This window comes from Lolium rigidum, chromosome 3 (genome assembly GCF_022539505.1).
Source record: "Lolium rigidum isolate FL_2022 chromosome 3, APGP_CSIRO_Lrig_0.1, whole genome shotgun sequence".
Taxonomy (NCBI): Eukaryota; Viridiplantae; Streptophyta; class Magnoliopsida; order Poales; family Poaceae; genus Lolium; species Lolium rigidum.
In genome coordinates this window covers 144260306-144332394 of record NC_061510.1, presented here as the reverse complement: position 1 = coordinate 144332394, position 72089 = coordinate 144260306, and the positions used below count along the sequence as shown (strand labels likewise).

General features: G+C 42.0%; 2 protein-coding genes and 1 long non-coding RNA gene across 3 annotated transcripts in view; all 3 read right to left on the bottom strand.

Annotated features, from left to right (window-relative positions):
• Window positions 1-1557, bottom strand: part of LOC124702441 — a 6463-nt gene extending 4906 nt beyond the window's left edge. The window contains exons 1-3 of the long non-coding RNA XR_007002473.1: window positions 1428-1557; window positions 1167-1339; window positions 1-719 (exon numbers count right to left, since the gene is read on the bottom strand). The exon at window positions 1-719 is cut by the window's left edge and continues 3690 nt beyond it. This is a non-coding gene — a long non-coding RNA (uncharacterized LOC124702441). The remainder of the gene's footprint in view (window positions 720-1166; window positions 1340-1427) is intronic.
• Window positions 1558-34727: 33170 nt separating this feature from the next.
• Window positions 34728-51990, bottom strand: LOC124698349 (protein ABERRANT POLLEN TRANSMISSION 1-like). Its single transcript, XM_047230835.1, has 22 exons — window positions 51842-51990; window positions 51604-51715; window positions 51195-51491; window positions 49710-49972; window positions 48808-49018; window positions 48075-48248; window positions 47921-47998; window positions 47009-47254; window positions 44037-46142; window positions 41980-43774; window positions 41683-41786; window positions 40467-40823; window positions 40227-40345; window positions 39072-39330; window positions 38644-38868; window positions 38335-38474; window positions 37270-37342; window positions 36936-37037; window positions 36485-36838; window positions 36228-36395; window positions 35704-36085; window positions 34728-35223 (listed from the first exon to the last, which is right to left on the bottom strand). Exons 1-22 carry the CDS (start codon window positions 51988-51990, stop codon window positions 35090-35092), a joined length of 7848 nt encoding a protein of 2615 aa, XP_047086791.1. The 3' UTR covers window positions 34728-35089.
• A 660-nt stretch (window positions 51991-52650) lies between these two features.
• LOC124698348 (nucleolar protein 12) lies at window positions 52651-54665 on the bottom strand. The gene is made up of 4 exons (XM_047230834.1): window positions 54421-54665; window positions 54178-54283; window positions 53315-53426; window positions 52651-53199 (listed from the first exon to the last, which is right to left on the bottom strand). The coding sequence occupies exons 1-4, from the start codon at window positions 54597-54599 to the stop codon at window positions 52940-52942; spliced, it is 657 nt and encodes a 218-aa protein (XP_047086790.1). The 5' UTR covers window positions 54600-54665; the 3' UTR covers window positions 52651-52939.
• Window positions 54666-72089: the final 17424 nt, after the last annotated feature.

Here is a 72089-nt window from a genome sequence, read left to right as displayed (position 1 = left end):
TGTTGCCTGATTAATTAGAATAGGCATGAGACTCTGGCACTTGTATCGCAATTTAGCTCATCAAATCCACATGACATAACACTGAATTCCTCTTCACTAATCACTTTACCAATTTCTCTTAAATTATCAAGCGACTTTCCAAATGCAACAGAAACTCCTATATTTTTTATTAGTCATGTTAACAACTTCTTAAGAAAAATACATTGCAAGAAAAAACTTTGTATGAAATTTAATACTATTGCTGCATGCCCGAGGCATTTAGAATTCAACCATCGATGGAGTTAAAACTTCCTATATAGTTATATTTACAAATCTATCTGAAGTACCACCTAAACCATTTGTTTAAACACATATGCAGAAATAATCAATATTAAAATGAACAAATAATGCATCTGATAACATAGAGATGCCAGTAGGAATCAATATAGAACTGAGATACAATTAATCATTTGTTTACTGGACAGAAAGACCCCCTTCTGAGCAAAAGCATACCAACAGAATAGCATTGTGGATCTCCAGATCGTCAAGTTCAGTTGACCATTCCTTCTTGACTTTCTCCATCTGAACTGACACTACTAAATCCAACTATTTAAATTGTAGAAGAACAGAGAGACTGGCACTTAACAGATGATAATTTGAAATAAAATATCTCCAATCTTTACTTCAGCTTCAACTTTTTCTAGTGACTCCTTTTTAAGTGACACTTGTCCTTGAATTGCCTACCAAAGAACACAATGAATGAAATGGAACGTGCTCAGAAGCAAGGTGTTCATAAAAGAGCGGAGGTTATAAAGGTTACCTTGCTGTCAACATCAAGGAATTCAGCAATTAAGTCTTGAACTTTTCCCTCAGGTAGAGTAACATGTTGGAAAATCATTTTTTAGTAAATTATAATAACCAAAATACACACCCAAAGAACTGGGTGACTCCACATATCAAAATTCGAGATTGCAGAACTCGGCTACAAATTCTACTTATCATGATACAGTGTCATAATCACGCAAGAACTACAAATTCTGACTTGACTGTGTCTACAACACAACCAAACTAACTTTTCAGACCAAAGAACCCGGATTGCCTACCTTAGAGATCAACCAAGCTGCACAAATTGGCGGGACCCACCCAAGATCCTAGAGGGAGCCAAGAAACAGATAAGAGATGCTGACCTGGTGGATCGGGGGATTCATGGAACTGGTGCAGACCGGGCACTTGGGGAGCTTGTGGAGGCTGGTCGCTGGAGGGATCAGCGACCCGACATTCACGCCTCTCGCGCCCGTGCCTGGAGGCCAACCCTATACTCGCGCGGATCTCGTTCGTCTACGTCTCGTCGCCATATTGACTTTCTTGACAACGGCCGGTGGCGACGGAATCAGATCCTAGATCAACGAACTGCTGTTGAGAGGAAGAAATAAGTAGGGTATAGGTACCAGCCCGTAGGTTCGCTCGCCGATTTGATCGACATTCTCGAAGCAGTTGGCGTCGCGGGAGGTAGGATGGCGATGTAGGCGTGGCGGCGTCGCAGGCAGCGGCGGCGCGTGCAATCACCACCACAGGCACGTCCACCAGCAGCACCTCCACCACCACGAAGCCGAGCGACGACCTATAAGACGGAGTAGGAGAAGGCATGGCCGACGCGGAGAGCGCTCACGGTCGTCGCGCCTCCGTTCGCCATCGGACTCAGGCTGCGCGGCCCAAGGTGGGGCCGGCGGCACCACCACGATGGGATGGGCCCTCTGCGCCGTTCACTGGCACGCCTGTGCCACCATTGTCACAGCCCGCCGCGCCGCGCCACGCCCCCTCCATCGGCCGCGCCGCGTTTATGGATGCCGCGGGGCGGCCAGAAAGAGAGAGGCGATATGATTGGGGACTCCGGGAGTTGTCCAGAGATGCCGGTGCTACTGCTCCGATGACGCGAGGCATAGAGGAGGCAAATTTCGCCGGAGCATGTCGAGGTGCGAGTGGAGCGTGTTGCAGCGCCTCCTGATGTGGGCGTCACGAGCGTTGGCCTCCACCAGCGATAGGAGCAGGAGGGCGGCTGGAACACCCCCCATCGAGCTCGTCCACCCTACAGGTGTGTCGGCCAAGGCAGCTCGGGGACGGCCGCCGGGTATGGCGATGATGACGAATCGGCCGCAGCGAGGAGCTAGTATAGGGAGAGGGAAGGGAGAAGAACGGGGCAGGGGCGAGCGCACTTGTGAAAGGAGCAGCTCAGATGAGGCGACGGCGGCCGATGGAGGTGTGGGGGATAAGCTTACGCCGGCGGGGAAGGAGAGGATGGATAGAGAGAGAAGAAACAGATGGTCAAAGCGGTGCCATTGGATCTAGAGCGGTAGAATCGAGAGAAAGTGCGTACCTCACTTTGGCCCACCACCATCCCAACATCAAACTGCTATAGACACACGGCAATACCTCAGAGCATCCCATCATCATATGCCCAGAATATTATAAAACGAATTCCAACCTCTCCTTAATGCTTAGAGATCACCAAAACGGTACACGAAAATAAACATGTGGTAATCAACCCCAAGAAACATACGTGTCAGCTCAACATTAATCTAAAAGAAAATCCAAAATTAGGAGAAAAAAGATGTTGGTTAAGGATTAATATAGTAGTTATACATATAACTTTCTACTTCTTTTATTTTTAAAAATCGGCAACAATATTATGGTCCCACAATACAATTGTTCTTTTTTGTAGTACACTGATCTCTTTTCTCTGTTGAATATACCAATGAAGCCTTTCGACCACGTCAATTCTTCTGTACTACATTTTCAGTGAAAATATCATCCTTCCAGACTGTTTATTGTTGATACAAAAATTATTTGGTCACCTCTACTATATAATTTTTCCGAAGAGAGATTGACGTATTATTATTTTATTCACTTATAATATTCATATAGAAGCATCAAACATGTCATAGCTAAACATCTGACATCTATATGATATGTGCAGATGGCCAAGAGATTGTGACTGTTTCACATGATAAACGATAAAGATGTGGTCATGCATAAGCAACATACGGGATAATGAGAAACAGGTTGTGCCAGTCTCTCCCTTTGTGGATCTGCCGTTCAAGCTCTTTACATTGCATGATGGAATCTCATCGGGAATGGTTTATTTTCAGTGGCTTTCATGTACAACGCTTTAATTCAGTCTGAAATCCCGGTCGATAATAATTCAAAAATTTGGAAGATGAAGATACCGCTGAGAACAAAATATTTGCCTGGTATCTTCGTCGGGGGTAATTCTTACTAAAGATAATTTTGCCAAACACAACTAGCATAGAAGTAAAAAAGTGTGTCTTCTGTCATCAGGACGAGATGATTAATCACTTATTAAGTTAGCTAGGTCTATATGGTCAGCCGTTCAAATAGGGTCTACCTTATACCCGCCATGTAGTGTTGTCAATTTATTTGACAACTGGCTCAATGGTGTGGATGTTAGGTTTAAACGTCTTATTAGTATGAGAGCGATTGCAATTATCTGGTCGTTGTGGCTTTGTAGAAATGACAATATTTTCAATAATATGTTTTCTTCTTTTTTGCAGGTCATATACCGGTGCACAGCTTTGATTCGTTCATGGATACCGTTGCAGCGCGTGGAGCACCGGGACCTCTTTACGGAGGTGTATTCACGGTTGGAGGATACGGCGAGGGATATTTTCTCCCAACATGGGTGGCAGCCTTGACTTTTGGCTAGATCCTCCTAGCTAGTCTTTGTTACTGTTCTTTGAACTTTGTTTTTCTCTTTGAACACCTTTGTAGTTTTATAACGAATTTGTGTGCGGCTATGTGCATCTTAGTTATGCAGAGGCCGAATCTATTACGCAAGTAACAAAGTGCCTATTTTCGAAGAAAAAAAATTATAACCATTAGCATGTGAAATATGCCGTGCACTTTCTTGACATGTGTTGCTCATATTTTCTCCAAAAAAGTGGACTTGACAGCTCTTTTCAAAAACGAATGAGCTTTCTAGTAACAATGGAGTTCTTCAGTTTGGATGAAGTATGGGTCATCCATGTAATCTTCTTTGGCTAATTTGTCATGAGATATTAGCTTTCCACGGCTGCAGTAGTTTGTACTTAAACCGGAACAATCTTACAGATGGCTTATCGATTCTTCACTTTTTGACTAGGGTTATCACTATAGTCTGTAACATCATTATAGTTCATTTATCTTACTCACTCCGTTTCATATTAGTATTTGCTGATTTAGATGCATGTAGACACATTAAGTGACAGTAAAATGGATCTACCTAGGTGCAACCACATCAATTTGATGTTCAGGGCCGTCCGATCTGGTTGTTGGACGCTTATGATCTCTCTCGCTCATCTCACTGAGGTGCGATGGCGCATTTTTAGGGCCCCGCTTTGTAGCTACCATTTGGCCAGACATAAACGAGCTAAGTGGCGTGTTTGCCGTTGAACCGAGGATTATTTCAGCGTAATGGATCAGATGGGCTTGATCGCTCAAAACCGGTGTACCGAACAAGGCATGGTGTGTGCTGGGCTGGAAAATTACAGTGGAAGACCGTTGAAACCAGGCCTACCGAACGAGGCCTAAGTCACAAATAAAAAGGTGGAAATAATTTAAGAGTGCAATGAAAAAAAACTCTAACATCAATTATAACAACTCCATCAAACGGGACTCATGTGTTCAAGCCAGACCAGCGTGTTCGATGGCTCGCTCCCGTGGGTGAGCGTCGGTCCGACATTGTTGTCGTTCAGTTTCTGCTCCTATTCTGTGTAGTGTTTGTAATAGTCATGCTTGTTGTCCGTGCTTCCAGTTGTAGCTTCTCTGTTAGTTCGTTTAGGTGTGTTGTTTGATCTTGTAAGCTGGGTTCAGCATCATGTACCTTTTTCGCCGTTGGCGTTATTAATTTAACGTTGAGCCTTTTGGCCTTTTATCTATAAAAAAAATCTTTGGGGCGTGAATACTTCAATAAATTTAAAGAGGATTCTTTGCTCGTTTGGCTGAACGAAATCCAAAATAGCTGAAATTCATCTAATTCCAAGGAATTCGGTAGCGACAGAAATATATCCGAAACATAAATTCCGACCCAAGATCAGCACCTCACGTCCTTGGGCGCCGGAGAAACGAGGCTCTCGCGGTAGACGTGCCACGTCGCGATGAGACGAGCATCGATGGGAGAAGCGACGCTCTCCCGGTAGAGGGGCCACGTCGCCGGAGAAAAGAACCTTTTGGCAGCCCTCACCACCTTCCCCGTCCTGAGGTTGTACAACCCATACCGCCGCGCCCCATAGAACAGCGCCTCCCCCGATTCGGTCACATGGGCGATGCCCAGCCACTGGAACTTGAAGCCAGCGCCCAGGAATCCGACGTCCACCTTGTACATGAGAGTCCAGGTCTCCTGCTTGTGGTAGTCCTGGAGCACCCACACATCGACGGTCCGTTCGCCTTCCGCGAAAGACGACGCACCTAGCTTCCCATCATCCATGGCGACGAGCCGTCCGACCATGCAGCGATCTTGCATCGGGCCGCGCATGCCGCGGAACCTCTCCGACACCGTGTCGAACACGATCACCCGATGGAGCTTCCTCATCCAGTGCAGGCAGCCGTGTAGGATCGCCGGCGCGTCGTTGTGCTTCCACCTGGTGTAGCCTCCGTACGTCGTGGATGCGAGCCTCCTGACCTCCGGCCGCCCCACCACCGCCACGCTGTAATCATAGTGTTTCCGGGTCACCGTCTCCCGCTCCCGTGGGGGCACGCGCTCTGTCCACTCGCATCTGTAGCCGAGGACGCGGTACTCGGTCGTGGGCACGTGGAAGTAGAACCCCGCGACGGCGAAGTTCCAGTTGAGGTCGCGAGGCAGCGTGACGCGCTCCTGGGTCGTGGGGTTGTACACCAGGAAGTAGTTGGGACGATGTGATTGCGAGAGGAGGAGCAAGCCGTCGCAGCAACCGTGGAGGAGCAAGCGGCGGCGCCGGCGTAATTTATCGAGGCCGAGCGGTGTGGCAGCTCGTTGGCCGAAGGGGAGCGCGCAGATGTCGTCGTCCCACTGGTAGGAGGAGCTAGGTCCAGATCGCTGGCGGAGGAGGACGGCGCAGGAGGCATGGTCGTGGTGGGCACGGAGGAAAACCCGGTCGGAGAAGAGACCATGCCACGGCTTGCAGACGGCACGGAAGCGAGCGATGGACTTGGCAGGAAGGCGGAGCAGGATCTCGTCAACGACGTCCGCCGGCAGCATGGCCAAGCGGGAGGCCAGCTCTGCCGCCTTACGGCTTCTACGGACACGTTTAGGATCCATGCTTCTCTCTAGGGATTCCCTCGGCGACGTCTGGCCGTGTAGTAGGGGGCAAGGGTCTCGCGAGGTCTCCTCATCTGTCGTTTTATAGCTCACACGCGTCTCACGTGCGTGACACAAATTTACCCTAGCCCACCACCTCTTTGCCTTCGGAATGCAGATTTTGCACGTTACATGAATTTAGGCACATGGGTGTGCTAATGCTATGCACACCATAAACCCCAAAATTTGTGGCATGTTATATAATTATACACTTGCAAAATTCCACTAAAATATGAGCACATAGCATGCACCCTCTCTGTTCAAAATTAATTGACGCAGATTTGTCTAGATAGTAAATAGGCATGTATTTAGAATTTTAGACACGTCTTAGTGTCTTGATACATACAAATCTAGATAAAAATATGTGCCAATTAATTTAGAACATACTGAATATAAAGAAAGAGATAGGCGAAATATATTACTTGAACTGGTCTAAGGGTCCTTGGGATGGTCTCCTGATCCGATTTGAGACCGACTCGCACGTTAGGGTTCGTGGGGAGGAGAATCTGGGACGAGGGAAGAATGAACTGTTAGAAGTATAATACGTAGAGATATTGGAGTATTCTAGAGTTAGAGATATAGTCGGTTTAAACTTAGCACAACTTGTCTTGTACTCCAAGAACCTCCCTTTGTACTTCTATATAAACCCCTCACCAGGGTCCAGATCAATACAACAAAATATTAGGGTTCTATATTTTTAACATGAACGTGCCGGTGATGGGGTGAGAATTAAGAGAAGAGAGGGAGAGAAATGGAATTCAGATTTCACTCATTTGATATCGTTGGGACGCGCAGTTGGTGCATGCGAAATGGGGCGAAGTTGATATCATAACCGTTGTTGTTACTCAGCTTTCTCGAGATTCGGTCCGACACGGCCCCACATGCAAAGAGAATGTACAACTGTCATGTGTATAAAAAAAAACAGTACTTTTGGTAAGGACTTTATACATCTAGCATGACATTTCGCAGAACTACATGAACATGGCATAGGAACTACATGCGTAAACAATATAGGACTCTATAGATTCAGTTTACGGAATCCATTTTAAAACATTAAATATTATACTCATTTCGAAGATTTTGTCGCGAGGAAGTCAAATATGCAAACAAAAACTTATTTGCATTTGTCGCGTGAAAGTTGTGCTCATTTTTCAATTAATAGTGCATTTGTAGAAGGGAATCTTTCATATGGATAGGCACATGTGTGGGCTCCACTGATGGGCATCTCTATGACGAACGCGGATTTTGAGCGGACCTTATGGCGCCCGGCCCTTATCCCGCACCGTATATTTCGTCAGAGGCATCAAGATTGGTGACTCGTTTTTGCAAAAAAGACCCTGGATTTTATTAGATGTATATTAGGACGTCCTTGCTGCTTATGAAGTTCTTCAGAAATCCAATGTGGATCCACTGTTCAAGTTCTAAAGTTCTTCAAAAAATTGCAATCCATTGTTGCATAAGTAACATTTTCCATATGAAAAAATCCATTGAATGTCATAAAAAAAAACCACAGATCTCTTCATTTCAACCACAGATCTCTATAGATCTTCATAAGAAACCATATTTGGGCAAAAGTTCTCCACGTTTCCATGTTACTATCCAAGAAACTCGTCCAGATCTCATACACGAACCAGAGGGATCCACACATAGTAGTAAGAGATCTATGTACATATCCAAGAAGATCCAACACAAATTTACAGAAGATCCATTGAAAAAAGTACAGAAGATCCATAAGATCCTTTACAAAAAATCTACAGATCTGATCGAGCTATATCAACAAAATCTAACACAAGAAAGGGGGGAAGAAAATGGAGGCCATCCGCAGCAGTCCGGCCGTGCCGGCTGGCGGCGGCCGTGTCTCCAGCGCCGGATCCGGCTGCGGCGAGGCGTCGGAGGTTCTCCAGGTCGGCACGAGGCAGCCCGCGCCGGATATCCTGCGCGACGGGCGGCAGCAGGCGTCAGAGACGGGCGCGACGGGCGACAGCAAGGCGTGGTGGAGGGCGCCCGTCGCCGGAGGAGGGAGAGGGCCGAGGGGGCGGCAAGGTGGCGGAAGAGTGGGGACGGTGCTGCTGGCTGGGAGGAGGAGGGGAGGCGGTCAGGAGCAGCTGGCGGCTGGGAGGGTAGGTTAGGGTTTCAACCGGCCTGGATTGGGATGTTTTTATACATAGATCTCTAAGGACTATATCCTGATTAGAGAAAAGTGGAAGGTCCGTTGTGCGAAATAGTCGTGCACGAATCTCCAACTGAATCAAACGTGCGGGATACGGTCCTGGCGCCCTAAGGTCCGCTCGATTGAAATATCGCTCTATGACATGCAACGGTTGTGATATCAGGTTGACCCTATTTTGCATGCACGGATGCATTTTCAATATCGTTGCAACCTTTGAGTTCATATTTTATCAGTGTCAAGTTTCTCTTTTTGAGACAAACCTGCTAAGCTTTATTGATCATTCACAACAATGTTGCTGAATGTGGAGTACTAAGCCACATATGACCTACTCCGAAAGTTAAAACATGTTAGCAATTTGCCCCGAGACAAACAATTCTTGTGTTTGGCCTCCCCATAACTTCTGGGCATGCTCCGCTAGTAATGCTTAGCGAGACTGTGTGCGGTCATAGTTTCAAGCGCGCTTCCTTCATGAATGATATTGCATTCCTCATAACATACCGACCACGCTATTATCTTTGGGGGCACCTGGAGCTCAGTTGACTGAGATTTATTAAATCTCAGTCGACTGACGTCATCACGTTTGCTGTGTCAAAATTGAGTCGGACATCCAGCCCAGATAGGCCTGTAGAAAAAAAATTCGGCTCCCTTTGGGCCTGTACAAAACAATCTTTCTTTCTTGATGTTGTTTCTTCGGGCCTGTATTACTATTGGGCCTCGTACAAAACAAGGCTTTTTACCTGTCATTCTTTCTTGACGGAGAAGAAAACTTGCTTGTCGCATAACAGATCGTATGCCCAAATTACCCCTCAACCACTCCCTTGCATCGTCCTCTCTCTCACGGCAAATCAGCGAAATTACTCCGTGAACCCAACCCCCCCCCTCGATGAGAAAGAAGAGCACATCAGATCTGAAGAAAAATCATGAGTAGCAAAGATATTCTCCATAATTCCTTGTGGTCGAGAATCACAGATCTGAATAACGAAGGAGGATCAAGTACTTACCCAGGTCAGACAACCATAAAATGTTCTGTTCAAAAAACTTTTCTCCTGTCTTCTTCCTTCTCTTGTTAGAACCTGCACGAAAATGATGAATGCATCTTTATTTCCTGTAGTTCCATTTGATGCATCAGACAAGACTTCATGCCAGAAAAGAGGAGGATCAAGTACTTACACAGGTCAGGAAAATCCTTTTGTTTAAAAACAGAATCTCTGTTCTCTTGTAAGAACCTGCACGAAAATGATGAATGGAAAAATGGATCTATGCAACTTTTGTTTCCTTGTTTTTCTATGTCATGCATCAGACAATGCTTCATACATCAGACAAGATTTTCCCACTGATTTCCAAACAGTACACATCGGCGGAGAAGATAACAAGCACATACCGAGTATGACACGAGACAAACTTCATTCCCGATGTTTGCATCTACCTTGTTGAAACATCCTTCTTTGTATATATTTGCGGAGCCTGACAAATTGTAAAACTCTGAACTATTTCAGGTATAATGCAGAACTATGGAAATTACTTGATAGGATCGGACACACATACGAGTACGAGTAAATACAACTTGATACTACTCGTATTGTTGCTACTCATTGGCTAGTGTCTCTTCGGACGAGTAAGAATTGATGACTTAGTGTAGCTAAAGTTCAAAGGCAAAGAAATAGACAGAAAAGAAATTCAACATGCCTAAGAAACCAACCAAACCAAATGTGCTCATATATGGTTAGGTAACTACGAGAGGGAATGTATTCAGTCATTTACCACCAAGTCTTTCTTATTCTTCTTTGCACTTGGTTAGTAGGGAGCACACGGCATCAGGGTTCCCATACTGGAACTGCAAAAAAATCATAGGATCTCAGCAACTCAAAAATTATATTTTAATCGTGACAGTAGCACAGCATTACAAATAAAACAGTTTGTACCGTTGTGGCGGCTGCATCTCGCCAGTTAGAAGAGAAATTCACCATCATTTTTTCAAACTGCATGTACAGAAACCAAAAACAACACCAAAGCGATATTGGTAGCCAATTGTTACATTCAAAAGTAAAACAGCACCTCCTAAATCATACTAGTAATACACATATGATTGCCGTCCGTTGTCCGAACAAAGCCTTCACCGAGAAACTATCTCGTTCATCAACAAGTTTAGTTGTTTCCTGAAGCGCAGCTTTGCATTCATGGCCAGCCAACTCCCGACCTGTGTAAAAATGACCGCACATGACACTAGGCTTAGAAACACATACAGTACAGGTAAGAAATACAACTTCATGCTACTGTATTGTTGTTATAACGGCCCTTTTTATAATACATTCCATATTTTTGGGGACTTGGCATGCATTCACATTGGGCATTCATTAAAAAAAATGTACGGGCTTAGTTACCTAAGATTTTTTGTTTTGTCACATTCATCAGAACAAACTAAATGAACTATGTTTGCCAGTTTAGGTAAAAGTTAACTTGAAATCAGAAATTAATACTTTGAAGTAGCTTTGACAAAATTGCTATTGTGTGCAGCAATTCTCGGATGCTGGTGTGCGTGAACAATCCGCGAAAGGTTCCTGCAACAGTCATGAAGAATCAGACATTGTGAGTAACTTCTGATTTTTTTTTACAAAAACAACATTTAAAAAAAAGCTTTTACCACCTGACAGTATAAAATTCTTGTCTTTGTATTCTTGTGTAGATGAATTTCTCACAAGACGGAAGCATGTCATACACTCGGATGTTGCTAGGAGCGAAACGACAGCAGATTATTACAATGATTTTGTGCAAGGTCCAATGGGTGCTTTGAGGTATTAAAATTGTTGTTGTGACATTGTATATCAAGAATTTATTTGTATTTTGTTCTTCTCATTGCAATATTATGTTTTAAAAACTGCAGAACAAATTATTCATGATCACCGGTAGATATTCGGATAGCAACAATGGCATGTCTCAAGAACACCGATCAGTCATACATGACACAAGTATGGAAAATTATTGTGGTTGGAACTTTCAGAATATGACATCGGATATTGGGAATCAAGAAAGGGTTAATCATGAAGATCCAATTGTTGAAGAAGATAATTTTCATGTTTCCTCTCAGACAAGCTGTGACAGACATTCAAAAGAGAACCCAAACAACATGGCTCCAGAAATTCATGATTCAGATGATGAGATTGAAGAAGCAGCACCACATTATGACATATTTGGTGACGATCCACCTAGTGCAAGCAGTGATTGTCGCGAAAATCTTGGCAGCAGTAATGATGAAGAAAAAACAACAGAGGGTGAACTAACAGAAGAAGATATTGTTACTTTCCTAGAGAATGAAGAAGCTAAATCAAATGCAAAATCATGCAGTCAAGAAGTTCGTGATCATCATGCTCCTCACCTTGAAATGCAATTTCCTTCTGATGATGCAGCTTATAAGTTTTTCAATGAGTATGCTTCAATATGTGGCTTTTCTATTGCAAAGGCGAGGAAATTACCATGGAAGGAAAAGTGGTAATACCAGGGCATACCCGTGTGACATTTGTGTGCAACCGTGCAGGGAAGCCTGTGGATGAAGAAACTCTGGAAAAAAGAAGGAAACAAAAACAATTAAGGAAACAAGAGAGGACAGGGGTTGTTCCCGCGGAAAGAAGAACAAGGAGGAATAAGATAGAACACACTGATTGCCAAGTTAAAATGGTTGTTTCATTAAAGAATGGAAATTGGTTGGTGATTTCACTGAACCTTGAACATAACCATGAACTGAGTCCACCGCAGGAGACAAAATTCCTGCGATCCCATAAGAGCATGACCGAAGATGAGCAGCTGTTCATCCGCACATTTGCCTCTGTGAAGCTGCCACCAAGGAAAATGATGTCAATACTCTCTTACCTGAGAGGTGGTGATGTACCTTACACAAAGAAGCATGTTAGCAATGTGCAAACAGCAATAAGAAATGAGTGCAAGCTAAATGACATGACGCAGGTCCTTGATTATTTCGTAAAAGAAAAGAAGATGATCCTAGGTTCTACTACAATTTTAAACTTGGTGAGGGCAAGAAAGTTCTAAGTATCTTACAGTTCGATGGAAACTCACGGAGGATGTATGAGTTGTATGGAGATTGTGTCAGCTTTGACACAACATACAAGACCAACCAGATACAACCTACCGTTTGCTCCATTTGTAGGTGTAACCGGACATGGTCACACTTGTCTATTTGCTTGTGCAATTATACAGAATGAGACAGCGGAATGTTTCACTTGGTTATTTGAAGAGTTCCTTCATTGCATGGGTAACAAACCTCCAAAGACAATCATAACAGACCGGTGCGTATCTATGGCTACATCTATTCCTCGAGTTTTCCCTAATACGGTTCACAGAAATTGCTTCTTCCACATAAGGAAAAAGTGTGATGAAAAGTGTGGTAGATCATTTGCTACAAAAGCTAACTTACATGCAGAAGTGTCAGATATTTTATGCAATTCACTGACCATTGAAGAATTTGAGTATCTTTGGCAAGATATGGTTCAGAAATATGATGTTGGACACATAAAATACTTCAATGCAATGTGGAAAAACAGGGCGAAATTTGTCCCTGTATACTTCAAGAAGGATTTCTTTCCTTTTCTTCATTCTACAGCTAGAAGTGAGGGGACTAATTCAGTTTTCAAGGACAATGTTGGTTCAACATACAGTGTTATAAGTTTCTTGGGTGAGTACCAGAGGATCACTAAAGATATCGAGGAGAAGGAAAGAGAGCAGGACTCAATCACAAGAACTACTACACCTGATTACTGGGTGAAGAGTGAAATTGAGTATCGAGTCGGGAGAATGTACAACCGGCAAATATTTTACAAGTTTCAGAGACAGCTAGGTTTTACAGCTAAACTACATGTTGATGAAATTATTAAAAATGAAAGATATGAAGTCTACAAGACAAGAATGCTTGCAGAAAAGGAATTCAGGTCTCGGCGGTTTGTTGTACTGGTTGATCTACCAGCAGAAGACTTCTCTTGCATTTGCTGCAAATTTCAGAAGGATGGTATACTTTGTAGCCACATACTTCGTGTACTCGTAAATCTCAACATTTCAGAACTACCAGCAAAGTACTTCATTGAAAGGTGGAAGCCACAAGACAGGAAGATACTGAGAGACAAGCAGTACAATGTACCTTTGGAGCTCACAGAGAAGAACCGGCACCTCAGGTTTACTCTGTTGACAAAAAGGCTGGTTGATATTACATCTGAAGGTTCGCGTGATAATGAACGTTATCTCTTGGTAGTAAAAGAAGCTAGTCAAATAGAGGCAAAGTTAGATGCAATAAGTACAGCTCAGGAAGAAGCAGACAAGAAAAAGAAAAATGGGAATCAGACGAGAGAACATACGTCCCGATGTAGTTGATGATGGTTTCGGTGCAACCCTTGAGAATCCTGATGTAGCTAAACCAAGAGGAAGGCCTACGGTAACGGGACGGCAGAAACCTTTAGCTGAGGAATTCCGTTCAAAGCAGAAAATAACGTGTAGCCATTGTGGATCACATGCGCATAATATTGCAGGTTGCGACATGAAACACCTAGACAAGTCATGTTTTCCGAAGAAGACAACAAGCAAGAAAACTTCAGGTTTAACACTTACTTACTCTGTCATTTAAAATATGAGAAGTAAAAGGATTCAAAATTAATATGCAAAAAAGAATATATATATTATCGTGTCTTAATTTCAGTATTAATCTTTTGCAGCTCCTAATTCAAGTAAAAAGCGACAGACTACTGGCAGCACAGAGAATAGCAAATCGAAGAAAAAATCAAAGGCGCAAGACAGTCCACTTGTGCTACGAGGGCTTGATGAAGTGAAGCATGCAGTTTGCAATTCCAAATTTTGGTGGAGAAATGATTTGTTCATAAGGAACCTATCCGTATTTGTAATTTAACAAAGTTGTAATTTATAACATGGGTTAGTAATTGGTTTCAGAAATGCTTCGTTCAATTGCAATTAGGTTTGTTGCATGAAATTTATGACAGTTTATGACAGTTCATGGGTTAGTCATTGGTTTCAAAAAGATTAACCCAATTTATGACAGTTTATTGCATGTAGTGACTTTAACAACTGGCTTATGTTTTGCTAAAAAGAAAGAAGGCGTGATGTGGACCGCTATGTTCACCTGGGAGCTTACAGGATCAGTGTTAGCTTCTCACAGCTTTCGTTAAGAGCTTATATATACATTGAAATTGATACTGATAACCATAAAAAAGCAGTTACCTGCAATTACAAATCCAGGTGTCAGTTAACCTAGGAATTATCACAGAAATGTCAGTAAAAGGTATCAACATTGAAAAGAGAGAGAAAAACATAACATTGGAGTTCAAAGAAATGTTTTGTATATAGCACGGGTGCTTAATGTAGACACATAGTACAGAGGAAACCAACAGGTGCTATTGTTGCAAGGATAAAAAAGCACATAGCACATGTCTTCGTATTACCATAGGTAGTCTGTGTTCCTCACAGACACACTCTCTCCCCTAGGACATTGCAATGCTGAAAACCCGCCAGCAAAAATCAGGGCCGAACCTAAAAAAAGAAAATTCAACCAAACAGAATAAAAAATGAGACTAGACCTTATACCGTTGGAGTGATTTTCAACGGGAAACCTACAAAAGCTAGCTTATAAAAAAGCGAGTAGTAAAAGAAAATGTCTTGTGCCATGTATTTGTCAGATATATATGAAATGACTAATATTAAACAACTACACATATATCATGAAATAAGCAGTAGAAAAAAGGAAGTGTACCCCTGTTGTCTCCGTCGAAAATTCTCAAGTGCAACACGACATGCATGGTAAAAAATGCCATGGACATGAAACATGCATCATATAGTGTCAGATTCAGTTCCCAGGTTTCATTATGCTATTCAAAAAAGGCACAAGGCATTCTCGTCTGACAACTTAAAAAATGGTCCTCTTAATTCATAAGTTGTTCCTATATGATGACAACCTCGTTTAAGTTTCCCTAAACACATGAAAAATACACATAATTTTCCCTACACATAATTTCTTTTACATAGTGAACTTTTTTTCACCAAGAAGTAGTAGAAGATCCAAAAAAAATCATGTTGTAGTGGTTCCTCCTCCTTTTCCCGGGCTTGGAACCGGCTATGCATTTTACTAATGACATAGGCGGAGCTCCCCACCCCCAACAATGAAAAATTGAAAAGAATCCCCAGTAGAAAGAAAGTCTTCAAAAAGAAAGAAAAACATTGAAGAAGAAAACATAAATTGTTCCATGAAAAGAGTTTGAAAATTTCTCACTTTTGTACAATAAAATTGGCGATATTTGAAAAATGGGAAGTGACAGTAAGAACAGATGGAAAAGCGCATGTGAATGATCAAACAACAACAGCAAATGAAAAAAATATTTTTTAGAAGAATTAAAATGTCTAATGCAAAACAGCGCAGTTCAAAAACATGTGACTAACAGAATTACCAGCAGAGTTGAAAACATGTGAGTGATCAACTACAACAGCAACTGAAAAATATTTTGAGAAGAATTAAAATGACTACTGCGATGCAGTTCAAACAACATGTGACTAACAGAATGTCCAGCAGAGTTCAAAACATGTGAGTGACGAGAATATGCAGCGAGTGCACATTTTACAAAGATGGCAACACTTCATACGGTTTCAGCGGATTAAAAAGTTCAGCACTAAAAAGTACGAGACATCCCAGCGGGAAAGAAGTGCGAGAATAATGAAACATCTGCTACTCCCCCTTGATTTTCAGCACTTCACCACTTGTGTTCGGTGAAGCCATGACCGTCATAGATTGAAGCTGGATTACTGATTTGCTATTAATAATAAAATTTGAGTTAGATTTTAGACAAAACTTTTCGATCTTAAATGTGATTATTACAAATGCATGCTAAATGTCGTACCCACGAGTAAGCGAGACTGTTGCAAAATCATTTCTTCCCAAGAGTACGCTTCTTGTATGACTATATGAATACAAACATTAAACAAAAAAGTAAGAAAATAAACAAGTAAAAGACATTCTTATGTAGAGATGAAGAAGTTACCTCCAAGTCAAATGTACTTATGAAATCCATTTCTTCTACTTCCGAGTTGTAATCATTGAACGAGTGTCGATAGCAATTTGTACACGGTAATCTGGTATATCACTGGCTGGAAAAGAGCATGAATTGGGATTCCTTGTGCAATATCGTTCCATATACTTGATGAGGAAAACTCCACAATCGTTCCTAATTTAATAGTTTAACTAATTTTAGCAAGACCATGTCATACAAGACAAAAAATCAGAGAGCAAAACAGAAAACTCAATGAAGGTGAATAGAAATTGTACGGTGTTCTTTGTTTTGGCAAATTTGGGTATGCTTTGCCAAATGTTTCGAAATGCATATCCTTTAGATTACACTCAGCCCATGTTTTCTTGAAATTTGTAATCTGGAAAGCATGAAAAAGAAAAATGTATGCAAAGATTAATCAAAAAATAATTAAGAATATAAATGAATAACATCATTTATTAGGAAAAAACATGTATCCATGGTTTGTATATGGCATACCATCATATCATCTACTTCTCTGTGTAACTCACTTGCTTCTCCGCAAAGTGAATCCATGAACAAGAATTTGCGTACTCTCATGTCAACAGCAAATAGAAACCAATGACGATTATACAATGAAGGGAAGTGGATCTAATTGGAATAAGAACAAATAAACAATAAATTTAGGATAAGGTATATTGATTATGAAATAACATTATAGAGCTAAAAATAACAATGTAATACATAATTTACAAAAACAAAATGAATAATCAAGTGACATATATACTTGCGTACCCGTTACGATAGGTGCAATTTCCTAGCTGAGTCCGCACCCTGGAATCCTTTGATTACGTTTTTTTGCCATATTTTCCTCATATATTCATTAGGCCATTTTTCAAGGAAATATTCCTGATAATGAACAATAAAATATTTGCATTATTAGTTATTAACAGAGAGTCATGCAATACATAATAAAAGAGACAAATGAAAAAGCCACTGTAAACATTTCATACATTGTTGTATGGAAAAAGAAATGCTTTTGCGATTTCTTTGGATGGTTATCCTTGAAAAGCTTTCTACAATAGCAGTTGATGACCCATGCTTCTACCCATCCCTCTTGTTTCATAGAACAACCAAGCTGTTTGAGTGACACTCTACAGTTATTCATGTTTATAATCCATCTACTACAAAAAACAAAACAGAGAACAATTAGTTAACATATAAAGAATGATATTTGTTACAGAAATGATTTAACATTATGAAAATATAGAAAAAGAACATGTAAGCTTGTATAACTTGTACGTACTCGTGGTATTCTGGATCATCACATAATGTTGTTATTGTTTCATACAACTTCATCTCATGAGGTCCATATTTGGTTGATATTGTGCTATTAATTTCAAAAGGTGAACAAAGAAATGAACTGCGGTTAACAACTCGCTTTGGAGGCTTATTTTCCTTTCCTCTTGAAAAACTAGTACTCCCGAGGCTCAAACCAGACATTGTACAGATTATCACTCAAGTCGGACATGTCATTGAAAGTTTTGTTGATGTTTCTTTCACCCGGGAGCTGTGCTTGTGATGCTTGGTCCGGAAGGATTACTTGATCTCTCACCCATAAACTGTACTTCCGGCGATGTTTCGACAGGTTTACGTATATTTACACCCATGAACTGCACTTCAGGAGAGTTTGGAGGAGTTGCTTCTTCATTGCGAAGGTTTTCGTACATGAATTCTACTTCAGGATTCTTCTATGAAAAAAATGAACGATTAATAAGTTACATATGACCAAATAAACATGGCAACTCCACATCAATTGCAAAAAAAAGTTATATTAAAATTCTGATCAATTGCAATCATAAATACACCAACAAAAAGAAATTTCCTAACAGTGGTTTCAAACTTTTTATAAAGTTTCAGACATGTCTATATTTTAGCATAACTATAAATTTTAATTGACATGCCTAAAAATTGGATCCAGTTATACTATACCTAACAAGCTGTACTGCAAAAACTTGTTAAATCAACACAAAAAAAACCCAGTTCCAACCTATTGCAACTGGCCATTAAGTAAAATAAAAAATGCACAGTAACACACTTTGCAAATGATGCTTCATGTGCACTAAGGTTGCAATAAAGAAGCACTTGTTAGGTACAGTATAGAACACATGGAATTAAAATATGAAAATGACAGTAAACTTACAGGTTGTCTCATCTTTGAACCAATATTTATAGGACTGTCATCAAAGTCATCTTGGAATAATTTTCTTCCTGCAATGTTAATTCTTGCATTCTTTTCAGTTTTTGCCATAGGTTGGGAAGGCTGAGAAGGTTGAGATGGCTACAGGGAATGAACCAAAAATTATTTGTGATTAAAATTTAGTTATCTTTATAATTCGTATGATAAAAAATGTGCTAAAAAAGAAAGATGAAAATTCTCACATCTAAATCAATAAATTCATGTTGTTACGCTAGGTGCTTGTTGCAATGCTCATTTCGATGTGAGTAGCTTTTACGTCGTTGAGCACATTGTATAGAACTAAATTCAAAGTCGATGTACTGCACGTTGTGCTGCAAAAAATTAAGAGAACAAACAGTACCACATTATTGAAAAAAATGAAATTAGGAGCATAGAAAGAAATGGAAAAGGGTAATTTTAGGATAAACTGAAAAAACCTTGTAAGTCTGTCGATTCATTTTTGGGAGGGGAACAAACATAGCTGCAGTTTGCCTACATGAGAAAAATATGAAAATTAACCAACAAAAAAGAAGTGGCTCTCCCTATATGAGGACAAAAATGTTCAGATGAATACCTTATTCTGTTGACCCTCATTTTGAGCTTCATTCTGTTTAATCAAAAAAGGTTAAAAATAGAAACAGAGTCAATAATTAGATATGCGTTATTTACAATCAGTTTCCCACTAACAGAAACTAGAAAATGAGCAAAAAATTAACAGAGAAACACCTTATGCTGATTTATCAAGTTGTAATGTAATGGCCTCCGTAGTTCTAATTCATCGATGAATTTGCCGTTATCATCATGCCAGTCGACCAGTCTGAATGAAGGAACTGAAGGATCCACGAAGAAATACTTCTTACTAGCTTCGTGAGGTTTTCTTCCACTGCTAACTGGAGTATCTGGTTTTGATCCTTTTTTGTCATTCTACTGTTACAGCGGTATGCGTAACCACAAGTGCAGATGCACATTTAGTTGACTCTGTAAAAAAATATAAGCCAGCAACGTGGAAAATTCAGATAACAACAGAAGAAAAATAATGGAAGCATTTATATCAAAAATGAAATCAGAAACTAAAAGACCTTCATGACTTACCTTCATTGTGATGAAGTTGTTTTTCATTCTCTTGTTCCATTGGTTTCAATGAAGATGAATTGATACCATCATCATCAGATGGTGTATGATTCAAGCTTAAACTTCTTCCTGGTGTGTGATTTAAGCTCAAGATCGATGACTCCATCACATTACTTTCAGGTTGTTTGTTTGCAAGATCATTTCGAGCCTATGGTCGCAAATGCAATTAAAAACATATGTTAATACCAAAAAATAAACAAGAATAGAACAGTAACAAAGATAAATAAATCGGTACCTCGGATTCAGTAGTAAAATTATTCATATAAGACTCTGTGTGATTGTGACATTGCTGGTCATTATGTTCATTTGAAATGTGTCTTCTCTTTCGATGAATAAGATCTGATATTACATATAATGTGAGACAACTAATTAATTGGTAACAACAAAAGTATGTTGTGTCTTAGGAAAAAATGTTGGTAACAACAACGGAGAATTATACCTTCATTCTCATCTTCTTCTTGGTTACTACCTTCGGTTTCCAGAACTACGGTAGTTTGTGATGGCACTTGTTTTATTTGTTTCCCCAAGTATAATTTTCAAACAATCTAGCACAAGAGTTTTAGCCACTGAAAAATGTTGGTGTGTCTGCATCTACCATGTGGCTCTGGAAGCAATTGTAAATTTCATTTATCATCTACAAAAAATTTGAAACACGAATTACTTATAAAAGAATTGGAAAGACACAAATCCATAAGACAAGCACATCTCAAAAAATCTGATAATGCAGAAAAGAATGAGTCAAATTTACTCATAAAAAATATAAGAAAAAGAATCATACATCATATGTGATATTATCAGCGGTTACTTTTTCAATCTCCTTTTTGAAGCATAGAAGAGCACTCGCATTATCTAGCACTGGATCTATTAGCTTCGCATAACATGTCTGCGACCAATCTTTTATCTGCAATCATTTGGCCAAAATTTGGACTATCATAATACATTACATGAACACAAATAAAAAGCAAAAATGAATGGATAGACAAACTTATGATGTAAACCAAAACATAATAGTGATGTTTATAACAGAAATGAGAAAAAAGTGTTACGAAAACTTACAGAAGTAATGACATAGATTCCGTCTGTTCCCTTATCGAGCTCACTTGAAATGTTTAATTAACTTCCCTTTCCAAACATAAATCCTTGGAATTGTTGAAGGTAACTGAATCCCTCCAAAATCTAAGAAGTCAAGATACCGCACCTATTTACCAAAAATGGAATTAAATATTAAATTGGAACAAAATAAACTTGAAAAGTAATTTCATTATGGATAATAAACAACAATCGAAGCTGTAGTCCAAAAAGCAAGAAAAATTACCGTTAGTTGGTAAATGCAGCCTCCGAGTGTTAGAGACAAGTTGGTATGCTTAGCTCTTTGTTTACGATACTTCTTGATATACTGACATCAACCAATCATGCGCAAACTTACACCAGTTGCGTTCCTTAATCTTGTCAACATCAATTAAAGCACCCATATACTTTGTGCTTGGTCTAGCTGATGAGTTTGGACATATGAAAACTCCAAGCAATACAGACATGAAACATCGACAGAAATCATCATCGACAGATTGTTGTTCTTGATGATTCTATCACCAAAGTATCTAATTGTAGGAACCTCGAGACAATCCATAAAGTGCAAGAAATGCTATCTTCCACGATTCTTCATCTGTCTCAAGCTGGTAACGGACCTTCGGGAATACCAAGAACATCTTGAAATGACTTGGGATTTATGGGGATTGCCTTCATACCAATCTGGATTTCTTGAGCATCAGCATTTGTGTTGTACTGCTATCCACTTGTGCAAAAGCACGGGTACATTGCGGTCATCCAGCCCAAGAAAATGTGAAAAACCCAAACTCTTGACAAGATTTTTCCTATGTTCGAGAAGACAAGATGCTCTTCAAGACTGTTGTAAAGTATGGCACACTCGCATCTGCTATATGCTTTTGCTTCATCATCACTATGAGGATCTCCACGACCACAAACCTTATTTGTGTATGTGGAAAGTACGATAGTAAGTACGAGAAAACTTGAAAACAATAAAGCTTCAAGAACAGAAAAATAAATTAAATATTTCGAGATAGTAGTAAAATACCTTCCTTTTCCTTTTACGTATTGTTCTTCTTTTCACAATTTTACTGTACACTTCTTTCGACACGGAACAAATAAAAGATGATTACATAAACTGCAATGTTAAAATTCAGATAAAAATTAATTGTTTCTGAAAAAATTGCTTACAAGTAACTTTATATCTTCCACTATCTCTTTACGAGACAAATGCGTGTCCGTGATTTCATGCTCAACCTACGATTCAAACTGTTCACCCTCTTTATTTGTGTTATTTGTCTTCATTTTTTGAAAAATGTAGAGAACACTACAAAAAATCGATAAAAATAAGAAAGGTCTTAATATGAGAGTTACACATAGACAAGCATATTTACGAATAAACCAACGAGTACATATGCGGTAACTTCTCAAAAATTATAAGCACACACGCATGGTAACTGTGGCAGTATAGAATTTACTATTAAGCATGATACAAGAACATTAAAAAAGGAAAAAGAAAATTGATGCACACGTATTAGTAGCACAATGGGCACCATATGAACATGTACCAGAAATAATGAAATACCCATGAACATTACACGGTGAAGTCAAGATGAGCACATGTATCCCTTAAAAAATGAAGTAGTTTTGTATCCTAAGCATGTAATGCTACATTTCATAAGAGTACGAGAGATTAATACAATAATTATCGTCGGTTTTGCTCCATTTTCTAACAAACACACAACGCAGCTAAGCAAAAAAAAATGTAATAAAACAGATCTTGGAATAGCGAGCAGCTAAGCGATGCGAAGAATTAGCAAAAGCAGCTAAAGCAAAGACCTAATCAAATTAATATAGAATGAAAGTGTCAAGCAGGCAACACAGCAAACATTCGCATAGAGGAAATTCTAGCACAAAAAACTACCAAAATCCATGTTTCACATAATCAATTGCTTAGACCAAAATTGAAGAGGAAGGCAAATGGTCGGCGCTTAATCGTGCTGAACCATGAAAATTAACCCATCATTTGAAAAATCAGCACAGACTACTGCTTCCTAGACTAATTAAGTCATAAGTACATAACAGTACACGGTACTCCTTCTTATAGAATTAACCCATCGGTATGCAGTTAGAAAAATTAACCTATCTGAACAAATGAGTACACACTAAAGCTTCTCAGAAAAAATTAACCAATCAGTACAAAACAAATGGAACAATTAGTAGCATGTAAAAATGCGAGAGGTGTATAAGAAACTTTAGAGTGAGCTTTCAAACGACCAGTCACTATAGCCATGCGGACCTAGCTTTCAAAGTGCCACAAAATTAAAGTACATTGCTAGATATCATATCGAAAAATAGCTACGAGAAAAACTTAACAAATTACTGAATACTAATGAAAAAATAACTGAAGATATCATCACCATCACCATATATTGTCATCGTTCCGTTCGTACAACCTACTTTCAGCTTTTAGAAAAAGTTGTACTACTGCAGAGCGATTCAAGGAGACATGAGCAAGTTGGGCCGATCTCCTACTTTCCCCACCCATATCATTAAAATCACATGCCTTTTTGCAGCACCATCACAGGCACTATGGTCGACTTGCGGTTGACTAGCACAGCAACAAACATACATCACCACTCTGCTTGCTCCATGAAGAAAAGTCACGATCCTATATAGCAACAAAATATTTGGCTGCTTTTAAGGACGCTCCTAGCCATTTTCTAATAGAAACGAGTGGATAGCATGGGACACAACGGAAAATATACTCATACATTTCATTTTCATTTATATATAAAACTGCAAAAATAAAAATGACGAGAGGCTACACATGGGATAAGATATGCAATGCCTCTTATGTTTTCTCGAGGCTACTAAACAAACGAACTACAAAAACGCAGTGCTGCTTGTGCATACGATGCAGCAACAAAAAACATCCGATGTGCCTCTACACACAAATAGCAAAAAATCAAACATACTGCTACACCAAGTACAAAGTATACACTATCTTCTCAAAAAAATTTACAAATCAGTACACGCTACTTGCTTCTCAAAAAACAAAATTACCCATCGAGTGCACACAAAAATGGAACATATAGTATGTCGAGACAAAAGCCAACTATATAGTACACACAAAAATGGAACATATAGTACTTGACAAATGGAACAAAAGTAGATGCATATGAACTTGAACCCTAGAAAAACTAGACGAATCTGACTACATATCGAGTCAATAGCATCGCACGAACAAACAGATCAACAGGAAACCCTAGAGTAACAATCATGAATCTCGGCGCGGATCGAAACGGATAAGACATCTCCGAGTAAAAAGTGGGGGCAGAAATTTAGAAGGGAAATCATAGCTCACCAAGGGATCAAGGAGGGCGCGAGTCAACGTCGGAGGGCCGCGCGTGTGGGAGCCGGAGGCGTGCGCGAATTGGCGACGCAGGCGCGCGTGTCGGCGTCCGATGCGCCGCCGAATCGTCATCGAAGCCGCCCGCGACTGTAGCGGAGGCGCGCGCGAGTCGACGATGGGGGCTTGTGGTAGTTGGTGGCTGAGGTCGCCGACGGGTGGAGGAGATCTCGCCGACGGACGGGTGGAGGAGACCGGAGTAGCTGGCCTCGCCCCTGGTCGCCGCCCCCGTTGCGATGACCCCCCCTCTTCCACCTCTGTCTCTGTCTCTGTCTCTGTCTCTACTTATCCGGATGCAAAATGCTACGGCTACCGCTATCCCCTCGTTTAGTTTTTCAAAAATGGCACAATGACAGGCTGGCCCACAATACTGACAAAAATTAAAAAAGGAGTACACCTATTTTTGATAAATGACTACTTTATTGTTTAAAACGAAAAATGTACAACCATTGATAAAATGACCCATTTTTGTTGGTCATGTGTGAAGAAAGCTTGATCCCACATACCACTTATACAAAAAAAAAGTAGAAAAAAAAGATATAGCTAAAAAAAGAAAACTACTAAAAAAGCGGTACCGTTGGAAAATATCGAGTTTCAATCCATCCGGAACCTAATTTTTTTTCAAATAAACGCAATGTGCAATCAATAGCATTATATTGTATTGTTTTAACATAAGTTGGAACACACATGCAAAATGAGGATCCAAAAATTGCACCACACATGCAACATAGGTTTAACCCTACCAGTTGCAACACACATGATATTGTTTGGTTTTAACATAGCTGCGACCCAAAAATTGCAAGTTAGGTTTAACCCGAGTTGCAACTCCACATAGAAATGCAGAGGTAGCTCACTTTTGACGCAAATAAGAAAGCTGAAAAAAAGTCAATTGCAACCCACATGCAAAATTGAGGGTTCTAACACCCATGAAACGGAAAAAATTTCGACACACTTGACAAAGTTTCGACCAACATGCAACCGATGTTTAACACCCTAGTTGCAACACACATGGAACTAAGGTTTATCATAGTTGCGACCAACATGCAAGTAAGAAATGTAAGATGTAGCTACCCCACTTACGAAACACATGCAACGGAAAAACCCTAAGTTTCAGCCGACATGCAACTTAGGGTTTGCAACCCGATTACAACCCACATGAAGCGAGGTTTTAACCACTAGATGTACCTCACTTTTGACGCAAAATAAGGAATTGAAAAAAAGTCAATTGCAACCCACATGCAAAATTTGAGGGTTCTAACACCCATGAAACGGAAAAAACCTCAGTCTCAGGTACGACACACTTGACAAAGTTTCGACCAACATGCAACTGATGTTTAACACCCTAGTTGCAACACACATGGAACTAAGGTTTATCATAGTTGCGACCAACATGCAAGTAAGAAATGTAAGATGTAGCTACCCCCACTTACGAAACACATGCAACGGAAAAACCCTAAGTTTCGGCTGACATGCAACTTAGGGTTTGCAACCCGATTACAACCCACATGAAGCCGAGGTTTTAACCACTAGATGTACCTCACTTTTGACGCAAAATAAGGAATTGAAAAAAAGTCAATTGCAACCCACATGCAAAATTTGAGGGTTCTAACACCCATGAAACGGAAAAAACCTCAGTCTCAGGTACGACACACTTGACAAAGTTTCGACCAACATGCAACCGATGTTTAACACCCTAGTTGCAACACACATGGAACTAAGGTTTATCATAGTTGCGACCAACATGCAAGTAAGAAATGTAAGATGTAGCTACCCCCACTTACGAAACACATGCAACGGAAAAACCCTAAGTTTCGGTCGACATGCAACTTAGGGTTTGCAACCCGATTACGACCCACATGAAGCCGAGGTTTTAACCACTAGATGTACCTCACTTTTGACGCAAAATAAGGAATTGAAAAAAGTCAATTGCAACCCACATGCAAAATTTGAGGGTTCTAACACCCATGAAACGGAAAAAACCTCGGTCTCGAGTACGACACACTTGACAAAGTTTCGACCAACATGCAACCGATGTTTAACACCCTAGTTGCAACACACATGGAACTAAGGTTTATCATAGTTGCGACCAACATGCAAGTAAGAAATGTAAGATGTAGCTACCCCCACTTACGAAACACATGCAACGGAAAAACCCTAAGTTTCAGCCGACATGCAACTTAGGGTTTGCAACCCGATTACAACCCACATGAAGCCGAGGTTTTAACCACTAGATGTACCTCACTTTTGACGCAAAATAAGGAATTGAAAAAAAGTCAATTGCAACCCACATGCAAAATTTGAGGGTTCTAACACCCATGAAACGGAAAAAACCTCAGTCTCAGGTACGACACACTTGACAAAGTTTCGACCAACATGCAACCGATGTTTAACACCCTAGTTGCAACACACATGGAACTAAGGTTTATCATAGTTGCGACCAACATGCAAGTAAGAAATGTAAGATGTAGCTACCCCCACTTACGAAACACATGCAACGGAAAAACCCTAAGTTTCAGCCGACATGCAACTTAGGGTTTGCAACCCAGTTACAACCCACATGAAACTGAGGTTTTAACCACTAAATGTACCTCACTTTTGACGCAAAATAAGGAATTGAAAAAAAGTCAATTGCAACCCACATGCAAAATTTGAGGGTTCTAACACCCATGAAACGGAAAAAACCTCAGTCTCAGGTACGACACACTTGACAAAGTTTCGACCAACATGCAAGCGATGTTTAACACCCTAGTTGCAACACACATGGAACTAAGGTTTATCATAGTTGCGACCAACATGCAAGTAAGAAATGTAAGATGTAGCTACCCCCACTTACGAAACACATGCAACGGAAAAACCCTAAGTTTCAGCCGACATGCAACTTAGGGTTTGCAACCCAGTTACAACCCACATGAAACTGAGGTTTTAACCACTAGATGTACCTCACTTTTGACGCAAAAATAAGGAATTGAAAAAAAGTCAATTGCAACCCACATGCAAAATTTGAGGGTTCTAACACCCATGAAACGGAAAAAACCTTAGTCTCGAGTACGACACACTTGACAAAGTTTCGACCAACATGCAACTGATGTTTAACACCCTAGTTGCAACACACATGGAACTAAGGTTTATCATAGTTGCGACCAACATGCAAGTAAGAAATGTAAGATGTAGCTACCCCCACTTACGAAACACATGCAACGGAAAAACCCTAAGTTTCAGCCGACATGCAACTTAGGGTTTGCAACCCAGTTACGACCCACATGAAACTGAGGTTTTAACCACTAGATGTACCTCATGCAAAATTTGAGGGTTCTAACACCCATGAAACGGAAAAAATTTCGACACACTTGACAAAGTTTCGACCAACATGCAACTGATGTTTAACACCCTAGTTGCAACACACATGGAACTAAGGTTTATCATAGTTGCGACCAACATGCAAGTAAGAAATGTAAGATGTAGCTACCCCCACTTACGAAACACATGCAACGGAAAAACCCTAAGTTTCAGCCAACATGCAACTTAGGGTTTGCAACCCAGTTACGACCCACATGAAACTGAGTCATGCAACTGATGTTTAACACCCTAGTTGCAACACACATGGAACTAAGGTTTATCATAGTTGCGACCAACATGCAAGTAAGAAATGTAAGATGTAGCTACCCCCACTTACGAAACACATGCAACGGAAAAAACCTAAGTTTCAGCCGACATGCAACTTAGGGTTTGCAACCCAGTTACGACCCACATGAAACTGAGGTTTTAAGCTGCGGCGAGGGTTTATCCAAGTTGCGCCATTTACAACCCCACATGCAATGCAATCGAAAAAACCTCAGTTGTACCCCCACATGCAACTAACAAACATAGAATGCAAAAATGGAAAAAGAAATGTCAGTTGCAACCGACATGCAACTTAGGTTTTAATACCCAGTTACGACGCACATGAAACTAAGATTAAAAACCATCTCTTTATTATGAAAGACCAGATTGGCCCGTTCCGCCATACATAAGTACCCCTTTTCGGCTAAGTAGGATTCGACAATTGCTGAGTAGGATTCGACAATGGGCTTGAGTCGTTGATTTTGAAAATTTAATTAACTTCATTTCCTTAATCTCAATCTGAATTCGCGCGGCAAAAATGATGATACTAGGGAAATCGGAATGCCCCCCGAAAGGGGAGGGGCATCGCCGAATCTAACTTCCTGGTTTAGATAGTGTACCCCCACATGCAACTAACAAACATAGAATGCAAAAATGGAAAAAGAAATGTCAGTTGCAACCGACATGCAACTTAGGTTTTAATACCCAGTTACGACCCACATGAAACTAAGATTAAAAAACCACTAGTTGCTACGCACGTGAAACTGAGTTTTTTAACCCAATTGCAACCCCATTGCAACTGAGGTGTAACCCAATTGCAAAAATCGGTTATCCAAGTTCCGCCATTTACGACCCCACATGCAAAATGCAACTGAAAAAAAACCTCAGTTGCAACCCGCATGCAACTGAAAAGCATGTTTTAAGACAGTTGCAACCGTTTTTACCATTTGCGACCAACATGCAACTAAAAGTTTATCCAAAAGAAGCAAAATCTCCCCAATTATAAAACAATGGATATGCACTCGGGGAAAAAAGAGTTGCAATACTCAAAGCAAAAAAAAAATTTGCTAATTTAGTAGTAAAAAAATAAAAACCTAGTTAACCTGAGTATAGTCCAAAAGCTTCACATCAATTAGTAAAATCAACTCAAATAGAACTAACCTATCAAAATGTTAATTCGATTATATGTCCCTTGTGTTAGCAATAACATCCATACAATAAAAAAAAATTAGAAAAAATAGGCATTGCTAACAAATACAAACAAATCTAGGGGAAAATTCAAATATTTTCACTAAAAAGTACAAACACAAAAAAATCTAGGCAACCCATCAGGAGATAAAAAAAAATCCACAACTCATCACGTACCAAAATAAAAATAAAGCTAGAAAGCAAACACAGCCAAAAAAAAGCGAAAAGCAACAAAAAATAGCAGCCCGTATTACAGGCCAGGCAAAAAAAAACGGCCCGAAATAATAGGCAGCCCACAACAACAAACAGCAGCCCATACTACAGTCCAGACAAAAAAAAAAGCGGCCCAAAAATAATAGGCAGCCCACAACCGGAAAAAGAAACACGCAGCCCACAGCAGGCAGCCAACAAAAACATGCTAGCGGGCTTCATTCGCACGAATCTTAGAACAAAAGCTGAACGGTAGGATACGTGACTGAGATCTATTAAAAACCAGGCGACTTGGAATTAGCAAATCCGATTATCTTTCTATTCTTAATAGGTGATCTCATTTCTCTTGACATGCAGCCTATCCACCTCAGCAAGCCCACTTATAACTGTTTTTTTTTCAAAGAACTATATACATAGATTAATGCGATCCATCATCATGTGGCATGTTCCTTCCCCTTCCCCTTCTCTCCACCTTCAGATCTTCCATGTTCTGCTGCCCTTCCACCACCACGGTGCCCCACCACGCTTCATTTCCGTACAGGTAACAGTCTACTTATTCTCCCAGTCCACAAATCTTACCCCTCGTCTCATTCGAGAACAATCACTGCCTGTCCACCTCCCCTATCACGACCTCTCTGCAAGATGCATCCTCCTCTTGGTATGCCAGCTCTCAGTATCTTTGTTTGCACCATAGGCACTGGCGTTGGAGCTGAGCCAAACCTCTCTCTCTATCTCTTTTTTCCTCTCTCTCTCTCTAAGCGTAGCAAGCAGTTTTTATTTATTCTGGTCGAGTCTTTCATCCCGCTGATCTAGTTTAGATGGTCAGCGGTTTTCTGATGGATTTTCCATCACATCCATGTACACTAACACAAGATTCCCGCTCTCATTTTACAGGTTGATGGTGTGCATCATCTGGTGATCGGTTGCCTGCGAACTGCTCGATATAATGCCCACACCCTGTTATGGGCTATGAAATGGTAAGAAAGTATTGGGTTCTTTGATATTGCAAACTTTACATGTCCCCTTATTATATTCTATACCACTTATCATCATGTTTCATCACATACAAAAGCACGTGGATGGTTTATTAATTATTTTATTCATGCAAGTCAGTGTATTATACTTCTTGAACTCGACGGGTTTGATAATACAAATCTGAATTTATTATTCATTTACCCATCAGATGAGCTACTTAAAGGATTTGCTTGACTTTTTAAAACACTGCCATGTAAAGGGAGCACACAGCACAGCTTACGTGCAGGTAATTCAATATTCGGCTGATAGTATAGAAGAGATCTTATTTTTCAGCGTTGGTGGCTCCATAACTCACATATGATTCTGAACACTTTGGGTGCTCAACTGCTCATGTGTAGCACATAAATTATGAGCAAACGAATATTCGCGGCAGAATTATTTGTTGTTCACGTCAGCCAACCAAAGGTATATCGTCTTCCATTCTAGGTATATAATATTTACACTCAAATTATTGATGCGTATGTTTTTTTAACTTCTACAAAAGGACCCTTTAAGGTTCTTCCCTTACTCGTACTTATCCAGTTTTCATTTCTTACATCTTGGATACTGACCTTTTACTGGACTTATGGGTTGGTTGATAATTGGTTAGCCTGCGGTGGAACATTTATGTTTCTTTGGAAAGCTATCACCTTTAATACAAAAAAAAATCACATACGTGTTGCATGAACTTATATACTGTATTTATTTTTGGTTGAGGGAAAAGTAGCATCAGTTTAAGCAAGTTGGTCATACTACTTTGAGAAAAATCTATTTGTTTTCTTACATACAAGCAATGAGGATAAAGGGTCATGGTACATGTAGGTTTGGCTTCCTATAATTTGTGTTTGGCCCCTGGTCTTCTAACATTTATGAAGGGAGAAGAAACAAAAATCTAAGATATGTTACTGTTATTAGCAATCTAGCCCTTCCCTCATTATATTTACCCAATGTTTTTGTGATAGATGCAAGATTTCACAAGTACTATTTGTAAGCATAAAAAGAATATATTCTATGTTAGCATTTTTCTGATAAGATTTCACTTTGTATGTGTCCACTACGCAGAAATGGTGATGCTTATATGATGAGAATATACTCTATGTTAGCATTTTTTATTTTGTTGACTGTAGTCGATTACTTAATTTTAATGTCCCTTCCACGAGGAAATGTATGATTAACTCACCATGGAAGCTTATTATTGTTTTACGTGCTTTCCATATACCACGCAGTTGTGAACTGATATTTTTCCATTGCGTCACTATGAACAATGGATAGGAGACATTATTAAGTTCGATGAGTTGATCACAAGTTTTCAACCATTTCATTAAAATAATTTAACATAACCTATCCTTCATCAATAAAATCCTTCTAATGTCCCGCAACAACGTGTGGGGTATCCTCTAGTTTCTTGTATGATTGATCCCTACTTCTTGTGGCTTTCTCCTTGATATCAGATACCACAGCTTTATAATCTGAAGCTACCAAAACCCTAATGATAGTGAGACCTTCAGCTAATCCATCTCTACACGTGAATGCTTCTCAGTTAGGCCGTCAAAGATGATTGCGGAAGCACGAAGATAGATAACACTGTTGTCCATATAGCGCGGATCTTGCAATCTCCTCTTCAGAGCTCGTCATCGGAATCGAAGCTGCCAATCCTCTACGTGAAGAGTTGACTATTTAGCATGGGCTGGTCTGGGATTTTTGAGGTTGTTGTGGTGAGGCTCTTTCTTTAGTAGAGTCGGAGTCACTGCCTCGAGGAGTGATGACGATGACACTCTCTTCGGCGGTGTGTGTCGCTTGTTCTGGTAGGCAGGTTAGGTGGGCGTGCCCTCAAGGCTATCTTGTTACATGTCAATGGTTGGCGATGGTTTGTGATATTTTTCCATAGTTTCCTCTGACTAACTACGCAATTCTTAACACATAGCCGTGAACACCACGAAACGTTGTGTCCCTGCTCCTCTCTCTCAGGCGGCGGCGGCCGGATCCCATCTCCACCGGCGTGAGCTCTAGGCCCCTCTCCCTCCGCTTGCCGCTCCGGCGGCAGGAGGGGGAGGGGACCTCGTTCCTCCTCCGTTTTGTATTTAGGGCTTGTCTGTTGTGGTGCATCGTTGGGGTGGTGGGAGCGACGCCCGGGCAAATAATTCTGCCTCAACTCCACTCCCACACCGGCGACAACCTTCACGGCGGCGTCTCGGAGTTGTTGGCAACATGTGCTTGTCGATCTTTCAGGTCGACAACTTGGTCTTCTCGCCGTTCTTCATATCTGGCGAGATCTGTTTCTCGACGTGTCACTGGCATTTGTCGTTGTCCACGACGGCGCTGGGGACCGGGGCAAGGTGGTTCTTCTAGAGCGAAGATGTTGGTCCAAAGGTGGTGGATATGACGTTCTTCTCCGACTTCGTCGATGGGAGGCGGCGTATCTTGGTCCAAGACAACACGGGGACGTCTCCCGGTCAACGTGCCACAGCGACATGTGCCTCGCTGCTTGCAGCAGGCTGTTAATCGACTCACAAAGTCTCGTTGGCGATGGTGCTTTTTTTTGGATCTTGCAACGGTGGAGGTTCGGCGTCTCTTCTTGCGTTCGTCTCGGCGGTGTTGGAATTGGACGGCGGCCGCTGGCTACGGTCGTTGCAGGAAACCCTAGGGATCGTTTTGTATTTCTCGATCTTTTAGAATTTTATCTGCAATTCAGGATAATCATTTTATCACAGTTTGTCTTTTTTTCACATGTGTTACTTTATGTAACTTGGTTTTTGATTAATGAAATATGCGGTTGCTCTCAAAAAAAAACTACTCAATTATTTTCTTCTTAATTAATGAGATGAGATAAAGCTTTGGGCAACGGAAGATTTCCCCATCGCAGAAACGAGCTCCAAAGAATGTTAAATAGCTCATCCAATCGAGGAGTTGCTCCATGGTCGACCGCGTACTTGCAGGCTCCGGCTTCCTCTTGTCACAGTGGTGGATCCGCAAGAGCACCTAGGGCAACGGTTTTGGGCGTGAGAGAAACAAGATCCCTGATCACGAGCTCTCCGCTCCTTAGGAACACGCAGTACCGCTCGAACACAGTGATTTTACCGGCAACGATACCTACCGGTGCTATATCTACCGTCAACTCCCTGCTTTGAGATTGGTGAGCCTTTTAACATTTGTCTAATATAAAATTAATAATCGAAACACAAATGAAATTTTTATGAAACTAAAGTGATACTTAAAAAACATTGTGAAACATTGTGACAAAAAGTGAAACTAATGATGTCACTACTGACGTCGCTCCGGTTTGTTTCACAAAAATATTTGTGTTTAGTTATGTTTTACTTATGTTTCAGATTTGTTTCATAATTTTATGAAAAACTGGTCACCGCATGGATGACATCGTTACTGACGTCACTCCTGTAGGTGAAGTTGCCTTTAAAAAGAGATTTTCGCAGGGCATTCCCGTCGTCACGGATCGCCTTCCATCAGGCGAAGGTTGACGTGGTGGGGGTACCTGAGAGCCCATCTTTCCTCCTCGTGGTCCTCCACCAGCACCCACATCCTGAGCACCCGATGCTCGAATTCGGCGACCACGCGCCCAACACCCATGTAGCTCGTATTGGTTTTTCGCGTTTCATCCCGTTCGCATGCAATTTAGCCCGGTAGCTATCATATGAGTGGAAACTTGACTTGATTCAACTTTGATACTACGTTTGAATGTTAATAATTTTATTTAGGTTCGGTTGGAGAAACAAGATGCAGTTCGATTGGCAGGTTGCACGTTAAGGAGGGTTGTGGTTAACTAAACTAGTTTAATCATAATCACGTCTAATCTCATCGATTTGAGATAAAGTCTACATGAAGAAAATGCGTCTCGAAGTTGCGGTTCCATTTCCGTGATCGGTTCGTCGAGTATTTCAGACTCGGTTTTGTGTTCCTTTTAAGGCTTTGTTAAATTTTCGTACATGGTCGACCATTTCAAAATTCATTCGGGAGTAGCTTGGCCTCACCATTTTTCACTACTTTCGTGTTTAAAGTTTTCATCTTCAACATTCCTAAACAAAAGTAGATCTACAACTACGTAAGTGTACTAGGAAGGTGTACATGTACTTGTATACAAACGTTAAAATGGAAAACTATGAACAAAAAAGTCGTGCGCGACAGTGAAATGAAACTACTCCTCGAAGGAATTTTGAAACTCGCGAACGGTTGCGAAAATTTTGAATAAATTTGGCTAAAAAATTCAAAGGAATACGAAAATGTCATTGAAATATTCCACGAAACCAAAAATACCGTTTGGGAATTGATTCGTAACATCAATACGGACCTTTTTCGCATTCAACATATTTCAAACCAACCCACCGTTTTATAGGTCGGTAAGGATTAAAATGATGGAGATTAGTAGGCTAGAGTTTACAGTTACAGACCATAAGCGATGAGGGTTTTCATTTCACTTCCTGCAGCTCATCAGATTACTACCACTGATTGCAGGAAATTCGACCATAGCTCAACATGGATACTACTTGTCTCAACCATCCATCCAGTGAAAGGGGTGGTGAAATGCGCCTACATCTTATTTTCAAAAGTTTCTATGTGCTCTCGGAAAATAATGCTTCACATGCATCAACAATACCGATGTATATCCAACTGAAATCTGGAATGAAGCATCGCACACCAACTGTTCAGGCACAGCTGTTTTAACCCACGAATTCGCATGCACGTGCATCCGTCAACCAGCTTTTACTGGAGCAAAGAATCATCCTGTCCACGCTGCCTAGTCTTTCGGGCTCATTTCCACCGGTATTGGCTCATCGCTGTCAGAAGAGGAAGAGGAAGAGGAGGACGAGCCTGCATGGTGCCCAGAAGGACCACGCGGTGGCAACTCTGGCCCGTGTTCTTGCTCAGTACCTGGACAAGATGGGAACACACAAGTCAGACCTCGCAAGTAATCACGATCTTCTGATTTTTTTAACTATCCCAACGAGATCTGTTCCAGCTCACAAAAACATGTCCCTGAGGTAGTGTTGATGATCTATTGATTATTATTTTAGTAAAAAAAAGGTGCAAGGTGGTACCTTTTTGGATCTGGGAGCCAATACAATGGCCAAGTACTTCCTAGTAGCACAAACTACTGCAATTTCCTTAACCTCATATACTAACAAATGCAAGACATTGTGTTTCTACAGTACTACACGAGCTAGATGGTTGGATGGTTAGGCAGGTTCTCTTATAGACAGACCAATGAGGCCTTATCTTTATTTCATTTCAAACAAGGGTTGGGAACAAGGAAACCTTTTCGTTGGTTAAAAAGCCTATTTCTTCATCTATTTTACTTCTATTAAAGTTGACAGATAGAACAAGTGAGAGAAGCGGTGATTCGTATCTCACCTGCATTTTGGGGAACTTGAGACTTCAACTTTTTCGTGTGCTTCTTAATAAGCTTCTTTGTTTTTGTTATAGTCAACTGCCGAGCAAACGGAGAGAATTCAATATCGTTCTCAGTCCGTTCACCCTGGAAATCCTGATCACCATCTCCTTTCATAGTCTTCAGGACAAAATGCATTGCCTTCTTTTTTTGTGAACTGAACAATCCCTTGACAGAGGTGGTAAATCCATCACCAGCTCCATCACTTTGTTTTCGAAGGAAAGCTGGTAGTTGATCAGAATTTCCTCCTTCTTCATCGCTGTCACTCAAATTAAAATCACTGGCTGCGATTAATCCTGCAGTTGGCTCTTTTTGGCTAGAGGATTTAGCTTTAAATTTTTTACCCTGTAAAAATAAGCGACGTCTTAGTCAAAGGATTACCTTCAAATAACAAGGCACTGCATCATGTGATATATACTGTAACTACTTAGGATTCTGAAATTGCATTCAACTTCAAACCTTAGAAAACCAAATGAATATAACTTACCTGCATGCCGGTTACTGACTTCAGTACTCCCCATACAATATGTTTCTTTACTCGTGAAAACAGTCTTGGCCATGTCCCAGTAAAATCTTCACGATGAAAGGTATCCATGAGTAGCCTTACATCACTAACAGCAAATGGCAATCCCTCATACGTGAGAAGCAATTCAACCTAGCAAGCACATTCAAGACAAATGACAATTGCTTCAGCAGATGTGTACTATGGTTACTATGTTCAATAAATAGAACATATATTCCGACCTGGCTTATCTTTATATTGCGGAAGTCCATCATTTTCTGAGGTCTAGATTGTTTCACCTCATTAGGCTCTACAGGCTTCTTCTCTTCGCGAGTGGAACGAGCAGATCTTACTAACTTCGCATCCTTAGCAGCGTCTTGGGATTCTGTTTGGGCATTTGACTGACCCTGGATTTGTGAAACAAGTTCATTAGCTACAGATTCAGCCACATTTTCCTCCCATGACCTGTCAAGTTCAGCCTTTTGTGCAAGTGTGGATTCTTTTGATGACTGGTTACTGGGACTGGTCGTTTCTGTAACAGAAGAGCCTTTCTTAACTCGCCGTGTCCCTGCTGTAGTAGAGACTTTGAAAAGTTCCTGTGTAATGAAAAGGACAAGCACAAATTGAGCAACAAAGAAGAAAGCACAATATAATTGAAAAACGCACACCACAAATAACATGACATTATATAACCTGCCGCTTCTGTGGGTGTTGCTCATCACCAGGGAAGAAATATCCCCACATCATTCTGTACATTGCTTCTGTCAAGTAAATTTTCAGCGGATAAATGTCCACCTACATTAGCAAGGTTGAAAGGAGCAACTGTCATTCAACACGATTCGAATTATTCACCGTGCATGTAAATACAGACTAAAACATTGTTTAGTCAGATTAATGTTTATTCATACAGCCTGATCTGTTACTTTTTTTTTCATGTAAACTACAGAGACGGGTAAAGCTAGTTATAAAAGGGAAAAAGCTGTCGCTAAAATTCAGTTCAGCCAATTTAAAATCCAACTGAGCTTACCAGCAAACTCTCAATTACCGAGTTCCCATCAGTTGGAGCTCCTTGTCTTGCATTAACACGAAGCATTGCATTCCTACATTCAAAATTAGTGTTCAGCCTTGGTTGCTATGAGTGGAGAATGTATATTCTTCTAAACTAATATGAATCAAATACATATTAAGCAGGAAACAGAGCAGAAATTGAAGGAAAACAACTAAAAGCAAAAGTTCATTTCTTTGTCTTAATGGAGCAGCAGTCGATATTGTATGTACTTGCGCTGAGCTCAATTCACACTGAGAAAATTAGAGTTGGAACCCATAGTCCATAAACTGCACATGTGTCACTTAATAGTAATGCATGATGCAGATGCTTGAAGGCGTGCTTACCAAAAGAAAATGGTTATTTTTTACCACATAGCAGAGGCAATGTGCTAAATTTTTAATGCTGGTGCTTGTTTAGGCCATAGTGTGTAACAGGTGCCATTTTTGCGAGAAGTATTTAGCGGATGCTTGTGCATATGGCTCTCTCTAGTAAGTAAATTATTTTAACTATATAAGAATCTACAAAGAGGTGATTTGCATTGTGGGAGGTAACTCTCATACGGCTGCTTGTTATGTATTTCATTTTAGTAGTGCTTCAAAGTTACTCTGAGATATATTTTGTGTAACTATCTCCATTAAGTAATTACGCCACAAAGAGGTACTTGCTTTAGGGAAATAACTTCAGTCAGGTGCTTGGTGATGTAGCTATTTCTCTCTTTGAGTGCTCATACAAAGACTTCTTGTGTTGCACCTTTGTTAAAGATGCCCTTGTATATTTCACTGTTAGCAATGCTCAGTTGCTTTGGGATATATTTTGTGTAACACAGTTTCACATGATAGGCAATATTCCTGTTATTGGAAAATGCAGATCCCGGAGTAAAAGTAACATCTTACGAAATGAAAGAGTCTGCAAGCAAGTTGACAAAATTAAATGCTGAAGAGTCCAAATATGTCTATAAGAAATCTCACATCCCTTCATTCTTGGAAAAAAAACTATCATAGTTACTATGGTTAATACTGCAAGAGGAGAAGAAGCCATCCTTACTTTCCCCATTCAGACGGTGGATTCCAGGGAGCAACAACAGTATCTGATTTTGCATTAGCAAGACCATTTCTGAGAACAAACAACTTGGTTGTCAAGTGAGCAATGCCTATGTCTTTGTAGTCCCGGTCAAAATCATAAATCTACAGATACATATAGAAAAGGTCAGTAAAAGATCTAAGTAGACATGCACATTATTGCAATTTGGAGAAGAAACAGAAGGCAAGTGTTCCCCACCATAATTTGAAAAAAAAAGGTACCCTAGTCCTATGGACTATCAGAAGTCATAAAGTTAAAGAGAAATAAACTTACAATATCATTTATTTCGGCTTCAGAAAAGGCTTTTCCATCTGCTAGCATGCTCCAGACAACCTTGTTTATCCTCATCGAAACTCTCATGGCACATGAAGGACTTTTGTTCTTTTCCTTTTCCATCAACCTCACTTGTGCAGCTTTCTGCATAGCACTTCTTAGCATACAATATGCTTCTTTTCTATCATTCAGAACATTTAGTAGTTCTTGCTTCAGACGTTTAACCTGGCATAAGGCATGGTGGTAAACTCAGATTGATGTAGTTTATTCATAAGATTCATGCTTATGAGAAATTAAATTATTATTTCCGTTAGTGTAAGGTAAGTATGAACTAATCAATGAAGTTCACAAAAAAAAATACAATTTACATGAATTAAATTAATATTTATGTCCTATGAACAGGCAATAATCGTAAGTCTCAGACATACCAGCATTGACTTTGAACCAGTAACAACTGATGTAGCATCATCAGATTTTGGGGACTGACTTGGATCACCAGATACTTCGCTGCCGGTACACAATATTCTGATATCATCAAACAATATCTTCCGTTCTCTTTCTTTTACTTCTACATGGATCTTTGCTAACTCCACCTCTTCGACTCCATCTGGTACAACTGCATCAGATTCTTCAGCAATGTCATTATCATCATCATCAAGGGGATAGCACAGATTACTCTTCCGGTTTCTGAAAAATGGAGTAGTATCATTAGTGTGAAGGGAAAATATCAACTAAGATATATATCATCCAAGGAAGTTCACAGCTGAATACAACAGAAATTAAAGTGCTACTAAAAATCGTATTTCGGTTTTTCCTTTTAGAACGTGATTCGTGTTCACAACTATAAAGTCTACAGCAGTGCCAACTCCAATCTACCATGTGCAATTTAAAATGAAAAAAAAATAGTAGTACAGCAATGAATGTGGAGATGGTCCTTTCCAGAATTTGCAAAAGTGAATAGGTGAATGGTAGGTAAGAACTGGTATGAAGTACTAGAGAGGAAAATGCTAGAATTAGCACTGAAGCATCGGTCTAGTAGGTCCTTTAAATGTGTGTGCCTGTATCAACTGGAATTGTCAGGCTATATGGCGCACCCATTTATGTCTACAGAAAAACTTCTCTTATACTAATCCATCTACTCTAGTACACACACACTCTTGGTCAATCAAATTGGTCAGCTTGATTAGGAATCAATCGCCATCTCCACTGTGGGTGACAATGGAAAGGAAATGCCAACACTGGGAACGAGTTGGAAATGGAAGTGTGGTGTGATGGTGGTTGGAAACTCTCCAGTGACGAGCAAAGCATGGTGGATTCTACGGTTTATCCCCACTATATACCATATTGGAGAGCATGAGAAAGGGATTCTAACATTGATAACTGTGCATCTGGTTCATTAGCAATATAGATATATACAAGGAAGTTATGGACCACATGGGCCAAAGGCATCCGACAGTGCATACATCACACTTGACATTTAGCACTGACAAGGAGTATTTCCTAGTCTCTTTTAAGGATTTGACACTGGTAGCATAATAGTACTCAGATGCAAAATTGGAAGCGTTACAAGATAAACAGAATACCTGGGAGTTCTTGCCAAGAGCAGATTAGTCAAAACATCCATCATAACCTGAAATTGACGTGATGTCATACCAGCAGTTATATCTGGAGAGTTAAATGCCAGTTCTTTAAGTGGTTTGACCTGCATCACCAAACAAGCAGTAAATACATATACTAGCTACCTCCACTGAGTCAATGACTAGGCCAAAAGATGCTCAGTAAAAGGTGCAAAGCAACATGAAACTATTAGTAATAGGGTAGACCTTTAGTTCAGGATTTCCTCCTTTGTGTCTTGTGATGCGGAAGAACATTTGGCATGGCATAAATACCCTCTCAAGTAAAGCACCAGTTCGCTTGACTTCTGACGATCTGCGATGTATTTTTGGCAGCCACTGAATACCAGCACCAGGATCAACATCAGTTGGAGCAACATGAGCCTGAACATGCTCCAACATCACAGAGACCTCAAAACGTGACCAGGTCATTTCTGGCTTGGTTTCTCCAATGGATACGTTACTGGCACCAATTGTTTTCTCAAACATTTCTTGACCAACTTGAACAACTGAGTGAAATGAACGAACCATCACCCGTCCACTACCAGCAGCAAGCAGAAGCCTACCCTGATGTAGTTGTAACAGATGTCTGAGTCATTGCAGCAGTACTCCTAAATATAGTGCATAATCGAAATTGAAAACAATGCTTACATAAATATGTCACGGAATCAGTAAGAAATAGCAAACAACGAGCTTGAAAGTAGATTCACTAGCTGTCAAGGAGTGTTCACACACGATCTTAGTACCTGTAATCCACTATGATTATTTGCAAAATTGTGAAGTTTTGGCACCATTTGGGACGTGAGAATTTCATATAGGACAGAAAACATCCATTCTCAGTGAATGTAGCTTACAAAATTTCTACAGGAATCATGTGTTCCAAACGTGAATGCAAATCTGAAGTTCACCAAAATTTATATGATGTCAAAATATATGGCGGTAATTTGCTTCAGAGACGCAAATATCAAACTAGTTAAATTCAGTTTTTAAATAAAGTATGAATTGCTGGCCCATTAACAGGTCAAAATCACCTCAGAGTCATTCATTATTCAAATTTTATTTAGCAAAGCGACAACCGCTACCAGTCTAGGTCGGCTATTTCTTGTATGGGTCTTGCTTTTGGAAACTTTGGTTATAACCAGTATCTGTCAGTAACGGGCTGAAGATAAAGATTTAGGCATACTTTTTTTTTGGTGAAAACGCAAAAGTCTTTTGCGTTTCATTTCATTGAAAAGATAAGAGTTTGACAATCCTCCTAGGAGGCATATTACAACAGAGTTACAGGTATACTCAAGCCTATGATTGAAGTGAACAACAAATACAGGTATGCATAATGATTATAAAATAAGCAATATGATATTTCTTAAACTGATAAGTGCTGCTTCAAAATATAAACTGACAAACAAGCTGGCCAGCATATACTCACATTTGCTTCTTCCGAATGTAGATTGAACTGAGGTTGGACAATATTAACCATGAAAAGGCTTGTACCCTCCTCTTCAGAATCACGACTGTTTGAGGGCTTCATTACTACATCACAAGTTACCAGTCAAAGAAAGAAAACAATTAATGAAGCTTCCATTGCAGCTGTTTAGTGCAATGCTGAATTTTGAACAGTGTGACAAGAATATGCCTTCTCAAAGTAACAACACAAAAAATACCAACTTATTACTGGGGTCAGTACAAAAACCTAGTGCAGAAAGAGATTGTGTGATAAACAAACCTGTTTCACTACTTGATGTTTGCTCTGGCCTGCTGGATCCACTGGAGGAAGGCGGGTCTGAACTCTTCATCTGTTGAGGATCTGAAGACTGTGGTGCTGAGGGTGAAGAGTTGAGAGCACCATCATTAGACATCTCAGCTTCTTTAATTGCCTGCTTTTTCTCAAGAATCTTTCTTTGGGTGTATTGGCGAGAAGGAGATGGTTTTGGAGGCTGAAATGCCTGGGTTAAACCACCAACCCAAGATAAGATAGCAGCTCTATTCTCTAGGTTCCACAGAATTTTTAATCCATGAACAAATACTCGCTGGCAATTGTCAGCAACGACAACATTAAACCCCTCCTCGTCACTACCTGATTCTGCATGGTCACTTTCATCCCCCCCATCAAACTCAGACTTGAACGATGCCTTCTCAGATTTCTTCCTGCCATCCTCCTGCCATGCTGATAATCTAGCAGCATCTGCCTTGGGAGTTTGTTTTCGTATGGTGAAATAATCAGAATACAGAAAAAATCCATCATCCCGGCTTTTCTCAGTCAATCTAGTTTTTGTTTTGCCCTTATCAGAAAAGACATTATCTGTAACTTTGGTATGCAGATTCTTGCTTTCTACCTGGGCGTCCATCGAATTTGTTTGTTCAGGAATATCATTGATAAATACCTTTAATAAGTGCATGTCTATGCCCATGTAGACAAGATCAAGAGGTTCACGCTTGCAGTCGAAAGTAAATATCTGCTTCCCACGGCTGGAAGAAATTTCCAACCTAAGTTTTGTAAAGTGCAGTGTCAAACCTTTAGCAGGATCATTAGCCTGTAATGGCATATTTTTGATCTGCAATAGTGTAGCATCAAAACGAATACACTGTTCAGTCATAACTCTATCAAGTGGCAGGTTTCCAGACCGTATAAATCTAGGAACTCCAAACCGTGGAAACCTGGAGAAAAGTCTTAACTTATGGGGAGGAAGAAAAAATAAGTTCCACCACTTGGTTAACCATAGCAAATCATGAGCTCCAACATACAGAGTTGGAGAATCATTTGAAACTGGCAGGGTTTTGTGTTGACTCTCCACAGGTTCAGCAGTACTAGGTTTAAGTGAAAAGCTCCATTTTAGTGAGAGTGAGGTTGACCGAAATGGATCAAAAACTTTGTCTCGTGGTTTTACCTCAACAGGAAGAGCAAATATATAATGATCCATAGGGTTACCTGAATCACATCCCCACTCTATCGTAATGTCCATGAAAAAGTAGGGTGTTTCAAGGAAAGGTATAACTGTATGATGTGGAGGTTCCAGAGTGCATTTCTTCGCAAGACTGTCTAGGCTAGTTATGTACACCTTTAGACACTTTGAAGACAGACTGACATAACCATCCACATATCGTATTTCTATATGTCCAGTTCTGATTAGCAACTGATCTAGCTTCTCGTAAGGGCTTGTTGCAGCAGGGAGATGCCACATTGTTTCAGCAAGACATAAGCTGAAATTACCGTGAATATAGTTCCGCATATCATCCCACCAGGGTAAACTGCGTTCTCTTCTTGGTGGTTCGGGGCGCTCAAAGTACCATCTTTTAGCTAGATTTGCCCTCCGTAATGCACAAGTAAAAGCATAGCTTATATCAGCAAAAACCGGCTCGTAGCCAACTCCAAAGGAGACTTCCCCTCTTTGAAAAGACAATGGTATGTCACAATATGTTTTCATTGGTGGGGTATACCCGGTTGCAGAACGTAGCAGATTTACTCGCCACCATTTCCCAACATAAACATCTTGTCGAACTTGGGGCTGAAAAGTTGTCGCCTGCCACCAGGAAAAAAATCATTATATAATTTGGAGTGATCTTTGACCAGAAAATACCTTATTGAAAATGTATAAAGTAGATATTGCAGGAAATATTCCAAATTCCCTAATCGTGAGCACAACCATGTACTTGAAAAAAGGGAGCAATTACAGCTATATACAGCTCCAATAAATCTTTCTCTTTTCTACTGCCAAACGATGGGTTGACAGTTCTAAATACTACTCCATAAATGAAAAGGAGTGAACATCATCAAGGGCTAACCTGCTGGCCAAGCACAAGTCGTCCATTACATTTAGCAGAGGTTCCAGAAAATAGTGGGAATGTGTAATCTCTTATATAAGCAGATAATGATTTAGCTTTCAAAGTCAAATTGCTACCATACAACCGGGAAAATGGAATATCATTTTTTGCACAAACAGGATCCATATTTTTAATGAAACTAATCATTCCTTCATCTCCCCCATCTATCTTTGATAGGCTCAAGTCAACATCTTTTGCACAGATCGACATAACTGATGCCCTGCGTGTACTCATCTTAAATCCTGACTGGAAGCCACTTGAACATGCACCTGACCCTTTTGATACTGACAACTTCTGACATGCCTGGTAATATGATTTAAATGCCTGTATATGTATTTCTTCTCTAAGCTTTTCAAGCGACTGCACGCCAGGGGCATCAACATAAACATCAGGGCAGTCATTGCTCTTCTCAGAAGCAGAGCCATCTAATTTTGCCTTGGGAGAGTCTTTATATTTGGCTGAATCAAGCTGATCAAGCAGATCCAACCTAACTATGGACTCATTAAATACATTCTTCATTAAACTCATATGCTCATCAAGCCAACCTTGAAGAGGTTCTTCCTCGATTTCTGCTGTGAGGTCACGTACCATTACCCTTACGTACCGAAATACTGTGGATTTTGATTTGCTCTTTTTACTGTTGCTGCTGCTGCTGCCAGATTTCTTCTCAGGAAATAATACAGACGTCTTCGCTGCAGAAACAAGTTTAAGTGCTCGCAATGTATCTTCAACGGCATCATCAATAGCTCGGAGCTGCAACCTAAAAGGTAGGCATATATAAGCATCCCGGCATTGAATAACATAATCACATGTAGCTGCAGACTGAAGCTTCTTATCAGGAAGGTTGCCCGAAACGGAAATCGGGATGCGTGATATCTGTATACTGCTGCTTTTGAAAAGTTGGGCATCACAAAAATTGAGTGCTATTCCTTCAACCAAAACACCAATTTTTGCATTCTCAGAAAAAATAGAGCCAACATGAACTGTTGCTTCAACTCCATCTGCAAGTTCACCTGAAATTTTCAATGATTCCACATCAATGGCAATAACTGATTCCCGTTTCTTTTGTGCCTTTTCTTGCTGGCCATGGTCTGTAGGATCCTTTATTGTCGAAGTATCCACATGCACTGTTTCGTCTTTTACCTCCGTAACAGAATTCTGCAGTTTCAGCCTGTGTAGAACAGATTTAAGCCGTGTGGCTACTTCAAGTAATTCCAGACAGGGATCTGGCTCCCACCTTACTGCTACATCTGTCACATTGATCAGAGAGCAGACTGCATTGTCATTTGACCCACCAGAACGCTTGACGAACTTTGCCTTTTGCACATCCAAAAGGGTAACCTCCACAGCAGGATTATCATCAAACTGATATTCCTTATGTATTAATCTGGATCTCCCGAGTTCAACCTGCATGGAGTGCTTTTCCTTGTTCAGACATACACCAAATCGATTAATCTCAAGAGAAGTGGAGAAGTTAACATGTTTTTGATCTGGAAGGCAGGTGGAGTTTACATAGGCCATCCTTGGGCCACCATTGGCATCATCGATTATCATAACCCGGCCACCCTGTGAACCAAAATTTACACGCTTTGGATCTGCTACTGACATATCTTCAAGCCTCATGTCACCATCATACAAAATAGAGCACTTCTCAACACTAATCTTCACTAGCTGTGCTCCTTTAGCACTCTTCGTAGATTTTTTAGAAGAATCCTCCTGTACAGGTCGTTTCTTAGGGGGGCGAATGCTTTTCAAAAATCCCTTGTAGGACATTGCTGTTGTACAAAGCAACTCAAGATAGTAAAAACAGAAATGCATTCCTACTCCAGATATATTAACAGACAGAGCAGATTTAGTCTGGTCAACGCCATTATCTTTGCTTGCATCTTTTTGCTCCAGATCAAGAGTTGAGCTGCTAATGTGCAGTAAGGTGCCCGAAATGCTTTCATTTATCAACTGTTGATGTTTGGCAACAACGAGGAATTTTAACTCTCCAAGCTTTGCATGCAGTTCAGGTCCTTGGTCTACCAACTTACTTGCAGAAAAGTGAGTAGACAGCAAGCAACACTGCATAATCCAGCATTTGCAGGTAAGATTGGTAGTCAAATGAAAATGGCAATACATCAATCTGCTGTGATTCATAATTTGTGCACATGAAAGCTTGAAACGTTAATATCTGCACTACCAAGCAGACACGAATCTGATAAATTATTAAATCATGTTGGCATGGTTTTGACAAATGGGAATGTGGGCAGACAGCAACCTCTCTTATTAAGTAATAACTACATTTACCCAACAAGCACATAATATCCAAGTGTTTCAATAAGTGTCTTCCAAGTGGAACATGCTACTGTATTTAAGTTGATCCCATATTGCCATATCCAACATTTAGGCAGTTTAGCATGGACATGAGTGAACAGAATGGCAAAAGGAAAAGACTTATATCAAATGAACATTTTGTAATATAGTATAGCTATAGCTACAACATGGAATATCTTATTAATGGATCTAGAACTTGGCCTTCATGAGTGTACGAAAGGTAAAGGATCAGTTTCCTTTATAATTAGCATAGGCTAGGAATGTCTATATTAATTTCTCTATGAAATGCTGAAATACCAACTGACATTTAAACTTCTCAATGTTTCGCATTCAGCATAATCATTAAAATGAAGTTATTATAAAAGAACAAATGTAAACCTATCACACCTCGAAATCATTCATATTTGCTACATTACCAGGGCTCGATCATTATAAACGTGGAGCATTTTGAAAGAAAAAATAATGTAAAAGAAACAACAACACTTTTAAATAGTTCGAGGTAGGTACTGTGCATATCAAACGTAGTATAGCTTACTGTATTAGCTATGTTACGAAGAATTGTTCAAATGCGTACGGACATGCAGAGTAGAACAGAGCACATGATAGGAACTTACATGGAAGAGTGGTATGTCTTCTAGACTGTAAACCACCACAGATAATTCGGGTGCTGAGAATGCAAGTACCAAAGCCAGTGGTAATTTTTCTTTGGGAGCCTTCTCTTGTTGTGGAATTTCATGAAGAACAAGGGGCTTCTTTTTAGCTGACTTGAACAAAATCAGTGGCTTAATTCTGCTTATAATGAGATTACATTGGGCCCCACTAATCTTGATATTTACCTCAGCTCGAATTGGCAATGTTGACTGAGAGAAGATGATGCGTCAACACATAGGCCATGAGAAAGATATAATGCAACAAAAAACAAAACGAAAAAGTATGTGCAAAAATATGCCTTACTGAAAGCATAAGAACACTCCTATAAAGAACTGACCATGATCAGCTCCTCTTGTATGTGCATGTGAGAATGAATATGCATGAATGCAAGACATGCAATGTACCTAACAACACCTACACACAGTAGATACACCATGCTTTGGGGCTTACTCAGTTCGCCACGAAATCAACATGGCTAAGTATTCTAAATTAATCAACATGGCCAAGCATGCAAATTATTAAGAATTTTCTCTAGACATATCATGGCAATTAAGAGTCCACATAGCCAAGTCCACACTTGTATTCTCAATTAATAATCTCAAATCAATACCCAAGATAGAAATTTAAAAAGGAGTTGTCATGGCTGATCACATCACTGGAAGATACAACTGGTGGAATTGTATTTTTATTCAATAGTTAGTACTGTTACTTTTGTTCACACCGAGACCTAGTCAAGTCAAAATTATATACATAACGTTAATTCTTATAGGTTCGTAAGTGAAGTGTTTCCAGACAATGCGGCAATTTATAGCTATGATTGAGTTGAAATTGGCACAAATTTCTTGAGAGAAAACATTGGATCAACTGTGGACTACCTGAGTGGGAATGTTAGCTGAAACAATGGTTGCAATTTTCACAACCTCTAATACAGAGGTAGCACCATCCATTAGAAGCTGGAAAAATAAACAATCGTCATGACATAAGATAATTGAAAAAACAAGATCACCTGTAGGAAACAAGGAAACGTACATGAATATCTGTCACATCAGTTTCCAACCAAAGGTGTGTTGCAGCCTCCCCGGAGTCATTCTGTGGCTGTGACTTCATAAGTCTCATAGAAATGCTACCGATTTCATTGTTCATTGAAAGGCCATGGTCGTTTGGCAGAAACTTCAGATCTAGCTTGGACATATTGAAGCTAACCTTCCAAAGAACAAGTACATTTTAGTGAATGGTAACCCGGCAGCCAACTTATCTTAAAAACATGTAACAAATAAAAATGGCAAAACAAATGACTGTAGAAGATGCTGAAGGACCAACAAATATTTGAAATTGCACCCTGGAGTATATGATTGTTATGGACTTTTTTACAATTCTTAGAGTCCTAGCGTATTTTCAAACGAAGTGAGTTAAGTGTATTAAAAGGCAGCTGACTGTTTCGTGCTAAAATATAAGTGGAGAACAGTAGTTTGGTAATTGAAAAATAATAAGGAATTACACATCTTACCCTAATTGTTCATTCACCAGGAATTGAGTTATCTAGCCTACAAAATATTAGTTTAATGCACGGGTAAGTGAATATAACTACGAAATATTATGGCCTCATACATTTGAAGAACAAAGTGGCCGATGCGGATTCTTGTTTAATGATGTCAAAAGCAGGAAGAAGCCAGAAATCACAGAACCATATAAGGAGAAAGACGATGCCCATGTATAATAGAAAATGGCAAACATCAGTGGTACTACAGGAAATCAATACAACCTTTTCAGGAAACAAATCGATCTTCTTATTCAAGGACAAAAGCTTGCTCCCTTCAGATTTGGCAGCTGGTTTATTATCCACAACAGGTTCATCCTTCTGATCAGAAACAGTAGATGCAGAGAGCTTCTTCTTGGTGAATAGTTTTTCTTCCAAGTTCACAACAATTGGACCAAAAATCAGATCGAAATTCTTGACTCTAATTCCTTTATCCCTACAGAATGTTATCGACAATGTTACAAATGCAAAAGACTTGAGTGGAAGTCATTTATTGAGAGCGAGTGGCTAATATATACGAGTACATGAGATGAACTAAAGCAAGCCAACTCAATGTGGTACTGACAGTTTTCGCTCTTTCACAACAAAGAATGACCAACATATGCAATTTCTGTAATTGAATAGGTTCACTGGATACGATAAAACAGATAACACAGCAATTTAAGCAGCAAACAGGCATTAAGAGATTTTATATGGCCCTCGTTATTAGGAATATGCTGTATCCTTTTTTTTTTTTTGAGGGAAGGAATATGATCCTGAATTTCATTAAACAGTATGAGACTAAAAATGCACATTTCCTTTTAGGTTTGTCGATAAGCTCTGCAGGTGCAGGAAGTGACTTAGCGATAGGCAAAACTACCTTAGCTACCAGTCTACCACAGAGTATTAGAGGCCAAAGTTGAATTCAGAGGTGGTTTCCGAAATCAATTGTGACAGCTATTGTCCACAAGAGTATATTAAGATTATGTTGCATTACGTACAATTGAAAAAGTATGAAAAATAGTAATCAGTTCTACTCAGGGACATCCGATGAAAACAGTAATCAGTTAATCGCTAACAGCAATTACTCATCAATCAAAATATCGCAGATACTACCCATCAATGCTATGACACAATTTAGGGATTACCTCTGATGAAGCTCACATGAGAGCGCTATATCCTCAAATAAGAAAGAGCTACTGTCAGAAGTGTCCATGGCTGAACAGTATTGTCCACTGACCCACCAATCCAATTTGTTAAATACTGAGGTATCATTTTCCGTGTCATCTACCTCTAATGCTTGTACAAATAAAGGTATCAGGTGTATGTCAACATTAAGAACCGGATGCAGTGCCCCGGTTTTAGATAAATCAATCTTAAGCTCCTTGAAGCCAACAGCAGCTTTTGGAGCCTACAGTAAGAAATGTCAGGTTTACCATCAAAATTATATTAAGAAAAAATGGTAAGTTATCAGCACAGAAACAGGACAGACTACAAGTGCATACATAAACAATAACTGGGGTATGGTGGCTTATATTCAACCAGCAAGTCTGAGAGAAATATCATAGCTTGCCATACTTTCAGATACTCTTGATCCACCTCGAATTTGGAGGGCATTGTCAAGTGTATATATGAGCAATGTGCGTGACAGGTTTGGCCCATATGACCCATCTAATAATATATGAGCAATGTGCGTGACAGGTTTGGCCCATGTGGCCCATCTAATCTAGGTTTCGCCCGTGAGCACAAGGTATGGGCATAAACATATTTGCAAGACAATAGAAGATGTTGTTATAGAATCTAATCTAAATTGTTATAATGTTGTCAGAAATAGCATAGCTTACGAACAAAAGCAATGCAAATAGATATACAGATGTACGTGGAAAACATGTCGCTATCCCTCTGAAAAGGTCACTTTATCGGCATTAGTAGTTAGTACACTCCAAATAACACAAGAAAGGAGAGTTGTAAAAAAAAATCAAACACACGTCAAAGGGTGTGTCATTGTATATTAGAAGAAGACATCAAGAAGACGGTAGAGTACAAGACTAAAGCCAACAGCAACAGCGGAAAAAAAGGAAAAGAACAGAAGAAGAAAAACTGTACACGACCAGCCGAAGCTCTAAGCATCAGAAGAAAGGGCGTGGAGTGGCTAGCAACTCAGCGCTTTGGCACCAGCAAGCAACCACAATCTAGCCTCATCGAGCCTATTTGATTCGAACTACGGAGTTGTAAAATATGGAGTTACGATTCAAACTATTTTGATGAGCTAGATCGTATAGAACGCACCAAGACCAGAACCAGAACCAAATTATGAAGACATCACCTGAGAGTACAGTAACTTGTGTATAATTTATCAAGGAACTAAAAGCCTTTCGCAAAAAAAGAGAAAGTATACACAGTTACTGTGTATCTCATTCTATAAGGCATTTTCTCAGTTAGTAAAAGTTGTATGAACTGTCTCCACTTCTTGAGTGACTTCAGTGGGGCAATACCTCCTACTGTACATGATAACAGTAACAGCAGAAATCATTTCAGAATCCTCTGACAGAAAAATCTTCCTTGCATCCAATTCATTAGCCTAATGAGACTACTTACTTGGTGATAGTATAAATATTCAGACAAGGAGGTACCTTGAGCTTGAGCTCCACTATAGAAAGTGACAGAAGGCTGGCAACATTTGTTATGAGCCTCCATTTCCCTTGTCCTTTGGCTTTTCCTTTTGGTTTGGCCGATGAGGCTGATGTTGGCTTGCGCGAGGCAGGTTTCTTCTTGTTTCCCGATTTTGTTGGTTGCCTGAGCACGATGTCCAGATCAGAGATTTGCAGTTGCAGGATGGGACCCTGAGTCAGTATGGTGAATCCCAGTTGGGTGATCGGTTTCCGCAGGCCGAGCCTGATTTCGCCGATACTGATTGACTGCAGCGGTCCCTGGAAAGTAGGCGAAACGAGATTAAATAAATATCTGGTATTCGCATTGTCAGCATTGGCAGTTTGGCAGAGGTTGTGAACAAGTGATGAAGCTAAGCAAGCAGGTGAGTACCTTTGGGGAGCTAAGGGTGATGCCCCTGAGATAATTGAGACCGTAGGAGCGGCACCCGATGGAGAGCTTGGCGACGCGGCGGAGCACCCATGTCAGAGCCTTGGCAAGCAAGCTGCATTTGGATTCCAACAAATTTTGAAAATATATCACCCCAATTCCAACAAAATAGAACAATGCAACAGCGATGGAACATGTTTTTTTTTCAGAAGAACAAAACTAACGGAAAAGAGGGGCATACAGGAAGGCTAGACATGAGGCCGCGGCGACGAAGCCCACAATGACGAGGAGCTTGAGGGCGGAGAGGAGGAGGCCGTAGCGGAGGACGAACTCGAGGGTCTCCCAGGCGACGACGAATCCGACGAGCAGCTGCACGAGCCCAAGCATCATCGTTGCTGCTGCTCCTTCCGCCTACTCTGCTGCATTCACCACCCCCGCCGGCCCGTCGTCGCATCAAACTCGAAATTCTCCGCCGCGGGATCGGGATGGCGGACTGCGGTGCGCCGTGTGTCGCGGTGGTGGAGGAGCGGGATCCGATCGATCGGGGGGTGGAGGAAGAGGAGCCCGACGGAGTGGAGGGATTGCAAAGTAAAGTAGTGGTGGAGAGGAGGAGTGGAGAGGAGGTGGTGCGCCATTTCCGGGAGGAAGGAAGCAGGAGGAGTGGCACCGCACGGCGGTTTCGCACGTCTAACCCAGAATTAAACAACCAAAAAAAGAAATCGCATTGCTTCCCTGGTCGGCTGATTCTCCTAGCTCGGGCTCCACTTCCGGTGCACCAGACGCGGCCGCGGTTACCCCGACGTCCCCCTGCCACGGCCGAGGTGGAAGACGCCCTCCGTCGAGGTGCTCGGCATGGCTGAAGCCATGGAGTTTCAGCTTTTCGTGTCAGTGTGCAGGCAGACACCAGGTCTGGACAACCACGCTGGCGGGAGATCAGTTTAGCCAAGTTCAAAAGAATTGATTTCGTTTCTTCTGTGAGATTCCAAGCCACTGTTTGATAAGTTGCTCATGTTTATGATCGAGACATACAACATATAATGCTCGCTACTATGATCAAGACACAATCTGCCATCTAACATTCATTTTCCAGTTGATCAACCAAACCTGAGAAAATCGGCAAGGAAACCAAAAACAGTTATCACAAACACAAGGGATTACTCTAGCAACATATGCTGGCTGAGGTGAGCAAAACAGAATTTCCTCCGACCTTTCCATGATATAGCCAGAATCTCAGCGCAATTCAACAAACAAGCCTCCTATGAATGATTACCAAGGAACAGAATACAGACCACAGACCAACCTTATCTTTAAAATGCAACTAAGAAGAAGTCTACAGGGGTCAGTTCTTTCCTTTGTTCTTTCGCCTGCTGGTGTCCACCTTCTTCGACTTACTCTTGTTCTTCTTGTATTGCCTCTTTGGTGGCGGCTTCTGCTTCTTTACACCTAGACTGGGGTTCTTCTTGGCGCCAGCCACGGCAGAGGGATTCTTCTTAGCGTAGCTCGTTGACGCGGGTCTCGGGCCAAGGTCGTCGTCTTCGGGGGTAATTTCACTGGTGACTACTGTTATTCTAGTCCCGCCATCTTCGTAGGTTTTGATCTCTACATAAGCAAAGGAATGAATGCACAACTGGATCAAACATCATGGTGGACAGGCGGTAAGCGTTAACAAGGTGGCATGGCAGGAACTGCTGTTCAATCTAGTCATTGTACTCACCAGGCGCAGGAGCAGGTAAGTCATCACCCATTCCATCACCAGCTTCAGCATCAGCAGTATCTGATGATGACAGAACTTTACCATATAGGGCAATCTCTTTTTCTTCCTTTCTCTGAAAATAAAATCATACTAGTCAGTAAAACAAACAGGCCGCTACCTGGAGTCGTGTTCACAATATTTATGTGTGCACACAGACAGTAAACAGCATGATATCTATGTTGGACACACACAGTAGACAGTCTTAACATGATCTACTTGAAATGACATTAAGCCCCTGCTCCCCAGTGACGACCCTAGCATTCTTGTTTGGTCAAATCATCCATAAGTCTAACAGCAGAATCTGGTTTCTAGTGATTCCTCATACATGTTTCCCATAATAGACAGCAGGAACCATCACACAATTAAAAACATTGAGGATGCATTACATGATCGACAAGAATAGGTATCTTCCTTTCACCATCCCTTTTTTCACTGCTCCACTAGCGATGCCTATCAGTTATTACAGACATTAACCTAATATAAATGCATCCCATGTTTCAGTATAAAAACCAGTGGCTATGTGGCCATTGAGCTTTCAATTTGTTTCATTCTGATGATTCAGTTCTTCCTAGATCTCTCCAAATGTTGGATAGAGCACAGCATTTAGCATACATCACCAGCTGCTAAATGAACCATTCACCTAGAAGGATCCTACAGTCGGTTGGGAAGATAATGCTACACAAGGATTTTTTGCAATAGGACCACAATTGTTAATCAATCTTCTCCAACAATTTGGCTTTATCATCAGTTACTACACAAACAGAACAGTACCAAAGAAGCATAAGAACACAGGAAAGCACAATCTTGTTCTGAGAGCTTCTCACCTTCTTGCGCGCCTCGATCCGCTTCCGTCTCTCTTTCTCCTCCGTAATCTTATTCGCCTCCTTTCTTCTCTTCTTCTTCCTCTTGTGAAACCCAGTCACGAAATCCCTGCAAACCCAAGATTCGCGTTACAGAAAACCTAAAAGCCACCGGAGGCTACGCAAGCACACGAATCGCGCCGTGCCGCGGAAAATCCTGCGGCGCTAAGATGCGGAGAATCGAAGGAAGGCGGAGAGGTAGCGTACTTGAGGGCCTTCTTGTCGAGGGAGACGGAGAGGGCCTTGTTCTTGAGGGCGCGCTTATTGATGTGCTTCGGCACCATGAACGTCGGCATCTGCCCCACCACCACGTCCTCCTCTTCCTCCTCCGACGCTTCCATCTCCTCCTCGCGCTGCTCTTCCAACTCCTCTTCCTCCCACGCCATGGCTACACCTCTCTCTCTCTCTCTCTGTCTCTGTCTGAGGTGGAGACGAGGAAGCGCCGCCGCTTTGAGAAAGGGGGCAGCCGCCAGCCGGGCAGGGCAGCAACTAGGTTACACGATACAGGGCTCACGTGCAACCCGCGTGACCGAGGGGGCAAATAGGGAAATTTGAGATATACCATTTAAAAAACTCATAATTTCACACACCCTCTCGCCAAAAGGAGGAACTGTACCTGTAAAAAAAGAATTACTGCGGAGTCTTTTGGAAGAAACATTTGCTAGTACTTTCTCGGTCAAACAATTGACCAAGTTGTACATGTCAAAAAAAAATTGACCAAGTTGTAAAAAATATGAACATCTACTATATGAAATCAATATATGAAATCAATAAAACTATATTTATCATGAAATACATGTCTTTGTAATATATTGATATTTCTAAAACATTTCAATATTTTGCTCTACTTATACATAGAAGCTCGAACCTAGACATATTTTGGGAGGATGGAGCATTAATAAATAAGATAATGATAAAAAAAAATGGTGGAAAGAAAAATCTTGCAAGGATTGGTAAGAATGACCTAAAATTAAGTATGGCTTATGCGACCCGGACGAATGGAACCTGGGTGCGCGCGCACCCATTTACGAAAAGTTCAAAAAAATGCTATTTAAAAGTTGCAAAAAAATGTGAAGTAAAATTTTGCATGTACATATTATGTTGATACTTACTCGCGTGAGTTTTCACGAAAAAATATCATTGTGTGTGGCCTGCATAAAAATGACAAAATATCCAAACGAGAATAGTGAACAGGAATTTGTACTATTCACAGGAATAGAAATTTGCATTTTGTCATTTTTGTGTAGGTCACACACAATGGTATTTTTCCGTAAAAACACACACGAGTAAGTATCAATATAATATCTACATGTAAAAATTTACTTCACATTTTTTGGAGAACTTTTAAATAGCATTTTTTGAACTTTTCGTAAATGGGTGCGCGCGCACCCATATTCCACTCACCATTTTCGATGGCTTATGTCACTTATATGATGCACGAGACGTTTAGAGGCGTACATGTCATTTACTACCTTTGTCCATAAAACAATGTTTATAGTTTATCTAAAGATGTATCTAGATTCACATGCATTTTTGGAACCTGGGTGCGCGCCAACCAGTTTTTCAAAAATTGAAAAAAATGCTATTTAAATTTTTTAAAAAAAAATTGAAATAAAATTTTGCTTGTACATATTATGTTGATATTTACTCGTGTAACTTTTCACGGAAAAATACAATTGTATGTGGCCTATACGAAATGACAAAATGTCCAAATGACATTATAATGTTTGGATTTGTATAGGAATTTCCATTTTCTCATTTTTGTGTAGGTCGCATACAATCGCATTTTTTCGTGAAAACTTACACGAGTAATTATCTACATAATATGTGCATGCAAAATTTTATTTCAAATTTTTCTGAAACTTTGAAATAGTGTTATTTTGAATTTTTCATACCTGGGTGCGCGCGCATCCAGGTTCCGTTTGGTATTTTCGGTATCTAGATGCACTTTAGTATATAGATACATTCAAATCTAGATAAAATCTAGGACATTCTTTGATGGACGGAGGGAGTTTAACATGTTTCTATCATCACTCATACGAATTTCTCCACCCTCCATGAGTACACCAAGTCCTTTATCTAAACATGCTTATTACTCACAGGGAATTTCTTAACTCTCAGAGAATTGGTCTCCTAGATGTCTTGGTGTTATTGGAAACTACCGAACTTTGTTATGATCATGAAGAAGTTTGAGAATGGTACGGTTCTTCCCCCCCCCTCCCCCCCCCCAAGGTCACTCTTTTCGAGAATACACCCTAGAAAGTATAGTAATCATATCGGCCGATACAACATCAGAGCATCACTAGCAGTGCCCTCAAACCTGCAACCTCTAAAGCAGTTCGAGGGCCGAGAAATTGTGATTTTGAAGGCCCAAAACAGCCGACGCAGATCAGCGCCCTCAAACCAACCCTCAAAAAAGAATATTATGTTTTCAGAGTTAGTTTGAGGGCACTGATCTACGCCCAGCCCTTCAAACCCTGAAAACGGGATCCGACGGGAGGCGGCGCGAGCACGGCGACGGGCAGGGCCGGCCACCGGCAGCGGCCTGCTGTGGACCGTGGGTGGGCTGCCGCGAGCGGAGGAGGCGGTGGCGGATCCGTGCGTGGGGGAGGCGGTTGGCGATGCGGAAGAGGAGGGGAGGCGGGGCGAGCTCCGCGTGGGCGTGGAGGCGGGGCGAGCACAGCGACAGGCGGGGCTGGCCACCGGCGGCGGCCTGCTATGAGCCGTGGGCGGGTTGCGGCGAGCGGAGGAGGCGGCGGCGGTGGCGGATTCGTGCGTGGGGGAGGCGGCCGACGGCACGGAAGAGGAAGGGAGGCGGGGTGAGCTCCTCGGCGGCCGGAATGGGTGGCGGCGGCGCGCGGCCATGAGGACGAGGAAGCGAGGAAGATGGCAATTGCTGAAAATTCACTCCCGCGAGCGAGCGTTGACCGAAAATGAAGGGCCCTTCAATTTTGCCTCCCAACCTTTAATATTGCAGGTCGAGTGGGGATTTGAGGGTTCAGCCTTCAAATTTTTTTAAGGGTTCAAGGGTCTGAGGGTTCTGTTCTGCGCCTCGTTTCAGCCTCAACCCTCAAAATCTGCTTTTTGGAGGGTTTGACCAGTTGGAGGATACTGCTAGTAATGCTCTCAAGAAGGATACAACTCTACAAACACACCACGATACAACGCCAAGAAAAAACTCCACGGACACACTACACACCACACTACCCCAACTCCCAAGGCCACTATCAAGTCTCTAAGACCATGTACTATGTGTGTAAAAAGCGATTCATTTTGGCTTTTGAACCGGTTCTACACATAGTAGAGCATCGATGCTTGGTGTCAGAAAAAAGAAGCGAATCAAAACATTGGTTCGGTTCAAAGCCTTGGATACCTGACACAGGGAAAGAAACTGCCAATAACATGCATACTCTAGAAGAAACAAACAAGAGAAAGATGTACGGTCTGCATAAAATGGACCCTACATCAACTGTCACAAGCGGTTCAACACATAGCAGAGGATTCAGCCCGACTCAAATTTCTGACAGTTTTTCCTTTGAACCGAACAGACATAGTACATGGCCTAAGGGAAAGCGACTTCAGGAGTGTTTGTGTTTCCATAGAAGTATGGACTTCTCGAACAGGAGATACTCCAAATCCAGTCATGAAGGCTTCGCCCTTCTCAAGTTATAAGTGTAGAAGCAAGATCCGCTAAGCAAGAAACCAGTGATCCCACAACATCAGAGTAGGCACCTCAAAAGAAATGTGAGATTTTATGGAGATTCTCACGTTGTCTCCACTTGACAATTTGATGGAGTTCCCTTCAGCTAGGCATGTTGTACTCTCTCCGTTCCATAGTTCTTATCCTTGTTTACCTTAAATTTAAACTAGAACAAACAAGAATTATAAAACAGACTGAGTAAAGTTTTGCCCCATATATTTGACTAAGAATGTTGCCTAGTAAAATAATCGAAAACCAGATTAAAAAAACATTTATAAATGCTCACAGCAGCCGTCATGGAACAACTGAACTAACGATGGTTCTGATTGAAGTCAATTAAATCCGAAGGGAGGGAGTACAAACCTAGGCTCCAGGCACACAGTGCCGGGAAGAGAGGGTCCATGAGGATGACTACGGACAACTTGAGGTTGGTTTTATGCCTGCTTGTACTAAGAGCATTCCCACTCGTTTGCCCTCCCCACGCCGAAATCCGGGGTAATTTACGTCCGGATTGGACGTAAATTTGGCGTGGAGAGGACCAGTGAAGACGCCGATCTAAATTTGAAAAACGAAAACTTGACGAAATACGGCTAAAAACGATTGAATTTAGACTAAATTTAATGATATTTACTGTATAGAGGGCGAAGTTCATACATAGAGGCCGAATTCGAATATAATTCGACTTCGGCCGAGGATACAAATTAAAAATATTAAAACACGACGCTCTACATGCCGAAATGGCGGTAGAACATTGTGTAGTCCTCGTCACCGTCGCCGCCATCATCGGAACGCGGTGGCGCCTGGCAGCTGGTGCCCTGGCCGGGGTCTCCCCACCGGCCACCGTCGCGCGGCGGGGACGGCGAGGGCTTGTACCATTCTTCGTCGGACTCCTCGAGGTCGATGACGGGCACGGGGACACCGGATGGAGGAGTCGCAGGCCGGCGGTAGCGAGCGACGTCCTCGAGGAGCCGAGCCTGCCGCTCCGCCTCCTCCTTCTCCCACTGCTCCCTCGACCAGGCGCAGGCCTGGTCGAGGGGCATGGTGTTGTCGGCGGGGACGAGGTCCTGGAGAGACCTCGCCATGACGGCCTCGAGGATTGCGGCGTCCTCGACGTCGTTGACCTCCTCCACCTTCACCTTCGCCGGAGGTGTATGGTTCGTGCTAGGGGCGAAGGCGTCCTCGTGTCGTCGAGGGCTCGCGGATGACGATCCCGTCGCCGCTGCGTGCACGGTTGCTCGGCGGGGAAGGCGGCTCCGTTTTCACCGGCGCCCATGATGGCGCCGATCTGGAGATCGGCGTCGACCTCGATGCCGAACCGAAAGACGATGAGCTAGCAGCCATACTGAAAGAACATCTCTTGCATTTTGTTTTGTGTGTTTGATGTCAATATATGTGATACACTAATGTTTGATTAAGTGGTACAGGGATTACATAGTTTCACTTGCGTGTGTTGGATTTGGTCGGTCTGTCAAAAGATAACAGGAAAAGTTTGGCCAGGCCGGATAATCCGGGCCGGATATTCTTGAAATATCCGGCCCCCTGTTTTTGGCTAAGTCTTCGAGGAAAAGCAGCTCGAGTAGGGGGCCGGACATTTGGCCGGATAATGTCCCGGTATTGTACCGGGGCCGGATTATCCGGGCCGGATATTTTGGAAATATCCGGCCCCTCGATTTTGGCTAAGGACTGGAGGAAATGTGAATCAGTACATGGGCCGGATAATTGGCCGGACAATGTCACACTTTTGTTCCGTAGGCCGGATTATCCGGGGGCGGATTATCCGGCCCTACTTACACCGGATTATCCGGCCCCCCGGAAGCATCAACGGCTCAATTTCGAGAGGGGGTATAAATACCCCCTTCTTCTACCTTGGTTGCTTGCTCAATCATTACACAAGAAATCTGCCAAGCCACCTCCATTAGAGCCACCTCAAGAAACTCAAGATTTGCAAGATCTCCTTCCTCCCCCAACCAAAGCTCTTGATCTTTGGGGATTCGAAGGAGAAGACACCGATCTACATCCTCACCGAAGCGTTCTTCATTTCCCCTCTCTTGTTTGAGGGATCTCATGCTAGTGTTCCTATTTGGTCCCCTAGTTGATTTGTTGTTGATGTATTGTTGTTGATTGTTGTATTGTTACAGATTTGGGAGCCTCCAATTTGGTTGTGGATGTGTGCCCCAAGAACCTTGTAAAGGCCCGGTTTCCGCCTCGAGGAAATCCCTTAGTGGAAGTGGGCTAGGCCTTCGTGGCGTTGCTCACGGGAGATCCGAGTGAAGCCTTCGTGGCTGTTGGTTTGGCTTGCGTAGCAACCACACTCCTCCAAACGTAGACGTACCTTCTTGCAAAGGAAGGGAACTACGGGAATCATCTCCGTGTCATCGCGTGCTACACTCTCGGTTACCTCTATCCCACTCTATCTACTATTGCGTTGCTATACCTTGCTTAGTTGATATCCTTGTCATATAGGTAAATTCACATAGTTGCATATCTAGAGAATTTACCTTTCGTGTCAAGCCTAATTTGAAAAAGAACTAAAAATTGGTTAGCACCTATTCACCCCCCCCTCTAGGTGCGGCATACGATCCTTTCAATTGGTATCAGAGCCTCGGCTCTTATTTCGGGCTTAACCGCCTAAGAGTATGCCGAACGAGGAGCCCTCGGAAGGGGCCGCCACGACGGTCTCCATGGAAGACTTCAATTCGTTGAAGTCCTCCATGGAAGCCCAAATGAAAAGCATGAAAAAGATGATAGCCGAGCTTTTGGCTCCGGTCCTTCCCAAGGCTCCTAGTCTAGAGGTAAAAGACACGGGTGCGTTAAATGAGGGAGAGGCTTCGGACTTACCCTCATCTACCAAACCCGTAGAAGGTGACAACTTAAACACTATCAAAGCTACAAGTGCATCTCCCAAGGGAACTAGTGAAAGTGAGAGCTACAATCGAGTACCTTCACCTTTCCTATCACCCGATATACCGGTTCCCATGCCTCATTTGAACATTCGGGGTGACCCACCTAAGTTTTCCATTGATAATTTCGATACTTGGAAATTTGAGTTCCGCTCTCATGTTTGTAGTGCCTCCAATGAACTATGGAGAATCATCTTGGAGGGCTTCAAGCCATACAACCCCGACAAGTTGACTAGAAGAGAAGCAATTGATAGTCAACTCAATAGCACCGCCCTACACATGATTCAAACTAGTGTGGGGACACCGGAATTGCATCGAGTCCGGAACTACACCACCGCCAAGGAAGCTTGGGACGGCTTGATCGCTAGTTGTATTGGAAGTGAGAGCACAAGAAGGAACAAGTATAATGCTCTTAAGAATAAAGCCGAAGGGTTCATGAGGCTACCGGATGAAGATCATGAACTCATGTATGGAAGACTTGTCTCGGTTGCCGATGCCTTCCGGCTTATTGGTGCCACCCACATCAATGACTCTTGGATCAAGGAGAAGTACATTGAATGCATGATGCCATTTGTTCCCATTGATGTCAAGACTCTTGTGGGAAGGGAATGCTATTCCTCTCTTACTTCTCAACAAGTCGTGCACGAGATGCAAGCTCTCAAGGTGCTTGAAGAAACCTCTCATGATTCTCGCAATCGTGCTCTTGGAATGGCAAAAGGTTCCAATCTTGCCTTGGTGGTCAACTCCGGTGAAGAAGTGATTCCTCAAGAATCTTATAGGGCATCTTGGAGTATGTCCTATCCGGAAGATTTGCAATGCCACTACCATGATCACATGGCCTTCCATGCAAAATCCTTTTGGGTTGATCCCTCCAAGGCCAAGGAAGACAACATCAAGAGGAACAACAAAAGTGGTTTCACTAGCTTTGGTCCAAAGACAAGATCTTGCTACAATTGTGATGACAAGCGCCACTTCATTGCCGAATGCCCCTATGAAAATAGAGAGCTTCATAATGGAAGGCTCATTCCCAAGGACAAAAGCAAGGACACCAAGGGCAAGTATTCAAAAGCCCCCAACAAGAAGTTCTACAACAACAAGACCAAGAAGGGCAAGAGGCCCTCAAGAGTTGTGCTAGTAACAAGGGAAGAATACTCTTCCGATGAAGTTGAAAGTTCTAGTGGTGATGAAGATGAAGAAAGCTCAAAGGAATTGGCCGCCATTGTCACCACCAACATACCCTCTTCATCCCTCTTTGAATCTCCCAATGAGAACCCTCCTATCAAGAATGCACATTGCTTCATGGCAAGGTCCTCCTTGGACACATCTATCGTGCTATCAACTCAAGAAGAGTATACCTCCGGAGATGATGATGTTGATGATGAAGAAGATGCATCTTCCAATGGATTGGTTGCTCTTGCCTCCCTCTCCACTAACTCTTCATCACCAAGTGAATCCCCCAATGAGGTCATCCTTGTGGAGGAAGAAAGTTGCCTCATGGCTAAATCCTCCGAGGTATCATCTCCTAACCCCTCTATGCCTAACATATCTAGTGAACTAGGGGTTGATGATGCTAGTCTAAAAGTGAAACAAGAAATGCTAGATTTTGATGATTTCATTCTCAACCTACAAGGTAACACTAAAAAGCATGTTTCAAACCTCATGATTCGTTTAGCTCAACAAAGTGCTATGCTTGAGAAAAAGGGTCAAATAGAGAGAGAAGACTCTCTCGAAATCCATGCTCTTAAAAATGCTCTTGAGGAATGTCAAGAAACCATATCTTCTCTTGAAGAGAGGTTAGAAAATATTGAAGAGCCTCAAGATAAAATTAACAAGCTCACTAAAGCTAGAGATCTTGCTAGGGCTAAGAATAAAGTGTTTACAAAGGAAAAGGCCCAATTTGGGGTTGATCATGAGAAACTTGTGAAGGATCTAGATGAACTAGACAAAGCTCACAAAGCTTTGAAGAGTGAATACACTCTCCTATCCAAGTCGTTTGAGCAACTTCAAATTAGGCTTGCTTCATATGATGTGCCTAGTTCCTCTACCCCTCTATGTGATCATGCAAACATTGTTGAGGAAAATGCTAGGTTGAAGGATGAACTTGCTAAGGCCTCCTCTCCCCAAAGTAAACTTTCTTTGGATGATCTTTTGAGTAAACAAAGATCAAACAATGGGAAGGAGGGCCTTGGTTTTAATGCCAAGGCAAAGAAGGCAAACAAGCAAAAGGCCAAGCCCGCACAAGAAAAGAAGAAAGTCGTCACTAATGGTGAAGCCTCCAAGGGCAAAACCATGAATGATGATGATGCGGGAATTGCTAACCCTCACTATGTTTTATTTAAAGATTATTATGGTGATGTTTATGCTAAATATGTTGGCCCATATGATGGTTATGTTGCTTGGTCTATTTGGGTCCCAAAGACCCTTGTTGCTAACAAAAGAGGACCCATTGCAAAATGGGTACCTAAATCCAAGAATTGATCTCATGTAGGACTATGCCGCCGGAGGTTCAAAATGGGTACTTGATAGTGGATGTACAAGTCATATGACCGGCGGCAAGAACCTCGTCAAGGAGTTGAGGCCTAACATTAATGATATCACCGTCTCCTTTGGCGATAATTCTACATCCGAGGTATTGGGTTTTGGCAAGGTTGTGGTTGCACACAACATTACTCTTGTGGATGTCATGCTTGTCAAAACCCTTGGTTACAATTTGCTTTCCGTTTCCGCCCTTGGCAAGATGGGTTTCGCCGTCTTTATTGATAATGATATTGTGGTCCTCTTGTGGAGCAAGACTCTAAAAGTCGCATTCGTTGGGTATCGCGAACACAACTTGTATGTGGTGGACTTTTCGGGGCCACCACGTCAAGTGCGATGTGCCTATTCGGAAAGGCGGACGTGGGTTGGTTGTGGCATCGCCGCCTAGCCCATGTCAACATGAGAACTTTGCAAAGTCTTCACAAGGGGAACCATATTGTGGGACTAATGGAAAATGTGTCTTTTGCCAAAGATCGTGTTTGTAGGGCTTGTGTTGAAGGCAAAATGCATGACTCTCCGCATCCAAGCAAGACCATTATCTCTTCCAAGAGGATCTTGGAGCTCCTTCATGTGGATCTCTTTGGTCCCGTTTCTCATGCAAGTCTTGGTGCGAAGAAACATTGCTTGGTGATTGTCGATGACTACTCAAGATACACTTGGGTCTACTTTCTCAAGACGAAAGATGAGACTCAACAAATATTCATTGACTTTGCTACCGAGGTGCAACGCCAACACAACCTCCTCATTATGGCAATAAGAAGTGACAACGGCTCCGAGTTCAAGAACTACACACTCAATGATTTTCTTAGTGATGAGGGGATTCGTCATCAATATTCCGCTGCTTACACCCCTCAACAAAATGGTGTTGCGGAGAGGAAGAACCGGACTCTTATGGATATGGCAAGGTCTATGATGGCGGAGTATAAATCCCGCTATAACTTTTGGGTCGAAGCCATCTCCACCGCTTGTCACTCCTCCAACCGGCTCTATCTCCGCAAGGGCTTGAACAAGACTCCATATGAAATACTCACCGGGAACAAGCCTAATATCTCATACTTCAAGGTGTTCGGGTGTAAGTGTTTCTACAAAATCAAAGGAGTTCGTTTATCTAAATTCGCTCCTAAAGCTTTGAAGGGTATATTTGTTGGTTACGGTGCCGAATCTCACACTTATAGAATCTTTGATGTGTCCTCCGGGATTATCATTGAATCTTGTAGTGTGAAGTTCGAAGAAAATGATGGCTCCCAAGTGGGGCAAGTTGATGTTTGTGCGGGTGATGAAATACCTCAAGATGCCATAGTAAGAATGGGTGTGGGATTTTTCCGCCCCATTGAGGGACACGGTGTGGCGTCTCGGGAAGAACTATGCTCTACCACGGTGGAGCCCTCATCTTCTCAACATCAACAAACCTTACCTAGTGAAGCAAATGATGCACCAACCCAAGAACAAGAACAAGACTCTCCCTCTTATGTGCAAGATCAAGGACAAGATCAAGGTCAAGATCAACCTATCACTCACAATGCCTCCAATGAGGAACCAATCAACTCTTGCCCTTCTCCGAACATTGTTCAAGATCAAGCACATGAGATTGAGCAACCCCAAGCAATTGAGGAAGCTCAAGTTCAAGGTCAAGACGGGGACCCAAATGATCAAGTTGATCAAGTGACACCTCCAAGGCCTAGAAAGACCAAGGAGGAGATCGAGGCCCGTCGTCTAGCAAGAAGAGATAGGAACCTCGAGCTACGTGGACACACTCATGACAAGGTTCTTGGTGATGTTAGGGCAAAGGTTTCCACAAGAAGGCAATTGGCGAACTTTAGCCATCATCATGCTTATATCTCCTTAGTGGAACCCAAGAAAGTATTTGAAGCTCTTGAAGATTCGGATTGGTTGGAAGCTATGCATGAAGAACTCAACAACTTCAAGCGCAACAAAGTGTGGACTTTAGTAAAGAAGCCAAAGGAGTGCCGCAATGTTATAGGCACTAAATGGATTTTCAAGAACAAGCAAGATGAGTTTGGAAATGTTGTGAGGAACAAGGCGAGATTGGTGGCTCAAGGGTTCTCTCAAGTTGAGGGTATTGACTTTGGAGAAACCTATGCTCCCGTGGCTCGCCTTGAGTCCATTCGTATCCTTCTTGCTTATGCTTCGCATCATAACTTTAAGTTACAACAAATGGATGTGAAAAGTGCTTTTCTTAATGGTCCTTTGCATGAAGAGGTTTATGTTAAGCAACCCCCGGGGTTCGAGGATCTCAACTTTCCTAACCATGTCTACAAGCTTGATAAAGCACTTTATGGTCTCAAACAAGCTCCTAGAGCTTGGTACGAGCACCTTAAGGAATTGTTGGTAGACCGTGGGTTTGATGTTGGGCTAATCGACCCCACTCTTTTTACTAAGAGGGTCAATGGGGAGCTTTTCGTTTGCCAATTATATGTTGATGATATTATATTTGGATCTACTAACAAAGCTTTCAATGATGAATTCTCAAAGCTTATGACCGATAGGTTTGAGATGTCTATGATGGGAGAGATGAAGTTCTTCCTTGGTTTTGAGATCAAGCAATTGAGGGAAGGAACCTTCATCAACCAAGCAAAATACCTCCAAGACATGCTCAAGAGGTTCAAGATGACCGAGATGAAGGGTGTGGCCACTCCTATGGTTACCAAATGTCATCTTGCACTAGATCCCAATGGTAAAGAAGTGGATCAAAAGGTATATCGCTCCATGATTGGATCCTTGCTTTACCTTTGTGCATCTAGACCGGACATAGTGTTGAGTGTTGGTGTGTGTGCAAGGTATCAAGCTTCTCCTAAAGAGAGCCACATGATGGCTCTCAAAAGAATCTTTCGATATTTGGTTGATACCCCAAGATATGGTATTTGGTACCCCAAAGGCTCAAGTTTTATTCTCAATGGTTATACCGATGCGGATTGGGCGGGTGATAAGGATGATAGGAAATCAACTTCCGGGGCTTGCCAATTCCTTGGTAGGTCCTTGGTGTGTTGGTCTTCTAAGAAGCAAAATTGTATATCTCTCTCCACCGCCGAAGCCGAATATGTTGCCGCCGCAAGTGGATGCACTCAATTGTTATGGATGAGGCAAACTTTAAAGGAATACGGTGTCATTTGTGACAAAGTGCCTCTATTATGTGACAATGAAAGTGCCATCAAGATTGCCTATAATCCGGTGCAACATTCAAGAACGAAGCATATTGAGATCCGGAATCATTTCATTAGGGATCATGTTGCCCGGGGTGATATTGAGCTTATCTATGTTCCTACCAAAGATCAACTTGCCGATATATTCACGAAGCCTCTTGATGAAGCAAGGTTCTCTTATTTGAGGAATGAGCTAAATATCATTGATTCAAGGAGTATAGCTTGACCATCTTGCAAACACACTTTCGTCTCAAAACTTTATTTGGTTTAGATGTGGGCATGGAAATAGGGGAGTGCGGTTTAAATTATTGAGCTATCCCTCCCCCCATAATGCCAACATTAAGAAATCATTCTCTTTATATCATATGTTGATATGTGAGCTTCAATGATGAGTAGTGGCTTGGACCCAAGATATATCTTCGCGGTGCCATGCCACAACACTCATATATGGTGGTCTAGGCCACCACACTCTTCTTTGTGAAGAGTTGGAGTTATTTGGATCTTATTGCCTCTTATTTGACAACTCCATGTGACATAGGCATCCCAAATGGGCCTGCCTAATATAGTACCCGGGGTTTATTGAAGGCCCACTACCCGAAGAATAAGAAGACTCGAGAGCCCAAGATGTATTTAAGGAAAAGATAGAGTTGTAATAGGAAGTGTTATTTGTAATCGGCGGGATGAGTTAGAAACCGTCCCGGACTCGTAATCCTTGTATAGCACGAATCCCTCGGCTCCACCTATATAAAGGGGGGGTCGAGGGACGAGAAGATCATCGAATCATTGTCTACAAACCTTAGTTTTCATATTCGTCGAGTACTTTTCGGCTGAAACCTTCGAGATCTACTTGCCCTCTACTTCTAACTAAACCCTAGCCTACAATCCATAGGCATTGACAAGTTAATCCCTTGTCAATTGGCGCCGTCTCGTGGGGATTAGAGGCGTAAGGATCCGATCTCGATGGCACGTTCAAGATCTTCGACATCGTCAACCGGAAGCAACACTATGGATCGAGGTAAACGGATCGCTCGCTGGTCTCGTTGATTTTGTTCCTCACCCACCCTCCCGTTTGGATGCATATGCGTATACGGCGGAGCCCTTGGAGATGACGTTCGGAAGGTTCCACTTTCGCGTCGAGAAGGAAGGATCGTATCGTGCCGAAATTCCGATTTCGTCGGGATCGTCGGCGGTCGATTCTGAATTTTCAAGCTATGCATCATCAGCCGAGTCGAAGAAGAAACTTCGGCAACACGCTACGTCGGCATCGAGCAAGAGAGAAACTCGCCAAGATCTTCGACAATGCATCGTTTGGGTCATCTGCGGACTCATATATAAGCGATGGCTCAAGCGATGTCGACAGTTACGACTTCGTCGACAAATCTCTCACAGTGGGCAAGGTCTTCATCAATCTCAACAATGATGTCACCGAACCCAACATAGATCTGAGTACAAAATATCATCGGATTTATGCTATCGAAGATCAAGAGGAAACATCGGAGGCTTTCGACCAATTGGGAAATCCTTTTGTCGATCCCTCGGATCTAAGGAGAGGTATGGGCACTAAATATGTCGGGCCCACACGCACGCGTCGAGTCCAACTTCCACGAGGCAGCTTGGGATAGAGCGGCAAAAGCCATAGATGGTTCGGAACCAATGACGACAACAGCTACAGCTCAAGAGCTGCAAGCTTATCAATATATGCTCGCACGAACTGCCCGAGAAATAGAAAAACGAGACGGCTGAGTTGAACAAGAGAAAGGCGGCAGCTTCGCATCCAGCGGGAGAAGGGCGAGATCTAAGTGGACAATCTAGAATTTCGGGTGATAGCCACGGGGAGGCTCGGAACGAGAGGAAGATCAAGGCTACAACACATACCCGAAGCGAGACGAGAGAGTACTTAGTTCAAAACCTCGACATGTCCTTTATGTCGATAGATACAAGAGGAAATATTATCCCTAGGACACCGGAAGGCTGGGTATATGGCGACACAAGCTTACATCCTCGCATCCAAGCCGCCCCGGGAGATCCAAGGGAAACATTATACAACATGGCATTGGCAGGAGTTGGAGCTATGGGGACGGCGTTCGTAGCAACGCCTCCCGAGAGGAGCGGCAAGGCAAAATAGTCCACGACCTGCGGCGATAACGGCGGCGGCCCCGGAAGGACCAAGTGGAGCAAGAGACACGGGAGTGCAAGCAAGGGTCGACAGAGCAAGGCAAAGCAGAAGAGATCATCGGCGGTCCCGGAGCTTAATGACGAGGATATGTGCGGTCTACCGTGCTTCACGAGAAGAGTTCGAAAAACTCGAGTCCCCTCGGGATTCAAGTTACCCGATCACTTCAAAAAGTTCGACGGCCCGCAAGACCCGGAGGACCGGCTAATCGATTACCTCGAGACGGTGAAGCTAAGCTGGAGGAACTAGAGCAACGGCCATGCAAAGTATTCAGGTGCACCTAAGTGGAGCCGCACGATCTTGGATCAAAAAACTTCCGCCAGGATCCATCGACAGCTGGGAAAGTTTCGAGGACGTTTTCGTCAAAAACTTCAGATCCACATGCAAAAAGCCCGCATCGTTGGAAGAGGCGAGGGCGTGTCGACAAAAGCCAGATGAGTCAATGAGAAAATACATCCAAAGGTGGAACATCATAAAAAACTCGGCGAGAAAATATATCCGACGAGAGAGCAATAGATGCGTTTGTCGCAGGAATCGAGGCGCGGAGATTTTGTCGAGGACTTGGGAAGGACCAATCCAAAAACGAGTATCCGCGTTGATGGAGATAGCAAATAGATGGGCAGACGGAGAAGATGCTGTCCACAATAAACGACACAGGTCGCCGGAGGAGGACCGTAGTCGAAATTATCGAGACGAGGCGACGATTTCCTCGGCGATATCCGAGTTATGACGCCCCGGGGCAAATTTCGGCGGGATTTCGGTCAAATACGGGAGCAAGCACCGGAGATGATTATCGGAGAAGCAATGAGCAGCGAGGCGATAATAGGGACGACTCCCGTAACGAGGCAAAATAGTGGGCCAAGGTTTCCACGACCTTTTATGTCTCCCGAAGAAATGTTGAACGGACCGTGCCAGATGCATTTTTTCCTCGATAGCAATGGGAAAAGACAGTCAGGACACCTGCAGAAAGATTGTCGAAATTTCCAAGCAATGTTCAGATGTGCAGAAAACGCTCACGCACGAGCGGCACGAGAGAAACCCTCGGGAGCCTAGGAGCGAAATTCATCTACCGCCACCTCCCGCGATTACGAAGGCAATCAACACCAGCTCAGAATAGCGGCAGCACCGGCACCACCACCCTATGTTGATCCTAACTCCAACGGAGCGGTGTCGATGATTCAGAAGGGAAGGCCATCCAATAGAGCTCAAAAAGTAATCTCGCGACAGGTGTTCATGGCAGAGAAAATGCCTCCACCAACAGGTTGAGTACCTCAATTGGTCGGGACAAGACATCGGCTTCACCATAGCGGACCACCCGCAACAAGTTCCTCGACCGAGGCGGTCGGCACTCATTCCGCCGGCGGTTATCGCGGGATTTGACGTCTCTCGAGTATTCATAGATGGTGGCAGCAGCTTAAACCTCATGTATGCGAGATACATTGAGGAAGATGAACATATCCTTAGCAAACCTGAAGCCAACGGACACAAGGTTCCACGGCATCACACCAGAGAAACCAAGTTACCCATTGGGGAAGATCAACCTCGACGTTCAGTTTGGAACCCGAGAAAATTATAGAATCGAGAAGCTGGAGTTTGAAGTCGTGGATTTCCCATCGCAGTACCACGCTTTGTTGGGACGACCAGCATACGCTAGATTTATGGCAGTACCACACTATACATACCTGTTATGGAGATTGCCTGGACCCAAGGGACCAATCACGGTCAAAGGGAGTTTTGCTTTAGGCGATAAGTGCGACAAGGATTTCCATCGATTGTCGAAACCTTCGGGATGCAAGCGGAATACTTGGCGTCGAAGAGCATGATCGATTACGACGTACTTGCCGGACGTCGGAAGGCCAAACAAGGAATCAACTTTCAACACGAGAGAAAAATTCTAAGGAGGTGCGGATTCACCCGACGGATCCAAAAAGACGACATCCATTGCAAACAACATGGATATCGCATAGGAAAGCGCGCTCGTCGAGTTCCTCCGTGAGAACTGGAAAATCTTCGCATGGTGTCCAGCTGACATGCCGGGAGTACCCGGGGAACTTGCCGAGCACCACCTAAATTTGGATCCAACGAGCGAAACCAATCAGACAACCTTTGCGGCGCTTTTCGGAACCAAACCGCAAATCCATGCTATCAGAAATAAATCGACTAGAGGAAGCTGGTTTTATCAGAGAGATATCTACAGAAGCCACATGGGTAGCTAACCCAGTGATGGTGCCAAAGAAAAACACGACAGTCCTTCGCATGTGCGTCGACTTCACGTGTCTCAACAAACATTGCCCTAAGGATCACTTTCCCCTCCCAAGGATCGATCAAATTATCGACTCCACGGCAGGTTGTGAACGTCTTTCCTTTTTGGATGCATACTCTGGTTATAACCGGATCGGACTAAAAGAAGATGATGAAGCCAAGACAGCGTTTATTACACCTTACGGCGTGTTTTGCTACAAGACAATGCCCTTCGGTCTAAAAAATGCGGGAGCAACATATCGAGAGGATGATGCGAAGTGTTTAGCAACACGGATTGGGAAAAACGTGCAAGTATACATCGATGATGTCGTCATAACATCAAAAAAGGGGGCAACGCTGATCGAGGATCTCAAAGAAACTTTTGACAACCTCGACAAATTCTGCCTCAAGCTGAACCCGACGAAGTGTTCTTTTGGGGTCCCGAGCGGGAGAACTTCCGGGATTTCTAGTTTCAGCAAGAGGGATTGAAGCAAATCCCGACAAAATACAAGCCATAGTAACAATGAGGAAGCCAACGAAGTTGAAAGAAATACGAGCAACTAGCCGGGCGAGTCGCGGCTACGAGCGGATTCGTCGCCGGGTTAGGAGAAAAGCACTACCATTTTATGCGCCGATAAAGCAAGGAGATAAATTCCGGTGGAACGAAGAAGCTGATCGAGCTTTCGAAGATCTAAAGCGAAAAATATCGACACCACCAATCTTAGTGGCTCCTAAGGAAAAGGAACCTCTCCTGCTGTATATTGCAGCCACGCCCCAAGTGGTTAGCACGGTGTTAGTTGTCGAAAGAGAAGAAGAAGGGAAAATCCATGGAGTGCAGCGACCGGTATACTTCGTGAGCGAAGTCTTGTCGCCCTCGAAACAGAGGTACCCTCGGTACCAAAAGCTAGCATATGGAGTGTTCACGACGAGCACGAAAATTGCGCCACTATTTTTCGGCACACCCGATCATAGTGGTCAATGAAGCTCCTTTGTCAAATATACTCGAACAACCCGAAGCTACGGGTCGTGTCTCCCTTTGGGGAATAGAACTTTCCCTCGGGACATCACGTATGAAAAAGAAAAGCAATAAAGTCGCAAATACTACCGGACTTCATCGCAGAGTGGATGGAGTTGCAAAATACAGGACCCCAGATTTATCGAGAACC

Excerpts from the sequence above, each read along its gene's own strand:
- LOC124698349 (XM_047230835.1), bottom strand. The coding sequence starts at position 51,990 with ATGATGCTTGGGCTCGTGCAGCTGCTCGTCGGATTCGTCGTCGCCTGG. Across the intron at positions 43,775-44,036 it reads GACTTGTGCTTGGCCAGCAG|GCGACAACTTTTCAGCCCCA; the intron begins GTTAGCCCTTGA and ends TCCTGGTGGCAG. Across the intron at positions 37,343-38,334 it reads CCACCGTCTGAATGGGGAAA|GAATGCAATGCTTCGTGTTA; the intron begins GTAAGGATGGCT and ends TTTTGAATGTAG.
- LOC124698348 (XM_047230834.1), bottom strand. The coding sequence starts at position 54,599 with ATGGCGTGGGAGGAAGAGGAGTTGGAAGAGCAGCGCGAGGAGGAGATG. Across the intron at positions 53,427-54,177 it reads GGATCGAGGCGCGCAAGAAG|AGAAAGGAAGAAAAAGAGAT; the intron begins GTGAGAAGCTCT and ends TTTTATTTTCAG. Across the intron at positions 53,200-53,314 it reads CTTACCTGCTCCTGCGCCTG|AGATCAAAACCTACGAAGAT; the intron begins GTGAGTACAATG and ends TTGCTTATGTAG.